The sequence below is a fragment of the Ischnura elegans genome, chromosome 8 (genome assembly GCF_921293095.1).
Source record: "Ischnura elegans chromosome 8, ioIscEleg1.1, whole genome shotgun sequence".
NCBI classification, from domain to species: Eukaryota; Metazoa; Arthropoda; class Insecta; order Odonata; family Coenagrionidae; genus Ischnura; species Ischnura elegans.
This window is the reverse complement of record NC_060253.1, coordinates 54,708,781-54,780,869: the sequence shown is the minus strand read 5'-3', so window position 1 is coordinate 54,780,869 and position 72,089 is coordinate 54,708,781. Positions and strand designations below refer to the sequence as shown.

Sequence of the window (72,089 nt, the reverse complement as noted above, 5' to 3'; positions counted from 1 at the left end):
AATACTACTCCAGAACCTGGAACCAGCAACACACACAGATTTTTTGTAAATGTTCTGTGTAGTACTAGTCCTGTGTGGAGGAGGTATCAAATAATTAGGAGTAATTCGTGTGGAAACATTAGCCATGATTTCTCAAGGAGAGAAAGCGCTTCAGATAACCTAAGGAAATAAATATAAAAACCAAACAAATGTTTTCCTTTGGCTTGGGCCTATAAATACGAAACAACTTCTAAGTAATGCTAAAAGAAATACTTAAAGAAATTAATTCAAAGAAATACTTAAATAAGGTAGCGGCAATAATCATGCAGCCTTGTTATAAAAGTCACATTATTGACAGAAAAAAGGAGGTAAGTACGCTATTTACTCGACCACTGATCAATGAGACTTATCAGATTTAAACCTGATTTCATACAATACGATTCACATCCAAATATTTGTATAATATTCTACGTAGCACAACGGCTGCATCATAAAACCGTTTGCCAGAGAGGTGATAAGTGATGTGTACCGAAAAATCTCATCAGTGAAGGCGGCAAAAGTTCCCTCCAACCTTCACTCAGAAAACATGCCCGTACGAAAAATAAATTTAGCAAGGCGGTATGCCCTTCGAAAAAATATGAGAGGGGATACAGTTAGTCTCTGGGAGGGAAACGAAGGATGTGGAGAATTAGAGAGGATGTCGAACGAAAATAATCCCATTTTATGGCGACGCCGTATATCGTTACATTTGCATAATCTCTTCGAGAGTGTCGGAGTGTAAAGGTGGGAAGGCGGGAAGTTGGGACAAGAAAAAAATGAAGGCGAGGAGACGCGAGAAGACATTGCGGGAAATGTTGGGATGAGAGCGAGGAGTCCTTCTTATTGGAGAGAGGGATAACCTCAGAAAGCAACCTGTCATGGCGAAATGCGCAAAGAGGCACAAAACGCCGCGAAGTTAAAAATTAAGTGAAAATGAAGAGATGTAGTTTTAAAGGAAAACAGGATTGGAAAGTGTTGTAATATATGACATATGTAACCGCAAAAAATTGGGATATTTCTTTGCATAGATTTATACATATAAGTTAATATGTTTACTATATATGAAGTAATATAAGTTAATATGTTTACTGTATATGAAATGAGCATTACCGTGATACTTGAGAGCCATTCGTTTTAGATAAATGTTGCTTCATCGGCTGAATAAAATAAACAAAAACGTAGTGCAACAACTCATTTCGATGGACTGGGATAACCTCAAGAGCAACCCATGTTTACTAAACACATTAACTTATGTGTTATTCAAATGATATATATTTGGTATCTAAAATAACAGTAAGGCGTTAAGGATTAAAACGAAACAGTCTTTTGTAAACAAATAGTTTAATGACGAAAGATTAGATGAAATAAAGTTGGACAAAATCTTGAACAGCGTTCCGATGCACAATGATAACCTCAAAAGCAACCTTTGTTGGCAGAACCGGGAACAGTCCCTACGACTGTCAAATAATTGAAAGAAATGCGTATTTAAGAACTCATTACCGTGATACTTGTGAGCCATTCATTTTAGATAAATGTTGCTTCATCGGTTGAATAAAATAAACACAAGCACAATGCTACAACTCATTTCGAAGGACTGGGATAACCTCAAGAGCAACCCATGTTTACTAAACGTATTAATACTTATGTGTTATTTAAATGATATATATTTGGTATCTAAAATAACAGTAAGGCATGTAGGATGAAAACGAACAGTCTTTTGTAAAAAAATAGTTTATTGACGAAAGATTAGATGAAATAAAGTTGGACAAAACCTTAAACAGCGTTCCGATGCACAGTGATAACCTCAAAAGCAACCTTTGTTGGCAGAACAGGGAACAGTCCCTACGACTGTCAAATAATTGAAAGAAATGCGTATTTAAGAACTCATTACCGTGATACTTGTGAGCCATTCATTTTAGATAAATGTTGCTTCATCGGTTGAATAAAATAAACACAAGCACAGTGCTACAACTCATTTCGAAGGACTGGGATAACCTGAAGAGCAACCCATGTTTACTAAACACATTAACTTATGTGTTATTCAAATGATATATATTTGGTATCTAAAATAACAGTAAGGCGTTAAGGATTAAAACGAAACAGTCTTTTGTAAACAAATAGTTTAATGACGAAAGATTAGATGAAATAAAGTTGGACAAAATCTTGAACAGCGTTCCGATGCACAATGATAACCTCAAAAGCAACCTTTGTTGGCAGAACCGGGAACAGTCCCTACGACTGTCAAATAATTGAAAGAAATGCGTATTTAAGAACTCATTACCGTGATACTTGTGAGCCATTCATTTTAGATAAATGTTGCTTCATCGGTTGAATAAAATAAACACAAGCACAGTGCTACAACTCATTTCGAAGGACTGGGATAACCTGAAGAGCAACCCATGTTTACTAAACGTATTAACTTATGTGTTATTTAAATGATATATATTTGGTATCTAAAATAACAGTAAGGCATGTAGGATGAAAACGAACAGTCTTTTGTTAACAAATAGTTTATTGACGAAAGATTAGATGAAATAAAGTTGGACAAAACCTTAAACAGCGTTCCGATGCACAGTGATAACCTCAAAAGCAACCTTTGTTGGCAGAACAGGGAACAGTCCCTACGACTGTCAAATAATTGAAAGAAATGCGTATTTAAGAACTCATTACCGTGATACTTGTGAGCCATTCATTTTAGATAAATGTTGCTTCATCGGCTGAATAAAATAAACAAAAACGTAGTGCAACAACTCACTTCGATGGACTGGGATAACCTCAAGAGCAACCCATGTTTACTAAACACATTAACTTATGTGTTATTCATATGATATATATTTGGTATCTAAAATAACAGTAAGGCGTTAAGGATTAAAACGAAACAGTCTTTTGTAAACAAATAGTTTAATGACGAAAGATTAGATGAAATAAAGTTGGACAAAATCTTGAACAGCGTTCCGATGCACAATGATAACCTCAAAAGCAACCTTTGTTGGCAGAACCGGGAACAGTCCCTACGACTGTCAAATAATTGAAAGAAATGCGTATTTAAGAACTCATTACCGTGATACTTGTGAGCCATTCATTTTAGATAAATGTTGCTTCATCGGTTGAATAAAATAAACACAAGCACAATGCTACAACTCATTTCGAAGGACTGGGATAACCTCAAGAGCAACCCATGTTTACTAAACGTATTAATACTTATGTGTTATTTAAATGATATATATTTGGTATCTAAAATAACAGTAAGGCATGTAGGATGAAAACGAACAGTCTTTTGTAAAAAAATAGTTTATTGACGAAAGATTAGATGAAATAAAGTTGGACAAAACCTTAAACAGCGTTCCGATGCACAGTGATAACCTCAAAAGCAACCTTTGTTGGCAGAACAGGGAACAGTCCCTACGACTGTCAAATAATTGAAAGAAATGCGTATTTAAGAACTCATTACCGTGATACTTGTGAGCCATTCATTTTAGATAAATGTTGCTTCATCGGTTGAATAAAATAAACACAAGCACAGTGCTACAACTCATTTCGAAGGACTGGGATAACCTGAAGAGCAACCCATGTTTACTAAACACATTAACTTATGTGTTATTCAAATGATATATATTTGGTATCTAAAATAACAGTAAGGCGTTAAGGATTAAAACGAAACAGTCTTTTGTAAACAAATAGTTTAATGACGAAAGATTAGATGAAATAAAGTTGGACAAAATCTTGAACAGCGTTCCGATGCACAATGATAACCTCAAAAGCAACCTTTGTTGGCAGAACCGGGAACAGTCCCTACGACTGTCAAATAATTGAAAGAAATGCGTATTTAAGAACTCATTACCGTGATACTTGTGAGCCATTCATTTTAGATAAATGTTGCTTCATCGGTTGAATAAAATAAACACAAGCACAGTGCTACAACTCATTTCGAAGGACTGGGATAACCTGAAGAGCAACCCATGTTTACTAAACGTATTAACTTATGTGTTATTTAAATGATATATATTTGGTATCTAAAATAACAGTAAGGCATGTAGGATGAAAACGAACAGTCTTTTGTTAACAAATAGTTTATTGACGAAAGATTAGATGAAATAAAGTTGGACAAAACCTTAAACAGCGTTCCGATGCACAGTGATAACCTCAAAAGCAACCTTTGTTGGCAGAACAGGGAACAGTCCCTACGACTGTCAAATAATTGAAAGAAATGCGTATTTAAGAACTCATTACCGTGATACTTGTGAGCCATTCATTTTAGATAAATGTTGCTTCATCGGCTGAATAAAATAAACAAAAACGTAGTGCAACAACTCACTTCGATGGACTGGGATAACCTCAAGAGCAACCCATGTTTACTAAACACATTAACTTATGTGTTATTCATATGATATGTATTTGGTATCTTAAATAACAGTTAGGCGTTAAGGATTAAAACGAAACAGTCTTTTGTAAACAAATAGTTTAATGACGAAAGATTAGATGAAATAAAGTTGGACAAAATCTTGAACACTGTTCCGATACACAGTGATAACCTCAAAAGCAACCTTTGTTGGCAGAACAGGGAACAGTCCCTAGGACTGTCAAATAATTGAAAGAACTGCATATTTAATAACTCATTACCGTGATACTTGTGAGCCATTCACTTTAGATAAATGTTGCTTCATCGGTTGAATAAAATATGACAGGTACCAGGCAACATTGCTCTTATAACTTACCTGCCTTCTCACATTAGCTGTCACTTTCACATACTGAATTCCAGTGCTGTAGTTGGGAAAAAATGTAGGCGGTACTCACCAAAAATCACTTATTCTGAAATCCATTGGACAATTTAGAGTGAGTCTATTTTTTACAGATTTAAAAAGATAGTTTAACCGGTACGCTTATGACGAGTTTGGATTTTAGGGGGTACGCCGTACCTGTCCGTACCGGCCCAAGTACAGCACTGCTGAATTCTAATTATACCAATCATCCCCCAAAGATCAGGAATTAATCCCTTGAAGGTATATACTAAGGTTTAGTGGTGTGCACATGAATTTAAGAATGAAATACATGTATACCTACTAAATGCCACCATTGATGACAACACCCAGAATTCTGTTAAGATGATACTGTAAAGCATGCCCCAGTAAGAAGCATTAACAGAATGACTAGTTGTAATGTTTCAATAATCAATGATGACAAAACTTCTACTATAACAGAGATAACCATGATGACATGATGTCATTATTCACCAGCAACCAATCTTATACAGTGGTAACCCTGCAATCGCAACAATTTGAAAGTGAAATGTATAATCTGCTTACAAAACCTATCCAAGAAATGGTAAATTAATCATGCAATATGCATACAGATATGGATGCTTAGGCTTAAATGGAGACCTCAAAGGAGAATGAGAACACCAGGTACAATAAAATACACAATTTATTACGGCCTTGTAAAAACATCATTTGATTCACACATCATCAACATGCTAAAAAAATTATTATAGCAATAATAAAACATCACACATAATATTGAATAATTATGTACTTGCATCAGAGAAAAAAAGCCATAAGTACAAATTCTTTCCGAAGGTAATCAATTAACAGTAACTATTTTAATCAATTCCCATCAGCATTTTTCATGTGGGCTTTGGACCACCAAAGGCTGCTTTAAAAGTGATTCTGGTGGCGAAATGCCACGCGTCAGTAACTATTCTATTATTTACATATGTGCACTCAAATTGCGCTCACAAAATATTCAATCAAATTCAAAATAGTCAATGTGAAGCCTTGTCGGATTGAGAGTCGTCACTATTACATCACTGTCTGTGAATTCATTAACTAAATGGTCTTTCTCCCAATACTTTCACATAATAGAAGTCTTTCTGGTAGGTAGATGAGCATAGCATTGACAGGTCGGAAGACAGCCCCCTTTCTCGTATGTAAACTCGGGCAGGAAAAATCATGAAAAAAGGAAATAATTGGTTAGAAAGTTCACAAACAAATGATTAATGGAGTTTTACACTAACTTTTTTGGCATCTCTAAGAGGGAGGATAAATTACTAGCAAATATATTATGTATTTGAGTATTTCTCTGATAAAACAACGTGAGAATTTTCAACATGAGGTATTATAACAATTATATATAGTAAAATAAATAAAATATAGCCAATAACAATTATAAATACAATAAATAAAATATAACCAATAACAATTATAAAGTACCATAAATAAAATATAACAAATAACAATTATAAAATATATAAACTTAAGAAAAAATTCAAAGAAACATAACAGCAGAAATGAAATAGGAAAGCGTGGAAAGGAGGGACTTATTTACAGAAAAGCAGTGACAAGTATGGCACAGAGAAGTTGAAGAGAAGAAGAAAATGAAAAATATAACATGCAGTCAACACACAAAGTGACACGTAACTCATGGTAAATAATATACATAGTAAATAAATCAATTGTCCAGTACTGTTATCATGTCAAACATATACTTCCTATACTTGTCTGCATCAAATGGCTCTTTGATCAACCTTCCCTGTATTATTCTTTCAGCATACCAACAAATGAAAACTCCACAGTTATGACTGTCTCTCTGCTTAAAATGCTCTGGCGATGACACTTCCCAATCCCTTTCAGTGCATCCAAATGAGACACTAAGCACTTTAATCCATCTTTGAATGGCGAAATTATTAGTGTGGTGAATAACATCTGCAGCAGGGTCATAGAATTCTAATTTCCTTTCTAATGGCAAAGCAACAATAAGCATCCAGTGTGAGTTGCAAACATTGAGGGGAATGACTATTCTAGTAACACAGGAAAGGTCAGATTTACCAAAGATTGCCATTGGCCGGGATTGAGAGATTTTTCCAGTGACATATTGAGAAATAACTGGATCCACTGAAAAAACTGAAGGGACAGACTCAGCAATTTTCCACAAGAAAGCTGCAATGATCGTGTCATACAGCCAACCTCTCTTAAAATCAGGGAAGACTTTACGAATTGCACTGACTTCCTCCGGTGGTATTAGAAAATCTAAGGACTTCAATTCATACATTTTGACAGAGAATGAACCAACCTTGCAAACTTCCATTGATAGACTGGCAACATCTACAATTGGCTCAGTGAAGCTGCTCACCTCATTAGATAAAAGTGATATTTTTATATCTTTCCTTCGGACATAACCAGGTCTTTTAAATAGATTAACCATGGGCCTTCTCTTCTTAATAGCAGGATGTAACTTCAGCTGAGGGCTGAGTTTGGCATTTGGAGGTACATCATGTGCTGATAATGTCCCCAAAGTGGAATTGCTTTGGTTGCATTCAATGGCACCCTGACACGTCTCCACCAGCAGCTTTAATGATTTGCTAATGTAGGGAAGTAATACAGGAGAGCACTGCTGGCTTAAGATTTTCAATTTATCCAGGTGTTGACCAATGGCATGACTGTGTTGTACATTAATGTGCTCTAATTTGCAATCCTTAGAGGTGGAAACACTCTTAAACAGTTTATCTGGAGGAAAATTTAGGATTGTTTCATGCATAGGTGCAGGAGTAGGTCTATTTCGGACAACAAATGAATGAACCTTATGTACATGTTTACAAAGAGCATAGTTGTTAGGACAAGAGCATGTATATAAGTGGCAACAAAGGTCCTGGCATGAAAACTCATTACACCTTATAAAACACAAGTCAGGGTAGAGACAATTCTGGGATATATTTTCCACCGTGTATATTGTAGATTGGTCATTTTGAGATTTAACATGCCAGACATTTTCATCGGATGTTGAAAAAATTTCATCATCGGAAATTTTCAATCCTTTCATGTGGTCATTATTATAGGAGTTTTGAAATCCTAATGGAGGCTTCTTACTCATTCTTTTATATGCTAAACCTAAATGGACAGTTTTATGAATGGTAAGAAGCACCTGAATTAAATCATCAAGGCGCCTATTTACTTTTCTGTTCAGATAGTGGCTTTTCAACTTATTATGAAATGATTCAACGAACATATTGGTATCTGTAGCAGCATGAGGAAAATTTCTGTAACACATGGCCCACTTCTCTTTCTTGCTACAATAGTAATCTTTGAAATATTTTGTAAATTCACCAGCTTGATCAGAATATTTGGCTAAGAAAGAGTTTAGCATAGCATTGAATACAGTATCATTTTTTTCCTCAATCAAAGTTTCCAAAACTTCGTTGACTTCCGTAATCAGTTCCTTATTTTTAACTTTTTGGTGTAGGTTTTTATGCCAGTTCCTTTTCACATGCCACAAACAAAGTAAATGTTTAGTTTTGTGACCAAAAACCCGCCTCACTGCATTACCTAAGGCTTCATCACCATCTGTCATGATGGCATTTACATGCAAATCAGGGGACCTATCCATAATACTTTGCAATAAGTAAGTTAGTGTCTCCTCATCTAAATGGCTTGTGATGAAATGGGCGACAGGGTAACCAACACCATACTCATCTGGTACAATCAAGTTAAGCAAATGAAATTTGTACTGATTGGTGCCATGAGTAGAGTCTATGCATAGTATTCTACCACAGCCCTCTATCATTTCTTTTAACTGAAGTTTCTGCTGAATACCCAAAACAAAAAGTTCAGAAGCGTGTGGTAAATTATCTAAACCCTTATTGCCTATTATTGTACCTGAGCCCATAGGTTTATAAACCAAGATCGAATCCTTACTTTCATCTTTCATTAAGTGCACAAGTAAATCAACAGCAACTGCATCATCATCACTTAGGTGCTTTTTAGAATTCAAATCATACTTCATTTTGTTTATTTGAGTTGATGTGATGAAATGTTCTTTAAGGGGTAGCATTTCATTTAAACTGGGATCAGCAGGCTGAAAATACTCTTGAATTTTATGTGCTGGCACACTTTGTTCCAGAAGGGAATTTATTTTATACTTTGTTGCATTGTCCCATCGATAAAATTTAACATTTTTAAATTCCAGGTCATGATTGTGAGCATTCACATATTTCACAGACACACCCGATTCACTTTCATTTACCAACATACGTGCTATGCAGTCACTATTAGGCATACGGCCAAATTTCCTTTTTCTATTTGTTTTATTGCTCACTATGCCATTCTTGTGGTGATTGTTAAATTTGCAGATGAAATACATGAACCTTTTACCACGACTCACACGCTCCCCATTGTGTTTGACCAAGGACATGTAATTTAGCTGACATTGACTAGTTTTCCATGCATTAAAATCAAACATATCTTTGAATTCATGATCTTCAACACAAATATCTTCCTGATGTACGCTTTGTAAATGACAAATCAGGATGGAGTGGCTTTGAAATTTAACATTACACCCATCATGAGGACATACAATATATTGTGACTTTTCGTTACAGGTTTTCTTATGCCTACTATAGTTACACTTGTTAGAATATGACACCAGGCATATTTGGCACACTCTAGGATAGGAAATATTACTATCACTTTTCTCAATCCTCAGACAAGTGGCTTTATGGTGACAAAATGAAGATTTATTGGCATACACTTTATTGCAGTTAGGACACTTTCTTGGATATAAAGTTGAATGAATATCAAGTTTTCCCTCTGATGAGCCACCGTTTTGAATTTTTATAGTTAATCTATCAGTAAGAGGATTTTTCAACTTGAAACCAATTTGCCTGCAAAGTCTGGCAGGGAATTCTTTAGTAGTCCCATCTTTGTTGGTGTTACGAACATCAGATATTAAAGGAAATGAGGATGGGCGGCAGAATGCTGAAGATGGAAACATTTTAGGAGAGATTGATTTTTTCTTGATACAAGACTGTTTTTTTGTACAGTTTGCTACTGAAGAAAAAGAAGGCATGAAGGAGTCATTCAAAGAGGACAGAGAAGACCACCGGTTATTTAAGGGAATTTTGAATGAGCTACTATGCTTTGGAACTATTTTAGGTTTATTACAGTGATGATTGCCTCTCCTAGTCACGGTGGTAAACTTAAAGCACGAGGGAGTAGAAGATGAAGGACTAAGAGGCGGAGTAGAATATGAAGAAGCATTGGTTCTAGTTACAGAAGGAAGGTGAAGAGGTCTTACAGAAGGCTGAAAACTGGAGACTTGCATTAAATCATTATGAAGGGGCAAGTTACTACAAAGAGCATCAGAGTAAGAAAAAGAAGGTAGAGAAGCATTCATGCCAGCGCCATCAGAAAACGAAGGGGAAGGTAAAGGATGGTGGCCAGGAGAGGGAGCAGAGGAAGAGGCAGGGGAGGGTGCTGGGGAAGAGGCAGGAGATGGCACAGGGGAAGAGGCAGGAGAGGGTGCAGGTGGTAGGCAGGCAAGAGAACGAGGGTAATCCCTCCTCGCTTGGAGGCAAGCACGATAGACATTACCTGTGAGCACCCTTAAACCACGCCTACTCAGGTGAAGGCCATCCCTTCCCAAGAAGAACTCAAAGGGATCCTGACTCTGGGCCTCGAACTCCCGCCAGTTGTCTATGAAGACCACATTCATCCTGCCAAAAGCAAAGTTAGGTATAACAAACAATACAGTTAGGAACACATGTTTAAGAACAGCCCTGACTAAATGTATGAATTACCTCAAAGCCAGTTGCTTCATAAGCATGTTTAATTTGTCAATCTTCAAATTCATCTCCTCTATATACAGGTTTCGCTGTAACGTCCACGATTTGAAGTAATTCACCCTCCTCTTCAACACACTAGAGAGGAAAAGCCGCACCTTTGGATTCCTCAGGCGAATCCTCGTCAACAGTTCCTGCTGGTGCTCTACTACTCTCTCCGGTGTCTCACCTGTACATAGGGTTGTTGTAAAATCTAGCAGAATAATCTCAACACAGAAATACACCCAAAGAAAACAAATACCAATGGTAAACTCACCACATATCAAATTATTGGTGCCCAAATGGACAACCGTGTCATTAAAAAATTCAGTGGCCAACAACATTGTTGAATCCACCTGGTGAACTTGCATCCCAGATACGGGTATCACACTGACATCAAATTCACCAAACTCCTGTACTTCAGGAACGGCATACTTCCACTGGGAATCACTAATTACTAGTAATCCAGGTGCAGCCATGGTCAAACTGTCACAGAGAAGTCATAAATTTAATCAGTACTACACTGAAAGATTGATGAGTGACAATTTAGGCAAAACTTCATAATCACAACTGAAAATATGTGCCGAGAGTATAATTAAATTCATAATTAATATTAACAAACTAATCATACGGTATATCTGCTACTGATATACCTGCGGCAAGTTATTATTAAGCAAATTATAGTCACTGAGAATGAAATTTATCTCCTAAATACACAATACTCACTGAAAGTTCTCACCCAAAACACCAAACAATATGCAATGCTTAGTCAACACACCAAAGCCAAATATTTTGTATGTAGTGGAATTACTTACCAAAAGAAATTATACAATACGGAAGGAAAAACGGGAACAAAAGGCTACACGAAGAGGCGAAAACAATGGGGATGGAAATCTGAAACAAGATATGAAAGCATGATAAAATAAAAAAACGTAACTGTAAAAAACTGAGATAACATAGAAAGTATCAATGAAATGGCTTCAAGGCGAAGCAGAGCTTGTACACGATGTAGTCTACTACTTAACTAGCCATCGGTGGGTCAGGAACCAAACATCAGAGGAGAAATCTGGCAATAAAAAGGAAAAATACTGTTGCTCCCCGCTTGAGGATATTTGATTATGCATTTACTTACCAAGAAAACGGCTACTTATCGAGGGGAAAACAGGGCAAAATAAAATTTGGGGTACCAATCTGAAACGAGATAGCGTAGAGGGATAAATAAACGGAATCTTTGGAAAGGACGACTTGAAATCATATAATCAGTAAATATAGTGGGAACCACTTACCAAGAACAGAAAATCAGCAAATAGTCACGGACCAAATCAGCAGATAGTCACGGACCAAATGATGAATGGGCGATGCTGCGAAAAATAAGATAGCTTAAGTACAACGAATCTATTCACAGAGGAAATGTATTCATTACACGATTTATCAACGTACCACGACGCACGTGGTTTGCAGCAACAACAACACAACCAACTCGGCAACCGCGGGGTCTGTAGCACACTCAACCAACAGCAACACTCGGCAACTGCGCGCGGGAAAATAGTTGAAGAACAATCGGCGGGGAAACAGTTGAAGAGCAAACGGCGATTGGCAAACGGAGGTGGCGCTGTTATCAGGTTGCTTTCTGAGGTTATCCCTCTCTCCAATCTCTAAAACTCGAGAGCGAGGAGGTTTTAAATACACTGGAGGCGCTGTATTCGAGTTTTAAGCGCGGTCAGCATTCCGCCATCTTGGTTTGACCATTTTCGGACGACAGTCTCAAACGTATATAATCAATTATTCTATTCCCTATATCGTCTCTGATTTATACAATGAAAATGCAACGATTACTTCTTCATTATCGTAGGAGTTTTCCGATCTTTCGTCATACTACTGTGTGTATTAAGCCTGAATCACTCGATCATTTTTTTTCGTCGCGAAAGTGATCACTATCGCGATCACTGCGCAAAATGATCGTCGGCGGCAATTGTTTTTCGCGATCGCGATGAGGATTCCCATCGCTATTTTTCGTCACTCGTCCGGTCGCTTTTTCCGTCGCTAAAACCGTCCCTGAAATCCCATATCAGCCAATCGGAACGCATGACAGTAAGGTGTGATTACAGCGCTGCGTTTGACAATTGTAGGAATGACATAAATAAACAAACACGCTATATATTTTCGTGATGTGGGTCCTATGAAAACGAGCTGTGATATTGGAAATGATGTGAAAAGCGACGGCGGGAGTGACCGTGTGATTCAGAAAAATGATCACTATAGCGATTGCTTTTCGCGACGGGAAAAGTGATCTCGATAGTGATCACTTTCGCGACGAAAAAAATGATCGTGTGATTCAGGCTTTAAATTGTCCATATAGTCATATCGTGGTGATAATATATCGTCGTGAACATACTTTCACACTATTGTTGAAATGACACATTGCAATATTTCCACTTATAGATTTATTTTACACTACGCGTTTCGTCGTTACATTGTACAAACCCTTTCCACACTACACCCCCACTTTCACACCCCAGAAGAACAATAGAAGAAGGACACGAGGTCAACTACCCAGGAGGAGAGGATCATCTGTGCGAGGACTCCATCCGGACAACCACAACCCGAAAGAAGACAGTGAATGAGTGCGGGGTACCCTCACCCATCCTAGAACCTTTCTTTCCTCCCCCTCACCCTGCCTCAGTTCGAGACCCTAAAACGACCCTCCAACCCCCCCCCCCCCCCCCACAGCCTTCAATATGCTCACTTCTCGTCACCCAAACCCCATTCTCCATCCTACTCCCACCCTCCCCTCAAGCACCATGATATATAAGGAAAATCTTTAAGACTTTTTTCACACTTGAAAATGTCGCTGTAACGACGAAACGCGTAGTGTAAAATAAATCTATAAGTGGAAATATTGCAATGTGTCATTTCAACAATATTACGAACTTCCACCACATCGTGCCTAACATCATACAAAATACTTTCACACTATTATTGCGACCGGTCCGCTATCGTAAGTTTTCCATTGACAGAAATCTTATTAATTACCAGTAGAAGTGCAGGGGAATGGATGTTTTACACTTGTAAAATGTTATTTTCGGCTAAGCTAGTTGCACAGCGAAACCGTGGTGATTGACAACAATTTTTCCTTGGGAAAAGATATTCGAGGCATATTTTCACGAAGCCTTCCCATAATGATAGAAAAAAGGTTTCCTGTGTTCGTTTGCGATAGTTTATTTTAACGTAACAACGATCGTGACCGAATATTTCACCAAATAGATGATAGCATTGACTCTTATGGGATTATCAATGTTTTGGTCAAAGTAAGGGTGGCTTTCCTACCCAAGCACCCCCATTCCTGCCACACTGCGCTCAACGCTCCGAACCAGTTATGCCCCCTCCAGTATATTTACAACCTCCTTGGATGAGGGTAGGTGGGTTGGGGGATAAACCATTTCAGGCAATATCGCGGCTATGGGTTGTCCCATTTTCGATGTTTTTATTTTGCTTTGCCTCCTCCACGTCCTCAAGGGTGGATAAGAGAGTGTTAAGAGCTGGATGAAGGAAATGCCCGGTTTTTCCTTTCACCACATCGTCAGACTTGGTGGTCGTTTTGCGTACCAGCAAAGCCATCTGCGAAGGCGTTTGGAAATACCAAAAATAACCTGCACGCAAGTAAATAAAGTAATAATACACATAGATAAATATACACATAAATACACATAGATACTTCATGATATTCCTCGATGAGACATTAAACACAAATATAACCCAGGTTGGGTAAGATACAAGGGCGTACCTAGGATCAAAACTAGGAAGAAGGGGGCAAGCCATGTTCGTTCAAGGTGATAGATTTTAGCATTGAAAAGGTGAATGAAATCAACATTATAAGCAAAGTATAACAGCGCGTTATTAGTGCATTAAATTATTCGGTCGAAAAAAAAAATATTTTAGCTGCATGTCTTACCCTTATATCATTTTTTGTGAGTTTAAAGAAAATTTGTTGAAAACTCGTTTCAATCCAGTCCTGATTTTCCTTGAAGACTTTTGCGATTTTTGCTTCTAAAGGGGGGGAAGCTGCCTCCTTCTGCCCCTCGCTGGGTACGCCCATGATCAGATACAGTGTAAAAGACTATAAAAGACACAAAAAACACACGACTAAATTTTCGGTGGCACTCCCACCTTCGGCGGAGTTCCTCTAAGAGTTGTACAAGAGTAAACTTGTACAACTCTTGTAAAACTCAACGCTTGTTCCTCGCTCCGAGGAGGGTGGTAGTGCCATCTAATATTTAGTTATGTGTTTTTTATGTGTCCGCTATAGTCTTTTATACAGTGTCTTACCCAACCTGGGATATATATGTCATAAATACACATAAGTGTACACATAGAGCATTCATCTGCGTCTACAACTGCATGCTACCCGCCCAAACAGTCGTGTGGCGACGGGTGTTAGGTGTGAAGGTTCTGGGTTCGAGTCCCATCCTGGACAAATTTCTTCCCTCTGATTATCTGATTCGAGGTTCTACGTTCGTGTCCATTTCTGGCCACATTTCTTCCCTCTGATATTCGGTTTCTACCATATTCCTCTTCGAAATTGTCCTTGTCCATTTTGTTTTATGTGTTCCATGCCCTTTCCTTCCCATTCTGCAAGTATTTATGTACTTGCAGAATGGGAACGATGTACTACTATGTTACTATGTATGCGCCCACAACGTTGCGTGACTGAATGAATGAATGTAAGGCCATATTGGTTCGATTGACTAGACCTAGCTGGCTCTGACAATCATGTTCCTTTATCTTTCCTACTATGTTAAGAGTATTTGTACCTTTGCTTTCATACTCGCGTACACGTCCAAATTTTCCGTCGGTGAGTGATGACCGGCTCTGGTACAATGCATTGCTCAATCCTGTGGGGACAAGCTGAAGGGGGATTCTGTTCCATTATCCCCCTCCGAAATCATGGTAACTGTGTTCTGGCAACGCAACTGGTAAAGAATCGGATCCAAAATCCAAGTTCCAGTCAAGCCGCATGTATACCCTCCGATTTCTAACTTTTTGCATGTTTGATTTCACCGCTGCCCCAGTCCATTTAGCGTGAAACGTTCCAACTCCTTTTTTCCACAACTCTAATAAAATATAAATCCATTTAACTGTTCTGCAAATCTCAACAGAAGCATATTTATATGCATGAGACTGATCTAAGCTGCCATCAAGAATGCATCACTCCAGTTACCCAAATAAGCGAAGAAAAAATGTATACTACTTGAAAAAAGAATGAATGTCAGGATTAAAAGGGCAATAGGCAAATAGGTATCAGAGTAACTATGGAAGAGTCTGTAAAATAATAAAATTTATTACTTCCACCATATCATGTAAAAAAAACTACCGGTTTCGGCAGCTACGTCATTCCCAAGTGTTCTCAAATTTGGGAATGGCGTAAGTGCCAAAACCGGTCGTTTTTAAATTAATGGAAGTGACTTACGATAATTTTATTCTTTTATAGACATTAAGGCCAACTTCCAATACGTGAAATCTTCGAACTTTCATTTTAGCCATGTCAGGTTATGAAAAAGGTGAAATCGAACAGATAAGAAACATAAACCCAACGACTGAAGTGGGAGAACAGATTCATTGAATTCATTAAATAGCTAAAGACATCGCCACCGGTGAAATGGACAAAAGTCTTTGCGAATGTTAAGTCTTTTCGTTCTGCTATCTGTTTTCACCATTTATTTACAAAAAATCTGTCTTAGAAACTTAATGTAAGTGGTATCTGTTATGAAGAAAATATCAGGCTGTATCTTAAAACTTCACGAACACTAACTTCCAACTTACACTCGAAAAATGTTGATGTCCATCTTGATATTCCCTTCCTTGTATTACTGTAGTCAGGTTTAGAACGATATTCCTTAAGAGCTAGATAAAAAAATACAAATGCAACTAAATTTATGAGTAAGATCATTATTTGAGATGGGATCTTCACGTATCGCACGACAGAATCGTCCTAGGTAGGTTGGCAAATTATTATCAACCGAAGGAAATATTCTCTTGGAGCTATTCCTTTTAAGATTCCTAATTACCTCAGGAAAATATTAAGGAAAAGGTCAGAAATCACGCAGATGACATATGGCACAAAGGAATATTCATTGCGGTATCCAATTTAAAGCAAATATGCCTACCAATAATCATTTATCATGGTAGTGTCTAAATTCTGGGATTCTCTCCCTTCAGGTTTGCAATAGATGGGATCCATTCACGCATTTAATAACGAATTATATATCGCTCTTCTCAATAAAGAGTAAAATTAAACTTAAGCTTCAAAATGCTTTCTTGCCGGCCTCGGTGGCGGCGGGGTAACGTTCTCGCCTGCCAAACAAGAGGTTGCGGGTTCGAGTCCCACCTGGGTACGTTTCCCCGGTCCAGGGCATGGTCGTTTGTTTACGTTTACTTGTTACATTTGTTGAACACCCCGGTGTAAAATGGCCAATGAGAGCTGTATCCGGTGGTTTGAGAATAAAATAAAATAAAATAATCGCAACATGAATGGTGTGAAGTCTAATTCCTTGTTTATTTGTTATCTTGCAATTATTTTTCTAACTCACAGTTAAACCTAATTTTGTTTTGCGTCAGCAACTATTTCCATGTTTTTCTTTTTCATACAGATATAGAAATTTTAGGCGAGCTAATTTCTTCCTACTTGCAAATTCTGTTTTTCTACAAAAGTAATACTCTAAGCAAAATAAATATACTTATATTCAATTCTAAATACACTTCTGGCGACGAGTCTAAAGGTAGTATGTAGATGATGACGAATATTCTCTTATCCTATAAAATATTGAAATACATCTTTGAATTTATTTTTATATACCATGTAATATATATTTTGGATACATGCTTACGTGCATTTATCCATTACGTGCAATGCACGTAAGCATGTATCCAAAATATATATTACATGGTATATAAAAATAAATTCAAAGACACGTAATTGCCACAGCCAAGAACAAATATTTATCCTCAACATCATGGTGCGAAGTTACCCGTAAGATATCACGCCTTTGCGTAATTTATTTCTCTGGTTTAGTGATGCATGATGTTTTTAATGAGGTGTGGAAGTGAATTTATATTCTTTTTTCCGATCATTCATTCTCTTTTTCTTTAAATCATGCATGAAATTCTGCATGGGGTGTCAACTGGGCAGGAAAACTAACTCGCCTCTCCCAACCAACTCCTTACACTATCTTTCCGGGCCGACGATAATTTTTCTGCAAGTGTCGGAATTGATTACGATAGAATTCCCACCGATACATACGGAAAGCGCTCTCAAGCACATTAAAACCAAGCCTGATGAATACAAAGCAAGGAGGAATTCGGACAGGAATGAAAACTATAAAATGCTACCCGCATGTATTTCTAATCCCTTTTGAAATCTTAATTGGAACAGGGTTTGAATTTCACAGTGAGTGGATGCCTTCTGAAGTTGGTATTTCCTTCCAGCGATGTGAATCCCAGTTTAACATGTTAGCGCTTCAATTTCAAAAAAGGGAAGGTACAAATTGTTTTCCAGCTTGATAATTTTTGAATGAATATATATATATATATAACCTTTGTAAAATTTCACAGAGTTTTTATTTAGTACGACGCGTTTCGACTCTAAGGGACCATTCAAGTCGTACCAAATTTTAAAAATAGGTGAAAATTTACAAAGGTTGTGCATCTTCATTCAGCATTAAAGTTCACCAAGTGAAGTCCGAATCAATCGTTTTCATCTAGATAACTTTTTTTTACAATATCTAGAACACATCATATGCTTTAACCCTTCCGCAACTGTGCGGTGTAACTCAGTTACTCTAAATTATGTTAATATTGCATATTTTTTTACCTTGTCCTTTTGATATGTTTTGCATTTGGGCTCAACCACTTTATTTTTTTATCAGGCGATGAATAATTTTTTTACTTTTAATGTTATTTTTAAGCTTCAATTTTTATTTGTGTTGTAACTGAATTTCCCCGCATAGCTGTAGGCGAGGAGAAAAAACTTCTTTGGTATATGAGTGCAAAGATTAATTTGAATGCAATAAATTTTATTATATTATAACTTCTATAACGCCAATATTCTACATAATGGCACCTTTTGTACTTGCTTTTTCATAGCATGTAAGTCAATGTACAGATTCCATAGCAAAATATGATAGATTCCTCCCATTTCGCACAAAATCAATCTAAAAACCTAAATAAAAGCCTACTATGTATTTATAAATTATACGAAACAAGATATTATGTCATTAAAAAGAGCCATTGTGTTGAATTACAGGAAACAATAAAATAAAACATATATTTCATGAATTATAAAAGGGGAATCTGAGATACCCCTGACGTACGCGTAAGTTTACTAGGCTCAGACACGGAAGGGTAAACAGATTAGATTTTGGAGCAAATAATGTGCCCTAGCAACGAATCTACTAAATTTACGGAGACCGAGTGACGCTAATACGGTCTGTCCTGTGTTTAGATGATAAGTGATGCTGATAATGAATGTATTTTTAATTTTAGCGTGAATCTACCGGTTTGGCAGGTTTGCGCTTAAAATGGCAACATATTTCACAAATCACCCCCTTCCTATCTCCAATATCACATTTCGACATATCACTTTCAGAGTAAAATAAATTTCCCTCAGCTGGTAACAGACTTAAAAACTTCGTTACCACTAATTCATCGAAACGGCAGACAAAAAATGTGGATGGAAATGAAGAACGACAAAAATTGACAAATGAAGATATAATTAATTAAATTATTAAAATTAAGTGTTCCGACGAATGACGCCACATTTTATGTATTTTCACTAGAGCCCATTCATGACATTGTTTCAGGCAAGATTTTTCGGGTTGTGATACACATTCTTCATTGCGACTTATCGCCAGAAACGGTACACTGAATACGTGGATAGAAAAAAAATCGACGAAAATCGACGCATACAGATCGATTGAATGAATTAATTACCGTATTTTCCAATCGATAACGCGCACCTTATGTATAACGCGCACCCTAACCTTCAAATTTGTATAGATACCGCGCTCCCGGGCTTCGCTTTGTTAATATCAGCATTCAGCTATTCTAGTCACCCTCCAACTCCTCCAAGTTCCATGAAAGTGCCATCTGCACGGTAATTATCTCAAACCTGTATTGAATTAAGCTTGCGTGAGTTAGAATTTTCTCAAGAACTTTACCAATGGAGAAGAAAAATACTGTGAGAAGAAAATCGTATACAGCGATGTTCAAGCTAGAAGTCGTCAATATCGCGAAAGAAAAAGGAAATTCGGGAGGCTGCCAGAAAATTTAGCGTGGAAGAGTTCAGCATACGGGAATGGAGGAAAGGACAAGAGGTGATCAAGTGTTTACAACAAAAGAAAATTAAATTTACGTGGTCCCACCAATGAGGAACTATTTATCTATGAACTATTTGTGAGGAACTATTTATCTATTTATTTAACTATGAGGTTCTATGTATTTTAACATGAGGAACTTCATGACATTATTCCCCGCTATTTTTCGGGTTACGATAGGCTACTCGACTCGTGACACAGAAATTAATAAATAGTTTATCTTATTAGCACTCCTCAAAACTTAACATGTCCCATCCTTTCACAGAGGTCACTACCATCAGCGGGCACTTTTCTTAGACCCGTTCGGTGGCTACATCAGACAACGTCACTGTTTTCCTTCTCTCCATTTGTACGATGGTCTCACTCGCGCTCATGTCGGCTCCTATGAAGATTGCGATAGGGAGCAGGACACTCTTGTTGTTTGCCGGCGGGACCAGAAGATGGGATCGCGAGGGTCTTAAAGAATTCGGAAAATTCGCAAGAGGGGGAAGAGAGACTACAGCAGTTCCCGACCACTTTCTGCAAGCACCTGGGCATTGGGCGTGATGGATCGTGGCATAAGGAAACGGACTGGCTCCCAGGATGGAAGATTTGAGATGTAAAAATGAGGAAGCTAGGCAGATGAGCGGTTGAAGCACTGCTTTGATGAAGAAGCATGAGGTGGAAGCCACATAGGCCAAGAGGTGATAAAGGAAGAGAAGACGAGAGAATAAAAGCTGAAATATACCTTAGAGTAAGTATATTCTTACTCTATGACTGAATTTCATCAGAGGGCGTAGAATAAATTACAGATATTACGACAAAATATTTAAAATTTAGTCCACGTAAGTAATTTTAGCAAACTAAATAACAAATAGAAGGTGGAATAATTTCTCCATGTTTCCGGTGCAACCGCGTAGGTTTGTTGGTGATGACAACAGTTTCGCTGGCACTGCTGCCAGCGTCTTCTGGTCGAATGTGACGTCATCACTGTTGTCAACACCAACAAACCTACGCGGTTGCACTGGAAACATGGAGAAATTGGAACCTGAACACCGCGGAAACCTACGTAGTCACATCAGAAGGTGGAATAGACAGAGAGGAGGAGGAACACCGAAGTGCTGGGCATGGTGGGTGAGAAGAGGCAGCTTTTAGATGAGATACGGAGGAGACAAGGTATGGGTGGAGGGAGTACTTAGCGGGGAGGGGATGTTGAAAACGGTGTTAGAGGGTCGAATATTAGGTAAACGAGGGAGGGGGAGGAAGAGAATAGGACTTTTTATATTGAATGAAAGGGAGTAGGCCTAACAGTGAATTGAAGAAGGCAGTGCTGGAAGGAAAGGGAAGCTCCCAGATTACTTCTTTATTACTCCATGGAAACTTACCTTAAACGGTAGAATACTATAATAGTTATAATAAATAACAAATACTATGCACAACAAATATTTATTATCAACGGAAAATAAAATGCTGCAATTAATAATAGCCAAATTGAATGAAGTTCAAGATAAGCCAGCCCCAGCATCTTGAAATATTTCTTGTCGATGGAAATAAAATTTTTATTAGACCTCACAGTCGAGTGGAGTGAAGTTAAGACAAGTCTCTCCCAGCATTTTTTACGGCTAATTTACTGAATTTAATCATGGTTTGTGTGATATACAATTTATATTCGTTAGTTTCAAGAATTCGTTGGAATACCCCTTCAGACGTGTAAACCAGAAATTACTTATAAAATCAGTGGTGCAATTTTGTGTTTATTATAGAAGTCTTTCTGGGAAAAATTTTTGAGGGCACACTCATATCTCATGATATGTTTCGGCGAGCATACAGCTGAAAAATTGTGTTCTCAAACTCCGTCACAAGTTCTCTTTTAAAGAACGCATCACTGACACCCGACCAATCTTTCTTCGTGATCCAGGTATTACCTTTTATAAAATTTGCAAGGGTGGATAAATTAGTACTTACAAGATCTGAGAGATAGAGCTGGTGAAATAAGAACAAGTTTTTGAATTGCATTTCTTCTGGCAGAGTACTTTCAAATTTTCTACTATATGCCACACATTGATATAAGTTAGATATTGATTAAAGCAACTGCAATTTATGCCGCTCATTAAATCGATAGAAATGGATTTTTATACAGAAATTAAATTTTTTCTTGCGAAATTTTAAATAATGAAAGACATTAATAGTGATTTGAGGACCCATAAATTACCATATTATAAGTTCCAGGGTTGTAATATCAGAGATTGCTTAATGTTTTCTTCACATTAAATTTTAAAAATGTACATCTGAGAAAATACTTTGGCTGTTTTTTGTGAAATAAGAACAAGTTTTTAAATTGCATTTCTTCGGCAGGGTACTTGCCTGCTCTAGGTGAATGATTTTTTTCTCAGTGGATTTTACACATACAGGTAAGGGTAAATACCCTGAAAATTTCAAGGTTATAGCGTTAGGTTTTACAAAACTGCTTTAGCGGGAGTTATGCGCCCCCTAAATGTTTATCATCGAAAAGGGAACACAATTATCATGCATACGAGGCCACCTTAAGGTTGCAGGGAAGATGTTGGCAATAACGGGGCTATGACAGGTCGTCTTCGAGGCACTTGCGACGTAAACCAGGAGGGGCTGTTTGCCACCGAGATTGGAGAAGAGATAGGCACCAAGAAACCGAGTCCTCTCGTACGCGCGGAGCTTCTGCTGCTGCTGGTTCTACTACCCTGTCAACTCGTTAAAAACACATCGTTAGCCTAACGGCGACAAAAATCCCAGCGGGCAACGATCCGCACCAACCTGGGATATGCTTCTGGGCAGCGGCTTCCCGATAAGGAATCGTGGTGAACTTTATGGCGGGTGCTTGAGTTACAACTATGAAAATGACAAAATTATGCATTTTAAGATTTTATAAGCCAGGTATTAGGGATTTGAGGTCCACCGTCGGATAGTTAAGTGTGTCAAAATTCCTTTTGTACCCCATCTGTCCGACAAAATATGCAAATGTTTCCCTAAATATAACGTGTTATTATATTTTTATTGCCCCTTTATGCAACTGCTGGAATTATTTTCAATTTTAAAGGATGTTTTAATGTTGCAAATAAATTTAACGCGTCGAAATACTCGATATCTCATAATCATAAGCCATGAATTCGAGAGATTAGTTTGATGCAGCTCTTCACTTCGATCTCCTGTAAGCTAACCTTTTCGGGTTTACGCAATTCTTCTCTTTTACATCCTTAATTAATTTTAGATGACCTGATTGCCTGATGAATACAGTCGTGGAGGGTCAAGTAGATGACATAAATGGAGAAGGAAGACGGCGAACAAAATAATTGGAACAGGTAAAGAAGGGTGTGAAAGAGAATGAATACGTAGATGTGATAAAATCAGGAGGCAGGAAAATTGAGTGGAGAGCTGCGTCAAACCAGGTAAAGCTAAGCAGTGCAGGACCTAAAATATGGCATTGCACTTGGCTGAACGGATTTTACAGTTAACCAACGCATTAAAATCGTTTCCCTAACCTTCTGAATACCTTAAATCTGGGGGTAAATAGAAAATTATCAACTGTCGTCTACGTATTTAAATGCCAATGGGTACAAGTGAGCATGAGTACATAGCCAAGGAGCTGAAAACAATATTCTCATCTTTCCTTGGGTAGTGTTATACCAAGAAAATACATCGACCCCATCCCACCTAGCATCTGACATATCTACTCCGCTCCCATTCTCAAGTTCGTTTTATATTCTAAGCAATTCCGCTACTGCCAAGATATTTGCTCTCACAATGGCTTGATGCTGCGATACGTCAGAAGTGGGACTAATAAGGATGGGGTGGATTTAAACAAACTGCAAAACAGAGATATTAAAATGTCATTTTTCGCCTACTAATAGGGATAGCAACGATGTCTTGATTAATGAAATTATGCATTTTGTTTTTAATCTCAAATATGAGAAGACCAGTCAGACCCTTGTGCTCTGCCGTTTCGCACATCATGGTTTTTTTTGTTGCGTGGGCGTCGGTTAGGGGTGGGTGACGAATTTCACTCCCTCCTCCTATGCTTTCATCTCAAAAGACCCGCTCTCCTTTTTCTAAAAATACAAAAGCTGACTCTCGAAGACAAAAGGCAAGTTACTGTTCAGGCTCACGCTCCCGCTTCAAATGGCTGAAGGAGGATCGGGATGAAGGAAAGATAGAGGAAACCGAGGCGGAACGAAGTGGCGGAGAGGGGTAAGCGATTTTTAAGAGCGAAAAAAAGCGGAAATAACTATAACTAATCCAGATTGGTGGTGCTCAACTTATAAGCAACACCAATCTGGACTAGATATAGTTGCTGCACCTTTTTTGCACTTAAAAATATCGCTTACCTCATTCCGCCCACAGTTCCCCTATGTGTATTTTGTTCTTGATATCTTGTTTTATTTTTTTATAAAAATGAAATTTCGACGTTTAGGCCCTTTTATACAGTGACGTGATAGCAAAATTATCAGTGCCGGAACGCACTTCCCTTAACCCGGTAACGCCGGAATTAAAAAGTTTCCGCGATTTTTGTGGTGATCATGTACATAACTAAATATCAATGAAATTTGGAGTCATTAGGTGCAAGATTTATTCTTTTACCACTGATAATTACGCCTTATGGTAAGTTACCACTTATAGCGGTACCATGTGGTACCGTCAAACTTTTTTGCATCATTATATCCCTAATATTAGGCTCACATCAAACAACCATACTTTATATGAGATGTACATGTTATAACAACCATATTTTCATAATAAAACCTCTTTATTAACAGTACATAAGGCGTAAGTTAAGAAAATCGAAATGCTTGGTCTGAGAATTCCGTTTTTTTGGGCTACTTGATAATTCACAAATTTCAAACGGCTCTGAATGCGTTTATTACGGCTTTAAAATACCAAACTTTTCGGAAAAATGTTATTTAAAATATTCCTATCAATTCAAAACTCTCAAAAACCCTAATAAATTACGATGAATGACAAAAAAGTTACGTTTAGCACTGCACTACCAGACGGTACCATTTGGTACCACTAGGCGTTAACGGGTTAACTTTTTTAGAAGTGAAATATTACTCTATTCATTTTTTACAAACAATTATTTACATTTTATTACAATTTTTTGTTTTGGTTAAGAATGTATATATTAGTAATTTGGAGGCAACAAAATTGTTTAAAGTGTTATGTGACTATTAATTCTTCTGATAACCACTACCGGAACGGCGCGGCGCGCCGGCACCATGACACCTCTGATTTTATATAAAAAAGATATGAGGAAGCATCGGAAATTTAATTTCCATTTTTAAGGCTTATTTTATGAAAAGATGAGAGGCACAGTAAATACGAAATCCAGTTTTAAATATACCGGGACTAGCCACGATGATATCTTTTACGGGAGTCACCCACAATGCACAAATTGTACGACAAATCCACAGAGAAAAAAATCACTGGCCTTGACCAGGATTCGAACCCGGATCCCCCGATTTCCAGTCGAGTGCTAATGCCAGTTAAGCTTTCGGTATGCTGTGAATATTCGTGGGCACTACCCGACAAGATATTATGGACTGCTGAACATATGATGCCACGAGATGTCCAAATCTTGTGCACAGCCGGAGAGCAGGCCTGGACTTGGAACACATAGAGGTGTTCGCTTTTGACTAGTTTTCAGTATACCGGGACTCACTGGCGTATCTAGGAATATGCTTTGGGGGAGATGAAGGGGGTTAGTGGAGGGTACCCCCTAGGAAAAGGGGAGTTCAGGAAAATGTTTGAAAAATAACATGCCTTAAAATGCATTTTACATCACTTTGTCACTTAAAACGTAACTTTTAGCAGATGCAGTTATTATATATCCAATCCAGACAATATTTTAAAATATTTTTTTGGTTTCTCTGAGGCTTTGGAGGGGATACATCCCCTTATCCCCTCAAAGTTACGCCACTGCCGCGACTGGCCACGCTGATAACTTTTACGGGAGTCACCCGCAATGCACAACTAGCGCGAAAAATCCACAGAGAAAAAATCTCGCCAAGTATGTTTTAGTGCAAAAATACACAGTAAAATATTTTAGATGATGATGTTTTTAAAACTTTAAAAAATATAAAAGTTATTTTTTTATTAAAACATTTACAGATAATACAGATTTAAAAGATCAAGACAATACAGATTTAAAAGTTTTAAAAATTATTTTTTTATTAAAAAAATAATTTTTAAAACTTTTAAATCGGTTTAGCTTTCTCTTTGGCGGCGTGGTGGCCCAATAGGAGGAAGGTTTGAGTATTTACTGATGAAATATCGGGTGAAGCCTCAAGGCACCCGAAGACAATTTCGTAGAAATACCTATGCTGTTTCAAGAGAAAAGAACTGGCGGCGGACCCCTTTCCCTGAATAGGTGAACTTCACCCGCCTGAGGCTTATGCTGATGTGAGTACTACCCTCACCAATCTAGGTTTAATCACTTAATGAATTTCTCTGAATCTATTCCTGGAGTGGCTGGTTCGAGTTTTACCTTAGTGCATGGTGTATAAAGAGGTGCGTTCTCATCATACACCTTAAACCAGTGGCTTAACTATGGGGGGAAATGAGGGGATAGATCCCCCCTAAAGCCTCATAAATATAAAAAAAAATTAAATCAATAGTCTAGTTTTGATAACCAATAACTGCATCTGCTTAAAGTTAAATTTTAAGCGCCAATATGGTGTAAAATGTGTTTCCAGGCATGTCGTTTTTCAAACATTTTCCCGGAACCCCTGTTGCCTGGGGTGTGGATAGCCATCCCATCCCCCCAAAGCATATGCCTAGTTACGGCACTGCCTTGAACTTAATAGATTCCACCAATTTGGCCATAGTTGTGGGTAAGTTTGTCGGTTAGGTTCCTGAAAATCATCATGATATGCTGCGCTTATTAAGGCCTGGTTACACGATAAATTAGCAGGTACGAGTTAATGTGTAAATGTATGGGCGCGAGAATCAACGCCAAAATGCACTCTAACCACCCGACATGTTCGGACACTTGCACAGAAAATAGAGCCTATCCTAATTTGGTTCATGCATTCGTGCATATTTCTTTCCGTTCAACCAAAATGCAATTAGACATTAACTCGTAGGTGTTAATGTATCGTGAACCAGGCCTTCACGAATCCAGTGACATACGGAATAAGAGAATCGTTCGAAATCCAAGGTAAAAGCGGAACTAAATTTTTGTATGAATCTCAGTTTACCCAGACACACATTCTTTCATTATAATTACTCCTCCCTTGCTATTCCCCAGCGCACGTTGGCTGACAAACATATCTCTTGCCCGCGGCGCACCTGCTCCTGAGAGACCGCGGGTGACTTACTGGCGCCCCTCGTCTCTCCAGCGTCTTGGCGCCTCGTGATCATCTCGCCTCCCCCCCCCGCCAGACTCCCTCGGCGCCAGCCCCCACCCTAGAAACCTTACACCTTAACACCTGCACCAACTCCTAAAAATAGTATAGCGGGCCGAGTCATTTTATCTATAGCCGGGTATTAAGCCATACTTTTTCAAATCACTGCTTGGAAGAGTGGCGGAAAATCAATTAAGATGATTTTTTTCTACGATAGTGGCTTAGTAAGGACGACCTCTGTCTCTTGTCACACAGCGTTTACTTGAGATACCAACACTTGGTTAAGTTAAACTGTAATTGGTTGCATAGGGTCATATTGACCCGACTGGAGTTTCTGAGATGATTTTTTTAATAAAATAACATCGTTCGATGTTCTAGTTTTTTATGATCTATTATTTCTTGAAATTCTACCGCTTAGTAAAGCTGGGTTTTCTAAGTATTGCTTTGCTTCGCTGCAACCGATGTTTTGACCCGACGCTACCGTGAGCGTATCAGATTTTTACCGCCTTTGACCCGACTGTTATTCTTATATTAGTCTGTTTTATATAGCAGGCTGATTTCTTTAAATGCTGTAAAGCTAAATGCATTTCCGTCTTTATATAAAAGTCATTTTTCTATATTTATACTCTGCATATACATTGATACCGTTTTCTATTCATTGGCCATAGTTTACGTAATGTTAATTGTATATCTAACCAAGGGCGTACCCAATTAGCCCCCCCTCCCCCCAGAAGCAAAAATCGCAAAATTCAATAAGCAAAATCAGAACTGAATTTGAATGAAAGTATTCAACAAATTTTCTTTAAACCCACGAAAAATGATATGTATAAGATATGTAACTAAAGTAAAACTACTTTTTAAAGGAAATAATCTCATGAACGAATACAGCGCTGTTATAATTTTCTTAAAATGTAGGTATCATTCACTTTTCTATGCTAATATGTCACAACTTGGCTCCCCCAACCCTAGATCATGGCTTGCCCGCCCATGTTATGATCCTGGGTTCGCCCTTCTATCTAACTTCAAATTTAACAATAAAAATCTATTTACCTTATTCGAACAACTTACATAGTGAGTAGCATACTGCTACCACTGTCGACGTCAAAATGATGTGCCGCTGTACTTTGCAAATTTATATCTGGACTTTAATGCATGCCATACATCATTTCAAAGGAAATTTTATTCTCAATTGTGATTTTTTTAAATGAAAAATTCAAAAATCAGGACACGCGAGTCCAATAAATGACTCCGCGCACCATAAAATTAGCCCTTTTGTCAACTTTATGAACTTTGTAACTTAACCTAGGGAAAACTAATACTTCTACAGCATTAATCTTCCACAATAAGTTGCAAACATTAATGCAGATTAATAAAATGGCCTTTGCGTATTTTTAGCACGCATATTTTCTTATGAAATAGCGAAAACGTTTAAACATTATCTAGCTCTACAGTTTACCTCGAAAGAAAAAATAAAACTGATATAAACACTCCTTAATTTTTTTGCCATGTTTATAAGATCCATCATCTATAAAAATATCGTTATTTGTAAATGTTAATAACTACTATTAATTTCATGTTGCCAAACGGTCGCGCCGGGGCAGTGCTGGTTACCAGGAAGCAAAGATTCGCGCGCAAGACGTGACAACGCAGCATTCGTTCGCTCCGGAGTATTTTTTTAATTCCCATATGTAAAATATAGTACATAAAAATAATGTATTTTCGGATCGGCAGCGTAGAGTGCCCTGCTAGTAGGTAGCGCTTGGCTTAACTAAGGATTATTAATACCCTATCAAACGAAGAAACTTTCTGACCATAGGCAATTTTAATAAGTGATTATTAAGAGATTATTAATTATTACCCTGAGCTCTGTGCTTCATGCGTGCATTGGTAATCTCAGATGTTGTAAAACTTCTATCTACTCGTATAGCATCTTGTTCCCTGTGACGTCACGTGGAGTGGTATCGCATGAGCGCCAATCTGGCCTTTTATTAAATGAGGTTTAAATAGACCATTGCCATTCGTCTGAACTGGGATTTCTAAAACCAAATAATTTGTATATTATGAATACAACTAATGGTGGGTAACGAATCGCAATCAATGCCTTTCGTTTTCTTTGAATAAGGAAAATACCCTATTATGAATAGACAGTTTTCCGAATGATACGCAAAATATTATCGTGCGCCCCACAATACTTCCAGTTTTTACAGAAACATTGAAGTGGGAGTGATACTTTGCCGAACGGATAAATCCAAATGGGAATTCGTTTTTCCCTCAAATAATGAAGATCTAATAAAGGCTTCATTATAATTCTCATGCGGGTCATAGTCTGTAAATAGAAAATAGGCTTCACGATCTAAATGGAGGTGAAATTTATCTGATTAATGGAAAAATATGTACCAGCTCAAATTTTTGCACTCTGCTAGTTTCTTTGTCAAAGAATGGCGAGGAAAAATTAACAATAACCGCTCTGACATTAGTACCTATTGCAGATCTGTGCCCCAAAGCTGACCATTTTCAAGACTTGTGTGCCATTTCGTAGCAACTAAACTTTTAGCCTAAGAATAGGCGTTTGATGTCATTTTCAAGAATAATTTTGCTTTTGTTTTTTCATTTGTTTACTTAGAGGTGTAGTACTTTGTTCAAAAAAAGGAAATTTACGAATTTTCAAAAGACGAATGGCGTAATACCACACCCATAGCAAAAAACGAAGGATTACACGTGGCTTAATATTACGCCCATTACACGCAAATTGCTAAGAATAAACTTTGTCTCCAATTTTTTAAAAATTAAATAAATGCGACTACTTGCTTTCTGAAAAAGGCTGGAACAACGATTAAGGCTTGGGAACTAGGCCATAAGATGAGCCAGCAGAAAAACAAAGGGAAACAAAATTTTTCTGCTGGCACAAGGAAACCTAAGACAAGACACATTATTTACGGTTGGATGTTCCAAACAAGCATTGGAAAGACATTGGCTGCTTTCCTGCCCCATCACGCTACAAGCCATCAACGCGCAACAGCTGAGCGTCCTGAAGGTGGTTCGCTCGTCTGGGGGAAAATCCAGGGATTTCCTCTGCTGCTGCCAAATTAATTTTGGTGGGGATAGTTTCAACTTAATTATACACACAGGTTTCACGGATGAAAATGCTAAAGAAAAGAGCTCCATAGTCACCGCTTGGGCACACAAAAATCATGGATTACTCAAACGAAGACAAAAGGTGGGAACTGACTCACAGCTCGCGATATGACTCAAATTACAATGTACATTAAAATACCGATGCATAAACTTAAGGGCTTTATGGGGACATTTGGTGGAACTAAGTAATAGGAAACATAGGTAATCACAGATACACCAATGGTGTGTGTTCCACTAATTTTTAATGGCCAGCCTTAGAGAATGTCACAGTGTGAACCTGGGTCAGGCCAATAAAAAATTTGTGGAACGTGCAATATTAGTGTAGCTATCATTATATTTATGGAATTTAGTTTCGATTCAAGACGAAGCTTCACTCCCGGGAACGGAACACTTATGCAAAAGTCTACGGTGAACGAGACAATGTGCGACAAAGAACCTAAAATCCCCTCTAAAATCGTCTGAAAACCCAAAGATATTTTTTCGAAAAATTAAATTTTCTATCTATTACAATCTTGCGAATTGCCTCTATGCCTCTACTTTTTTTTTAGGCATTTGCGGGTGTCATATTTCGAAATTAAACCATATTATGCGAAAATAAAAACAATTTTTAGACCGTTTGGAATACTTTTTAATTTGAATTTTTTTATTCGTGCAATTTCACCATTTCGAGAATTATTATCTCAGCAACGGTGGGAGATACAGTGTTGCGTCGTAAGCTTCAGCAAAAATTATAAGAACTGGCATAGGGATCAGAAGAGGCCGCAGGCCTTTGACGGTGAGGCCTGTGAGAGAAAGCGAGTACATACATATCTTATAATTACGTCCAATGAACGTTTATTTGTACTTAAAAAACCTCACTTTAAATACAACGGGCAATCTAGAAGGTAGCTTTGCTTTACATGATAAAATATAACATAAAAAAATGGTAAAATCCTCACTTTAATATATAACTCAACTACCAACCATGGTTTCGACACTATGTCATTTTCAAGGTGTGCCATAGACTTTAGAAACTATGGTTGGTAGTGAAGTTATGCATTAAAGTGTGGAAATCACCATTTGTTTTTTATATTTTATCATAGATATATCGCATCTCCACCACATCAAGCTTGAAACGATTTATACGAGCTTGAGTTTCGTCAACAGGAATTACATGTTGCATACACTGTCCATTACATTAGCGACGTTCATTGTGTATGACGGTAAATTAATGATTAAACACAATACATATAACAGCTCTACTGAATCAGCTAGTATTTAAAATAATACTGAGGAGCTAGCTGAAGGTCTTTGTTCCTATGCGGAACACCTCGGATAAATGGAGTAGCAGATTTTTAAGGGGCAAAAGTCCCTATCCCGATTAATCCCACCATACGAAATGCTCTGCACTCTTTTCTCTTTAGCTTTGAACAGTCGCTATCAAGGGCCGTTTTACACCGTACACGTATATAGGCAGGTTGTAACTGCATTGATTTCTCACTATGGCGTGCAATTTTGAGAATTCACGAACGAAATTAGAGCAGGGGCTATTTTGACATCACACATCCATTAATTCTAGCAATTCACCGCTCTAAACGACGAAATTTTGACTGCGCCTTTTTACACACGCCAGATTGTGCAAATACGTGCCCCGTTCAAAACGACCTCTACGAAATCCCTGAATTGCGCGACCCCATTCAAACCTGAACCTAGTGATGGGTCGGTCGTGAACGATCGAATCATGTGACCAGGGTCATCTCTCAGATTGATCGGTGAACGGGATCATTCAGATGACCGAGAGGGTCATTTCCTCACGTCGGTCGTTCATGACCGTGGACGTTCTCCATCAGTCGCGATCGTCGGTCATTCATGATTGTTTTATCGCGAGGATCCAGACGCAGGTCATTCGTGATCGTGGTCGTTCTCTGTCAATCGCCAGCCATTAGGTCATTCGTGATTGTTCATTGCATAGGTCATTCTCAAACACAGTCCAATCGCTATCATCCTTCGAAGATGTCGCGGTTGATGATCGTCACTCGCGACCTGAATTGACCGTTTTTGACTGCTCTTTCACTCGTGGTGATTAATGGCATGGTATTGCTATCAATTGTAGGGTCAATGTTCGTAATAATTGTAAAGTTTTCTATAATCGACATTTCAGGGTACCTATGAACTTCATATCTCAGGTGATATGCCGAAAATCTTGAGAGAGCCCAGTTTTCTCTCATGCCTTTCAATCAGTTCCATAATTTATATTGACTTTCCATATTAAAATATATTGATCATTAACCCTATTCCCAAAGAATGATTGTAAATTATTGTTGATTCCGTATCTTGAAAAACAACAAAAGAAGTGTAATAAACAACATTTAAGGCACATTCTGTATTTGTAGATGTTTTGGAAGTAATTAAGATAAAAATTAACTAGTTTCTGGTTTTAATAAATGGAAAAACTTTATAGATTAATAATAATTATATCAACTCATCTCTCGTTTAACAAGCTACATTGATATTGCCCTTAAGAAGAGAGCGATCATGGGGTCATGGTTGACAACAGGGTAGTGATTGCCCCCTCGGTCGTGATTGTCTAGGCGGTCGTGATTGTCTACGCGGTCGTGATTGCCGTCCACTTTCCACAATCATGACCCATTCAATCATGACCTCCCGTTCATGACAGAGTCACTCAAATGAATTGTCACCGTGATTGGGATCACGAGAATGACCGACTAAGTCCATCACTAGCTCCGTGCCTGAACCCTCCATCCCAACTCAACCGGCTTGGAGGGGAGGGAAGGGGAAGGGAGACTGCCGATAGCTTCGAATTCTCGCCGCCCGAGTCTAACCGTCTCCTGCGGTCTCATGTTTTCTAGTGCGCATGCGCCCGCGTAGTCAGTTGGGTTGGCGACGCGATTGGGGAAGCAACTCGACGCATATCGACTGGAATCCTGAGGACCAAGAACACGTGGGCAAGGTGAGTACCATTTATAGGCTTTCTCATTGTTTTTCGCTCGTATGCCGTCTCTCTTAAGTTTTGGGTGAACTTTATTTATATGTTTACCCGTGGAGGTCTGAGGGGTGTTTCAGAGTCTCCCTTTCCGAGCGGATCGGGAGACTTGACGCGGATTCTACGTCACTTACTGTCGGCCAGATAATCCGTGCGTTTCAGACTGGGTTCCTATTGACTCAAGGCCGGCTTTCCGATTGGATAGAAGTTGAGTGGGCTAGAGGTGACGGAAACTCATTCCGGTTGCGAATGGTGATATGTTTAATGCTATTTTTTTTATTAAGTATTTGTCTCTAATAAAATAATACCACTTTATTCCACGAGTGCTGATATATGCGGATATTCTGATAGAGTAATATAGGTGTGTGACTTTTATTCTCGTGTAAATTAGACAATAAATGCGCAGACTGTATCACTGTCGGTGCAAGTTCGTTTGCATTGTTATTTGGACGAGTAATTTGGCAAAAAGAACGTGAAACAAGTTTGAATGCATGGCGTAATGACTTAAAAATATGTAGGTAGCATAATGCATTGGAAACGTGTCCATGGGTTTGAATGCAAAACAATTTGTCTAGTTTGATATGATTGTATGCGTGACTTTGCATCGTAGTTACATCGAAATTAGGCGTGATAATGTGCCTAATACAGTTGATTCCATATAGTATATCCTAAATATTCTATCTATAATCTATATATAATTTTAATATGAGATATTAGTTCAAGCATAACGGGAATAGCCACGGTAACAACTATACGGAAGCACCCTCACACCATCTTGTCATTTATAGTCCATAAATTTCGACTTACTGTTAGTTTTCATGAGCGATGATGGCGCAGTGGGTTAAGGTATAGAGCGTCCCACATTAAGTTGACAGTATGGGCTCTTATGGAGAATCGTTTCCCATGTTAATCTCCATAAGGCCGGGAGCGCGGAGTTGTCAATAACAGCACGAAAATTAATGTTGCGCTATTCACTAATTATAAATTGCATTCTTGTGTAGAATGAGATGCTGCATTCATTGGTGCCAATAGTTTTTCGATAAATATTATAAAAAAAGCTTTAAAAAATATTTCCTTAAATTTCCGTTAGAAACGTGTATTTTTTTTCTTTATCTTCTTCTCGCAATTGTTCCCTGACCGTTGTTTGTATTGAATTGAATCTTCTGCACAAAATTTTTCATACTCTTTTCTCTTTGATGGTCTTCATCTATTTTACAATGATTGAGTTAAAATGTTGTTATGCCGACGTAACACCCTTTAGGACAAGAAAATTTTGATTTTTGCAAGGTAAAAAGTAGTCGCCTACTAACTTACGTTCTATGCGTCTTAGGTCCCCATATGCTGCGTATCAAATTGAAAGAAAACTACAAAGTTATTTTTAGTGAAAAAGTCATTAACTTACATCAATTCTGAAGGGAGCTACAAGGTTTTGATCCTAAGAAAAAATATTACGGCGCCGCTGGGCCGAGCTTCTTGCTTTTTCTTGCGCGCAGGGGGAAAATTCTCGTGCGGAAAAGGAGCATTTTGTCAATGCATACTATGAAATATATATCTTTTCGTTTTATAACCTGAACGGAGAATGCTCATGCGTCGTAACAGCAATGTTTTTATTTCAATGCATTGACACACGAAAGCAAGCAAATTTTAACGGCTTGGAAATAAGACGCAAATTTCGCCTTGGGTGTTTCGGCCCCGCCGCAGAAACCGAGAAAGAGATTATCTCATTGTCTGTGCGAAACACTACCCCTTCCAGTGCATGCCTTTTACAAAAGGGGGCTTGGGTTTTTCCTCAAGTTCCGTTCATAGGGTACCATAAAACATCTGCAGACACCAGAAGCGACCCTAGCGGTAGGGGCCGGGGCAAGAATTAACGGAGGCGTTCAGTTTGTCATTGCATTTTTTGAAGTGAACAAGTGTTGTGTGGTCTGCTGAATTTGAGAGCTGTGAAGTGTGTTCTACACTTATCTCTCCTGTAGCGCGCCCAATCACCATGTCCGATACAAAGAAGAGAAGAAAAGGTGAGAAGCTCAGAAGCCGCGATAGACAGTAGGTGCTGAACGTCTTCTCGTACTTCAGGAAAGCTATCAGTATTAGTGAGGCCTGCCGAGAAACTTCGAAGGCTACTGGGTACTCGGAGTCCACTGTTTACAGAGTGAGAAAGGAAACCTCCCGTGGTCCATCGGTAACTCCTTCAAAAACTAAAGAAATTAGACAGCCTTACAAAACTTCGAGAGCAGTGATTTTCGATGATTTTGTGAGATCGGGAATTAGAAGGAAGGTACATGAATTCTTCATGAAAAATATTCCTCCGACTTTAAAATCCATTTTAAACTCAGTAAATATGGATAGTGACCTCCCAGATTACAAAAGGACTACACTATATCGTCTTCTTTTGGACATAGGCTTCGTGTACGAACGAAGGGGGAAAACAAGCATCCTTATTGAAAGGGATGATATTATTCGTTGGCGGCACAATTATTTAAGGCAGATAAAAAAATATCGTCGCGAACACAGGACGATTGTATTCACAGACGAAACTTGGATCAATGTTGGACAAACAGTGGACATGACTTGGCGAGACAAACAAATAGAAACTCCTCGTCAAGCTTTCCTTGCTGGACTCGATTTGCAATTATATATGTGCAGGAACGAAAAAAGGGTTCATAAAAGGAGCATTGCATGTGTTTCTGTCGAAAAAGAACTAAATGGATGAGCACGAAGAAGTGGATGGCGAGTGTTACGAGAGATGGTTTGAGCACTCACTTCTTGCAAACTTACCAGAAGGATCAATTATAGTGGTATATAATGCCTCTTATCACTCAAGGAAATTGGAATCTTTGCCTACTACAAGCTGGAGGAAAGAGAACATTAAGGAATGGTTGGCTGGTAAAGAAATTAGCTTTGATGATGACAGCTTGAAAAGAGATCTTTTATTTACAGTAAACCAAGTACGGGAAAATTTTGAAAATTTTAAGATTGATGAATTAGCAAAGGAATACGGCTGTACAGTTCTAAGATTACCACCATATCATTGCGAATTAAATCCAATTGAAATGGTTTGGGCTCAAGTGAAACAATACGTTGGCACGAAGAATACAACGTTCAAGAGGACTGAAGTGGAAAAACTGATAGCAGAAAGCTTTGATACTATTACTTCGGAGAACTGGAAAAACTATGTTGAGCACGTCAAGAAAGTGGAAGAAGACATGTGGCATGCAGACAATTTGCAGGATGATATAGAGGAGTTGATTGTTCGTCTGACATCGTCTACATCATCTCAGTCGACATCGTCTTCAACGGAGAAGCCAGGGCCACAGCCGAGCACATCCCGCTACATGGAGGGAGTGGAAAGTCTGTCGGACTCTAAACGAGAAGGTATGGAGGGACTATTAGCATTTATTACCATATTTGTGTTTCTGCTGATTACGACGCTCGTATACTATCAGGGGCGCCGACTTATAAAAAATATTGGGGGGCCAATATCGGAGGTCTTGCCCCGGGAAGAGGTTAAAATCAAATTTTGTCGCAGCACCAAAACACTACCATGATTCACAACACTTGATTCAGTTGCTTAACCTTATAATTATTTGTTTCAACACACATTGCTGAATTTATTTTAAAAGGTAACTATCGTCAAACATGGGGAATAAAAATTACCAATATATTTTTGTGATTTCACAAAGCATAATATAACTTAATTATTTTCTTGAATTATTGAGGGGGCTCTGCCCCCCCCCAAACGAATCTTTGAGGGGGCTCAGGCCCCCTCAGGCCCCATGGAGTCGGCGCCACTGTATACTATTAATCTTCAGGCTAACAGTAGTTATTGGGATTTGAAAGATTATTGCTATTCATAATTTATCTGCGTCACAAATTCTACATCTATATAATATCCCGCAAGCCGCCTAAAAGGCGTGTGGCAGGGGGTGTTAGGACACCAGCCGTTTACAGCTATTAAAAAAAAAAGTGCTCTAACGAGGTTGGGACAAGCGTTTATTAAAGTCCTATATTGTTCGGGGGAAAAACGAATTCCCATATCTATCCGTTCGGCAAAAAATCTCCCTTAATTTATCGCTTCTGTCGGACCTGGAAATATAGTGTGGCTCTAAGATTATGTTCTCTGTGTCGCTCTTAAAGACATCCATTCTTAATTGTTCAAGCAATCTAAGCCTAGCGCGCAGCCTCCGAGTCTCCAACGGCTCCCAGCCTAATTCGCTTAACATCTGGGTAACACTGTCTGTACGCCCGTAGCGGTTTTTGACGAAACGCGCAGCCTTCCTTTGTATCTTATTCAGTTCGCGGATTAAGTCTTTCTGCACTGGATCCCATACACTCGCTGCATATTCAAGGTGCGGTCGGACGAGAGCGAAATAGCACCTTTCTTTTACTTTCTCATCCGACAATCTTCCCACAATACGCTTGATGAATCCTAATTTCTTCAGGGCTATGCCGCAAATATTCTTTATATGTGTTCATGGCCGGCGTTATGATGCAAATAAATTGCATCATAACGCCGTCTATGCATCAAATAACTTGTATTAAATGTTGCCAGTAATGTTCTTTACTTACCTCGTCTTAAAATTTTGCTGGGTGAAAATTATTCTTGCGGTAGTGAATTATTATGACTGTGAATTATGACTGACATTTACGCATACATTTATTATCGTTTCGTTTTCATCGAGGTTATTGCGTTTTATCTCCTTGAATGAGTCGATAATGTTTGGATCCACACTGACATGAGAGAAATTTTCAAATAGATTATGGATGGTTTTTCAAGTGGGACGTTCCATGGTTAATCTTTGGAGTAAAGGAAAAGAGTAGTAATAAGAATCGGCTACTACTAATCCCTGACGGTCGATTCGATTTATCCTTGAGTTTTTATTTAAGTTCTCCTAAAATTAAGGCACGAATGAATGCTTAGAAGCAAGGTATCAATAAGGTCATCTTTCTTACGGCACACGTCTTAGAGCATACGTCAGTGGAAATAGACGTTTCGCTTGCAGTAAATTTTCATGATAACATTTAAAAGGCAACTATCCGTCTGATATAACCATCTTTGTCTTATACAACATCGCCTTTCATGTAATACTAGCCAGAGCCAAAAATATTGCATAATATGTAAGTAATAGAAATTTTGTCTCATCCAGAAGTGGCGATAAATTTTAATATCCTTAACTATATGGTTATCTTTTACATTAGAGATTATTCATTATTCAGTTTGTGCATTGAATAAGTACATGCATAAAATAACAAAAGACTTTTCCTTTTATATTGCAGTAAAGGTATTTTAGTTACGCTAAAAATATTACTGAATTTATGCCGTCTGCCGTGCGATCCCTAACTCCTTTTTGAACTAAACAATTTTGGCGCTCTATTATGTGTGGTTGCATACGCTGTCAGGATGCCTGCCGGCGGAGCGGAAGCTTGGCAACACTGTTCTCCATAAGGCCCGTACTGTCAACTAAATGTGGAACGCTCTATAGTAGGCAGTGAGGCAAAGGACAAGGGTTCGATTCCCTATTGCAGTGTTATTTTTTTCTCTGTTGAACTATCGCAAACTGAAACATAATTTAGAAGATGTATTTAAAGGTGCAACAATAGGAACTGTTTGTCATTTTCGTACCAAATAAAATGGTGTTATAAACATAACCGAGTACGTGCAAAACAGATAACTAGCTAACCACATTATTTTGCGTTATTTTAACGTACATAACTCGAGCCATTGATAATAATGGACACTATTCAATCTAATTTAATCACTGTATTTCTTTCCAGCGTACCTCCACTTTTACGGGAAATTTGTAAGACGTTTACGGCATATCTTGAAGGCCATAACATCATTTATGATGTTTATATATTCATATTTAACTGAGATACTGAATGAAAATATGACAATTTGATTAAACAATTGAGTAAGTAAACCATATATTGTTGGAAAAAATGATGGATTTCGCGACTACCTGTAGTTTAGTTCTTACGAACAGTCAACTATGCTCTTACGAGAATGGAAGAATAAACTCGTTCAAAAATTTCCTTCATTCCCGTAATTTGCACAAAACGACGGGTATTACATTAAAAAAACTACAGACGGATAATTCTAAAATAATTTTACCCCGCAATTTATGCCCGTATATACCTTTCGCCTCCCTTGTGAAGTGTCAAACGTTGCGGGAGATTATTTTCACTGCTTACTTGTCTCTTGAAAATGGTGACGTGTTCTCGTTTCCCGTTTAGGATGACTGTTGACGTCATACAAAAAGCGGAACGCTTTCCGATACGAGCGTAGGATAGGTACCCGATCAACTCCGATAGAATCCGTTTCCGACGCCGCCAATCCTATGAGACTCTGAAACACCCCCCCTGATGGTGGTTTCACGGGTTTACCGCTGTGCGTAGGGTGAATTCCACGCCTAAACCACTCCCTGACTAAAACCACTCGGTGTTTAACCCCAGAATAGTCCAGCGCACACGGTGCGACTGTTCTGCAACTACAGTTGCCGACCTATTGACCGTGCAACTGTTTAGTGACCTCGACAATGTATTGGAGTTGGAAGTCGCACATGAAACGACTGATATTTGACGATCTAAAACCAATCTGAGAACAGTAGCATACAACCGTGGGCCCGCGGTTGCAGTTGCGTTGCAGACTCGAGTTGCACGAGACCAAGTAGTGTTTGCCCCGTGTTTTGCGGTCGTAAAGTGTCAAATATCAACATGGGTGATCAAGAACTCAACATGAAGGGCTATGGAGCAGTAGAGAATCATGAAGTTCTGTGCAACCCTAAACTATCTCTCGCTTTCAATATCGATAATAGTTAACAACGTCATCTTAGTCTGAGCCCGATACACGGCCAAGGCCTTAAAAACACGTACTGCACTAAATAAACTCCACACTGATTGCACAATAGACGCATATGATTCACAACCAGCCCTTTGTCAGTACAATCGTAAGCGGACAGAAGTTTTATTTCAGTTGTGAACTGGTTGCCGACGCGACTGGTTTCCAACTTTAGTCACAAAATAGTCACTCCGTGTGCGTTGGGTCTAATGCTGAAGAGGCGCCAGCCTAAACAGATCCACGAGTAGATATATTTTTGTCCTTCTGTTGAAGTATTAGAAGAATGTTCAAAGATCAAATGGATCGACCGAGGTAGTAACGAGGAAGTCCTAAGAAGAGTAGGAGTGAAGAGAAGCCTCATGAAACCCTTAACAAGAAGACGGAACAATCTTGTCGGCTACATCTTGAGACATGATGGCCTGATGATGACAATCGTCGAGGGACAAGTGGAAGGCAAGAACGGAAAAGGAAGACCTCGAGCAAAATACATGGAACAAGTAAAGAAGGATGTGAAAGATAAGAAATACGTAGGTGTGAAAAGATTAGCTGGTAGGAGAACTGAGTGGAGAGCTGGGTCAAACCAATCCTAGGACTGTGATGATGTCCAGTGATGATGACGTTTAAGTATTGTATACTTTAAATGTCGTTTTTCTCGTGGAATGAATTTCTGTTGAACTTGAACCGCCAAACCAGGATTACGTCAAGTAGTCGGTTGATATGTTCACTAACAGTTAAGCATTCATGGATCTCTTCATCTTCAGTGTTGGTTGCACGAAGTTGACGACTGTCTCGCCGGGATTCCATCTGCTATCTTCAAGTCAAAGTGCCGATATCGGTATTATATGACTGCGTTTATACAGCCCTTATTCTTTGCTGCACAGTGATTTAGACCTGAAGACGCCTCGTCGAATCCAGGCGAAACTGTAGTCAACTTCGGACAGCCAACGTGGCGGAAACCCGGAAGATGGAAAAATCCACAAATACATAACGCTACGAAAAACTGCGAACCAAATAGTTAAGAATATATTATACTTTGTAGTGTTCCACGAAATATTTTTATCATTTTTACCCCAGAGGCTTTAGCACATGTTTTTCAACAGACGCACTAAGCGATCACCTTCACCTCACTGAAAATAAGCCCCGCAGTCGTACTGAGCGATCAGTACTTACCTCTCATGGAACTGAGCTACACTACGTCACAGTTCTGATTATTCGGTGATATAGTAGGCAAAGTGAACTTCAAAGTTTAACTTATCGCTGTAAATCAAAAGGTAGGAAAACAAGTGAGAGTCACGCTGCATACCGCTGAATTCGGTGCGCTCTCAATGAGTGATCGTGAAAATATGGTTGAGTTGATCATGGCGTCAAGAACACTCAGTAAGAGTGTACCTAATGCAACAATACACAGCATGACTCTGACTTTTCTTCTTCGCTTTCACTCCGTGGTTATTGGAAGTGAGCGCGGTGTTTCTCAGCTCACTAAGGGCGCGGTCCGTAGAACGCTACCAATTCTTCGGAGCGCCACCGACGAGCTCCTAAGCGGTCCATTATTCACTACGGAGCGCTATAGGTTAAGGTGTGACGTCACGGCAAACGTCATTCATCCGTTTCCCGCCTCGCTCCAGACGCTCCCGTGAAAACTAGGGTCTGCGGAGGATCGAGACATTTTTTTGGCGGAAATTTGAAAGAAGTACACTGAGACAATGGAGAGTTTACTCACGTTGCAGTTGTTGGACGCTGAATGTTGACGCCTTTTTTCTATAAAGGTGGCTACGAAGTAACGAAGTAGGCGCATATAGTAAATAGATGTGAATTAAATAATGATTTAAATAAATATATAGTAAGCACTTTCTCTCCGTAGACATTCTCGTATCTCCCCCAAAATGAACTCAAATGTCTCTGGAAGCAGCCTTTACATTCAAAAGGCAACAAAAAATTATTAAAAGGAGCATGTAGTATAAGAAAGGATTGTAAAAACATATATCGACACATCAACCCATACCATAAATTAAAATCTGAAGAAAAATAGGATACAAATGGAATGGATTAATGTTTTATAATAGTCGTTAGCTATAATAAGTTAATATGTTTCAAGTGAGAAAACGGTATAGTACCTACTTTTTTCCTTTATTAGGGAAATGAGTTTCATTTAGAAAGGGTGGGCTAGGGTAACCGTGAGAAATACGGTCCAAAGTTTCTTGCTTTATTTTGTGGAACCTCGATATTGGAAAATAAAATTCATTTAAATGACATTCGAACATATTTATTAATACTCAATGGCCATAATCGCCTTAATTCGCAATTAAAACCATCTCTTCGATTTCATAATCCCAGTTTGCCCGCCCTCATTCATTTCCGCCATTTTGACTTCGCTCCTGACCGGTCCAAAAAGAAATTCTCGTAGCGAACGTAGCGCCTATTTACCGGTGCTCCGGAGCACTTCCGTCTGCAGCGTTTGGTAGCGAAAGTAGCATTCATTGGACCGCACCCTAAAATGGCAACTGCTCAATACAGTGACGTCACTCTGCTCAGTCCCATGACGTCAGAGCGCTCATTCACTCAGTGAGTGGAGCTGATCATTAACTGGTGAGTAAAGTGCGGCTGAATGCTCTCGATAGCTTAATTTATCGTCGCATAAGTACACCTGCACTCGATAGACCTGTACTACAATCTCTATGACGCATTGATAAAATGTAAGAAACCAAAAAGTTGCATTTTTCCTTCCGCCATGGCGAGAAAAGATCCAATGAGATAATGGCTACTAGCCAAATAGTTGAATATATATACCTTGTACTGTTTCGCGAGCAATTTCTAAATAATTTCCCTAAAGTTTTAACCCGTTAGTCCTTAGGTTCATTTAACCGCACAGAACGATCACCTCTCCGCACTAAAATTGAGCATGCAAACGGTGTGACGTAATGTGGTGGCAAGCTCACGTACCGCTTTCTCCAACCTGTCAAATCGTCCTCCACCTCTTCCTCAATGTATAAATGTGATTTTCTCATGCACTGCGATGTCTTGTGCCAGGTGATGGCTAAGTGAGCCGTAATGCGTAGTACGCATTACACTAATTGTTGAAAAAGTGCCTTATATTTCTACATGTCGAACTTCTGTTTATCACGCCCGAATCGGTTGAATTCAGACCACAATTTTCGCTCCGACCATTTTATGACCTTACTTGTCCCCTTATCCCCATTAGCGTATATTCCTTGAATCTACTGCAGCACCATTTTCATTTGAATAATGCATCTTGATGTTGATAAAATCTTCTCGGGTTCGGCACCAGGTAAAGTTGTTTAAAGCCAACGCTTCAATGGGAAACTTGCACATCGTCATCAAGGCTAACAGTGACCGAAACCCAGGGTCAAACTCGAGAAGATTTTATCAATAGGATTCGCCGGTACAGGCTACAATATTTTTTCAGTTTGATGTTATTTACGGGAGTTATTAGTTTTCAAATTACTCATACTCAAATAAGTAGCACATTAAAGTTATATCTGATGCCAATTAATCCTCACAGGTTACCCGAGAAGAAAAGATGGGCCCCAAGCCGAGGAAAAGTGACCGATGGACGTCAGAAAAGGAATTGAAATTGATAGCCACTATGAAGAAATTCCGTTTTATGTGGGACAGCTCGCTGAGCAGTTACTCCCACTATGACAAGAAGAGGATCATGTACAAGTATATCGCGAGCTTGCTCGGGCCACAATTTACCGGTGAGAGTGACAACCTAAATCAGCATTTGCGCTATTTAATAAAACACTGTTAAACAACTTTTTGCAATGGAATGCAGTTTTTCGCTTTTGAGAAGTTGTATAACAATGTTGTATCACACTCTTTAATGAATGCACTTTGGAAAACCAAAACAGTTTGCTATACAACATTGTTAATATGATATACACATAACACTGTTACATGTTTTTCTATCCAGTATCGGTTAAGATCAAAAGAAGTTATATAACAATGCTATATAACGTTTTTGCAGTCTAGTATAGAAGTCTGATAATGCTATGTAACTTTGTTCATTAATAACGTTTTTATAACATTATTGCATATTGTAAATACGGATTAATTAAGTCAGCAATTAGTACAAAGCCCCGTTTGCTACAACTGCACTCGGCGTATGCTGACATTTCTAAGTACCACCACTGATGAACCTATTAATGATTTTGATTAGTTTTGAATTAAATATTGGATGTTAATGGATACATTAGTAGATTTTAACGTCGCATGTATTTCAAGATGGATGGGATGTAGGCTATTCATTTTTTAGGGTCTTCAAACTTAATCCCGGTGTTTGGAGTTTTTAATTAGCGAAATGGATGAGCTGAAACGCATTACAGCCATTGATATCCTCGTGGCCAGATTCTTTCCCGCAATTTTCCTGCGTTGAGTTCTCCGCCAGATTGTCAGGGAGAGATGGGTATATGTTGGAATGTAATGGAAGGATAACTTGAATTTCTGATGATTCTCAAAGGTTACGAATGTTGAAGCATGAGTAGTAACATCATTGTAGCACGAATACAAGGATCAAGAACTTTGCTATTTCCACATAATATTTTATTAGCACCGACCATGGTTTCGTTACAGAGTAACATTATCAAGGTGAAGATTTAGGTAAATTGACAGTATATATATAGCAGGAGTCGTTGGTTAGGGGGAGGTAAGGGTTGGGGTTGGAGCTGGGTTTGGCGTCACTGTAGGTAGGGTGGGTGGAGGGGTGGATGAGTAAGGGGGAAAGTGGAGGAGGGGGGAGCGAGAAGGGTAAAGGTGGTCGTTAACAAGGTATGAGTGATCTCTGCATTTTTCCAGGGTTTTCTTCCGCGTCAGGTTGTTGGTTGATTGACAACAGTTTCGCTGGCAGGACAGCCAGCGAAACTGTTGTCAATCAACCAACAACCTGACGCGGAAGAAAACCCTGGAAAAATGCAGAGATCAGACCATCGCCGCGGGAACCTACGCTCTAAGGTATGAGTCCCTGTGGCTTAAAATTTCCAATTCTTCTAAAGCGTCTAATCTCCGTCCTTTCTTCTCAAAATGCAGAATGGTAGGGATGAAGTCACTAATGTGCCCCATGTCATTAAGGTGTTTTGCAAATTGGGAGTGATCCTTCCCCTGCCTATGACACATCTGATGCTCGGCTGCCCGGATGGAAAAACTCCTCCCTGTTTGGCCGATGATGATGTTTTAAGCCACAGGGACTCATACCTTGTTAACGACCACCTTTACCCTTCTCGCTCCCCCCTCCTCCACTTTCCCCCTTACTCATCCACCCCTCCACCCACCCTACCTACAGTGACGCCAAACCCAGCTCCAACCCCAACCCTTACCTCCCCCTAACCAACGACTCCTGCTATATATATACTGTCAATTTACCTATATCTTCACCTTGATAATGTTACTCTGTAACGAAACCATGGTCGGTGCTAATAAAATATTATGTGGAAATAGCAAAGTTCTTGATCCTTGTATTCGTGCTATTATGGATTTCCACCAAGTTACGCCCTCTACGATTAATAACATCATTGTATTTCGCATCGAAAATGTGTGCCAATTGAAGTCTCTACGGGACCAATATTACACCTATTACACCCTGTACCTATTGGATCAGAGTAATAAACTCCCAGAGAAATTGGTAGAATTATACTTATTTGGATTAGATGATACACAAAAGATAATGAGAACACCGAAGCAAATTTTTATCTTTTCAAGCATTTATTGTTTCGCTTGTGCTCTCAGTTAATTTTTTCAATTCGTATTGTAATTTTTCTTGAGGTATCCCAACACAGGCAATGCCTACGTTGACTTTTTGAAAGGACTGTAAATAGCCTTTTATATGGCAAAACGACAAAGCTACCGTGGAAGTATTCACGGTAGTCACGTTTCATTTGTTTTATTGTCTTTTATCGGCTGCAGATAGCGGGCGGGAGCCTCCTACGCGTGCGCACCAGACGCATTCATGAAAACTTACCTTTAGTTTTGCATTTTTGCAGTTCAAATTTTAAAAGCCGTGAAAGTCTCACTTTTACCAGTATTTTTTCTCACGAAATTTTAATTTTTCATTAATTTCAATATAGTTTTAAAAATCAGAATAGCATCAAAATCCCTTTCCGGGTTTGCAATTTCCTAAAATTTTCCGGGGGGGGACCCCCGCATTTCCCGCTGAGAAGGGCATCATCATGAGCCCCAGCCGAGGGCCCAACCAGTATTTGAGTTATGCAAGTGAGTTAACATCCAACGCTTGCTTTCATTTCCATTAGCAGAATGATACACTTTAGCTACAGGTATTTTAAAATTTGTTTGCGCAAATACCCGGTGACAAAATACAAAGTTTTTTCATTTTCTACATCTACATAATACCCTGCGAGCCACCTCTGGGATGTTTGGCAGGGGGTGATCAATCACCAGCATGCAGCATGCATTTGGACTCCCACATGCACACCACACCGTCCAAAAAACGTCCCGTATACTAACAAACTATACTACTATATGCTGTTAGAAATAATAATTGAATTAAGAAACATGCATTAATTTTTACATATGTTAGTAGGCTATACTACAAGTCATGCAATCTATTTACGAGTTCTATTGCTGCCGTTATAATCTCTTATTGATCGTGGAAAAAATGACATTCTGAATCTGTCTGTTCTACGATCTATCTCTCTTATTTTATTCATATAATCTGATCTTCCGTAGTATGTTAGCGTCCGTAAGATATGGTTAACTTCGCCAGAAAAGACACTGCTCTTGAATTTATCTAAAAGGTTTAGTCTATTTTTCAATCTACGGTCCGACAGAGATTCCCATCCGAGTTTATCTAAGAGGTCAGTTACACTAACAAGACTATCGTAACGACCTTTCACATACCTGGCAGCTCTTCTTTGCACGCGTTCTAACTCTGTTTTTTAGCCTTTTTCATGAGGGTCCCAAACACTGGCAGCGTATTCCAGATGTGGCCTAACGAGGGAAAAGTAGCTAATTTCTCTCACTTTGTCGTCGCACTTTCCTAATATTATTTTAACAAAACCCATTTTACGATTAGCTTGACGATTGTACATCTACATCTACATAATACCCTGCGAGCCACCTCTAGGGTGTTTGGCAGGGGGTGATCAATCACCAGCATGCAGCATGCATTTGGACTCCCACATGCACACCACACCGTCCAAAAAACGTCCCGTATAATAACAAACTATTCCACTATATGCTGTTAGAAATAGAATATAGAATAGAAATTCAGAAACATGAATTAAGTTTTACATAGGTTAGTAGGCTACACTACAAGTCATGCAATCTATTTACGAGTTCTATTGCTGCCGTTATAATCTCTTATTGATCGTGGAAAAAATGACATTCGGAATCTGTCTGTTCTACAATCTATCTCTCTTATTTTATTTATATGATCTGATTTTCCGTAGTACGTTGGCGTCCGCAAGATATGGTTAACTTCGTCAGAAAAGACACTGCTCTTGAATTTATCTAAAAGGTTTAGTCTATTTATCAATCTACGGTCCGACAGAGATTCCCATCCGAGTTTATCTAAGAGGTCAGTTACACTAACAAGATTATCGTAACGACCTTTCACATACCTGGCAGGTCTTCTTTGCACGCGTTCTAACTCTGTTTTTTAGCCTTTTTCATGAGGGTCCCAAACACTGGCAGCGTATTCCAGATGTGGCCTAACGAGGGAAAAGTAGCTAATTTCTCTCACTTTGTCGTCGCACTTTCCCAATATTCTTTTAACAAAACCCATTTTACGATTAGCTTGACGATTGTATTGTAGCTTGCTATTTACTTCACTTCAAAGGATCTTTTGGTGCAGAGAAAAATGGAAGGGTAGACTTTTTGGAGTCATACCCCTCACTATACTCTGGTGTGATAAAGCTTCGTGGCATTTCAAATGTTGAAGAAAATATACCTAACGAACTCCTACCTCGTCCGTAATATCTACACCGTGAATCACCTTTGCGTTCTGATATACAAAAACGCTAAATAACTCACTTTAATACTTTTCAAGTGCGAATAACTTGCGTAAACAAACCGTACCACGTAAAAACCATGGGTTGACTACAATTGGCGCTCGTAGTTCGTTAAAATTCCGCAGCCTCAAAAACGCGCCATCAAAACTGAACGGCGGGCATGAGAAGTGTCACTGGCATGGTTTTGCATCCATGCAATATAGATGAAATCGTGACATATATTCCAGCAAAATTTTCAATAGCTTATTAGGCCTTAGATCATCCTTTCAACAGAGTACATTCAACTAGGAAGTGGAGATTTTTTCCAACTTCTGGGATTACGTCATCAAGTTACGCCATTTTAAGTAGTTGCGAAACAAAAGATGCTATTTTGAGTTTGAGAAAAGATCCTATGAAACATAGTTTGCAATACAATTATGTTAGTAAAATATGTCGGTAGAATATAGTGAAAAACATGGAACAGCAAATAAACATGATAGAAGGCCGTATTTTCAGTCGACCCTGTAGGGCCAACCGACCATTGATACGTCATCAGCCCCTAAATAAACCGATCTCGCCCTAGATACGCCACATTATGGCCGTTATTGGAACTAAACGGACCCTACTTGATGTAGGGTACCTGAACCAGACCTACGCCCTAAATAAACATGGCGGCCAAATTTCGCCTAAAGAATCTACGTTTTAATGCAAATTAAGGGAGACAAGCTCACACGAACCATTTTTAAATGTAAAGAAACAGCAGATAGGTAATAATACTACCTACCACATTATACTCATTGTGTGAAATAAAATATAAAATTGGCTGACGTATAATAAGTGCATACGATAATACAGTGGTATACATACACATTGTTTCTGCGAATAAATATATTAATATTTTTCACGTTTGGAACTTGGTATGCTTTTGAGAATCCAATACTTTTTTACGTATAACCATAGAAAACGTATTTTTATGTCGCTATTTGTCACATACTCAACTTAACTGCGGAAGGTAAAAGCGAAACTTTGATGATTCAACGTAAGTTTTCGCGTCAATGATCTTATTTGCCCCATAATATCACTATCTTGTACAGACTGTTTTTGAAGTAATTTAAAGACAGTATGGTTCTAGTTTTTGCTCGATATGAGAGTATTTGTAGCGATAATTCTGTACCGACACGACCTGGTGGACGAAACCGATAGTTTATTTACCTTGAGCCGTTGACCTAACAGTACGCTCGAAAATTATCGGATGTCTTTCCTTAGTTTCATAGTTAGGTTCCATTACGCAGCCAGAGTGAAAAATTTGCGCCGTGCAATCACCTTCGTCATCTCAGAGAAATAAACGACGGAATCGCCCCCCACCGCTTACTTAGACTGAGAAAAGCACGTAGGGGCCCCTTGTTATGAAGGGACGGATATGTAGGGTCGACTAGGAATAAGGGCTTGAAGTGCAATAGTTGGAACAATAATTTAATTTGTTACAATAGTTGTTACATTCCTGTTTCACTAATAAAATTTCATCCATTGAATAAAAATTGCCAGTATTATTATGTACACATGTTAAAGTCAATGTTTAAGATTTTATGAATGGAGGATTATAAGAAGTTCAACTAGAAACTGTGGCAATCTCTCAAACTGCAAGTTTACTATGGAGTTTAAATATTCTATTACTGTGACGAGGCGTTCCCAAATTATTATGCCATATCTAGTGCTAGAATATGTACATGCATATTAAACATTCAACAAAATAATGGGGGAAAATGTTCAGCCATCCGCTAATTTTGATTCTTTTGTCACCGTTTCACAGGGGAAATGGTGAAGGATAGGTGGATTAATATGAAGACAACATACGCAGCCAACTATAAGCGAGTCCATTTCGGGAAGAATTCTCAAGAGCTGGAACCTGGTGTGTCTCCTACACCGACGTGGCACCTCTACAACCACCTAACCTTTTTGGAGCCGACTCTTGTGATACAGGAATCGATCAACGGTCATCAGGTGTTCATAGTATGTAAATTTCAGGAATTTATGGAATGCTATCTCAGAAAGCGCTGAACAGCAAGATACCCTTGTCGGAGGACAGCGATCTTATAAGCCTAAAGACTATCCTATATTTTTTAAACGCTCATGGAACTTACGAACGACCTACAACACAAGAGGTATTAGAGGAGACCGGGGCACATTGGCCATAGGGGCAGGATGGCCCAGTCAAGTTAGTTCAAACAATAGACGCTAGATCGAGCCAGGAATGAATCAGAAGGTTGGTAGCACTGTCCCCCTCCCTATCTAGCGATTTGATCGATGGATTTTTCTTCCTCATAGGAAAACCCATTAAAATCGCTGGCACATTAATGGCGTATGCTTGGTTTCGCTAATAGTAGGACCCGCCCGCCTTTGTGACGGTGCGGGATTCCTCGTCCCTTCCCTTCCTTCCCTATCCACTCCCAGGAGGCGTCGTTGGGGTCCTATCGCGGCGGCGCCTCCTTCCTTTTTCCTTCCCGTCCTTCCCCTTCTGCGTGCAGAGGAAAAAAGCTCGCGCTTATAGTCCCTGCCCCAGGAGTGTAACCTTGCGAGCCCGCCCTGGAGTCTCGTTTCCACTGTCCCCCTCCATCTACAGGAACGATATAGCCGGCGGTGCAGTTTTGGTCAAGTTGCAGTTTCTAACTGTTTTTGTGCGTGTTGGAGTAAAATTCTACTCCTGTGCGTTAGTTTACTTCTGCTTACTGTAGGCGTAACAGGTGAGTAGTATAATGAAAGAGCATAGTTTGAGGATTATGTCTGTGTGACGTATTATTTTAATTGCTTTTAATGGGTTTTTGTGGGGAATATAATTGTGAAAATGGCGATGTGAAAATGTGAAAATGGCGATGCGGCACGTTGGCCACCCGGGCCAACATGCCCCAAACCTGCACTGCCCCGTCCAATGCATTTTTTTTTAACTCGATGAAAGATTTGTTAATTTTAATGGTAATTATATTTATAATTTATCCAGTGTATTCCGCTATTAACAAAATTTTCGAATTAAAAAATATTTTGTATACGTTTCAGTGGTTAAAAGATCGTCATAATCACACTTAAAAATAGTTTCAAAATAAAAAACGAAAATTTTTAGCACTTTTAAATAGCGATTTGAGTAGTCATACCCTGGTTAAGTTACTTCTTTTTAAAACATATGAGTTACGGCCTTGGTTTTAACCTAAGTTTTATTTGTAGGAACAAAAAAATGGTACGAACCTACAAAAGAAAAAGTGAAAGAGGTATGGTATCAGAAGGCACGATGCTTAAAGCAGTTTTAGAGGTAGAAGAAAAGCGAAGATCTGTGAGGGCTGTTAGCGAGGAATTTCGTATTCCAAGAAAAACGCTGTGGAGGCACTGTGCTAAATATAAACATACTTTATGTCTGCCTACACAGTCCATTGAAACTGAATATCAACGAGGGCCATTGGACCATAACTCTCAACCTGGAGGAGTCCTAATGACTCCTACACTTAATACTGAAAAGAAGCCTTGGGATACATTTGGCTACGACAAAAGATTTCAGGTATGAAATATTGCTAGCTAAAATTATTTCTATTTGCATAGCTATGTTTCAACATTAACCCATTAGTGCATGAAGTCATTAATGTTAGATATTCATTAAAAATTAATTACTCTGGATAAAAGGGTTCATTTTAACTTAGTTCTGAAATTTTCAATTTTTACAAACAATAGTTTCAGTAATGAACGTTTATTAGAGTATTTATGGTTACCTGACATTAGCATACCTCCGAGGAGCGTCTTACGTTCCTCCATCTGCAAAGCTATGTTTACATTTTTCTGGTTTGCATATGTGTTTCTACACGAGCAAATGCGATTTAACAGTTAATCCGAGGAAAATAAAGAATAAAGTCCAGTGGAGTTCTATTTTAATTTCTCTCCTAAAGGAAGAATCGGAATACAATTTACATTGAGCTGAAAAGCAGGATTACCACTTCTCCACTTAGATGTTTTATTTCCTGTTACATTTAAGGGTAGGCTTGTATCATTTGTCACCTCCAGAGGTGCCATTGGGTCTGCAAGTCGTCGTCTTTTGGAGCGTTGTGTTGTGTCTGTAACGATCGGAAAACTATTCTCAGATTGAATTCACCGAGGAAATGAAAATATTAGCGCAGCTGTGAAGACAGACATTCATTAGAAAGTAATATTGTATCACAATGTAACGCATGTCAACTGAAGCCCAACAAAAATAAAACACGCACGTCTGATACATCGGACGCTATGCACTATGGTCTATTCACTTCATGTCTGCGGGTGAGCTTACGTGAAAGCCCGGACACTCTCGGATGGCTTCGCTGATATGGGAAGGGTAGTAACGAGAGAGAGAGAGAGGAGGAGCGAGCATAACGTTGCCAAATGCACATAGCCGCCCTACCCTGAGAACGTGTTCAGAGTCATATGTGGCCATAGGTATTTTGGACCCGGCGCACAGTGGGCTGAAATCGAAAAAAGCTGGACAAAACCTCGAAAATGGTTTTTTTGAGTATGGAAGTTGAAACTTTGCACAGTTGTTGCCAACACATTAGTGCATTTTTTGACGCAAAATATTTTTCATAGGTTAATTTTTTATATAAAATACATAGCCTCAAAGTTGAACAAATTTTGCGCAAATTGCCCGCTTTGATTTTTTTTCGAAATTCAGCATGTTTAAACTAATGTCACACCTTTAGTAGCAATTCAATAGCAACAAAAAATTATACAATTGTTAAACGGTTTGTTATCATCGATTACCATCACCTTTCACGACTTAGTTGTCGTAATTGTGACCAAAACGATACAAAATGGCGGACCCTGTTTTTCGTCGAATTTTTGTGTTTATGTAGGATTTAAAAAAAAGGATCACCGAGTTACCTCGAGATATTTACACCACATATACAACAAAGTATGTAGATTATGATAATTGGAAGTACAGCTGCGACCACCTGCGACGCCGAAATTAATATCGATTTTTCGAACGTGCGGCTTCGCCCGGAGCTGGCTGCTGGCCACGGGAATTGCCGTACTCGACGGATGTTGGATAGTGAATCATTTTAAGCAAATATATTGTATAAAAGCTATGATATATTATTACTACATTTATTTTCCTTTTATTTTAACCTGATTTCTTTATTGTTTTGTAACATTTATCGTCGATGCAGTACAAAATGGCGGACGCTAATTTCAGTAACGTTTTTGCCCGTGTGTAGCTGTATAAAAAGAAGGACAACGAGTTGCTCTCAGATATTTACATCGTAATTGCATAAAGCCTTTAAGAGTCTCCATCCACAGAAATAATCTGCGACCGTTCCCAAAAAACAAAATAATGTCGATGTTTTTACCGTGCCGCGCAGTCCGTGGCTGCTCCCTGGGCGCATGGAATGTCGTGACGCAGCGTACATCATAAAGCGCTATGAAGTCTTTGTTGTGGATATGTTTTATTTCAACATTATTATTACTATTTCATTTGAAGTTGGTTTGTTGTCACTTTAGGTAAATGAATTCGCTCCTCTATCCATTTCTACTGACTAGTGACTACTTACCAAATTCCCGAATGCAAACTAGCTGTTTTGAAACTCTGACAATTCCGCACTTGCATTTTACCCCTTGGATGGGTAAAACGGCTCTATTAGCCTGCTTCTAACCTCAAAGACAAAATAGATTTTACAACCAGCCGACCAGCCCGCAGCTGGTTGGTATTTGCCCGTCCAGCCCATGCGATAGTCGCGAAAAGTGTCTTTTTATGACTCCACGTTGCTCGTGTGCGGTCCCTTTTACCTTTTTCGGATATTCCGTTTCCAGAAAGAAATGCATATATGAATTTAGTTTTGAATATACAGTGAAAGAGGTTAGTTGTGCTGTGGTGATTTTGGATGCACTCGGATACACGCGCTTTGGATATTGATAACTCCGGGGAATCTCATCGGTTTTCTGCTTTAACTGCATTGGCGGTGTCAATCACTCATTCATCAGCTTTTTTCGATTTCAGCCCACTGTGCGGCGCCGAGACAATATACCTACTCTTTTGGATGGCATTGGGGATAATACTTTCACAGAAGTCCATGACATTGTCAGCTACCGCGCTGAATGAGGCACTGTTGGTGGAAGGCATACTTAATCACATACAAGGAGAATGCGTGAGGTTTGGCAACACTGCTCCACGAGCAGATTCACGATGTTCACTCGGCGGAGGTCTGAGAGCGACTGACTGAGGCCACGCCTACTGTCTGCTGATTGGCTAAGGCAAAGTCACAAGTCGAGAAACTGTCCCTCCCCTTATCTCCACCAGCTCACCCGCAGAGATAAAATGAACAGAGAATAATGGGTTAAAAGAACACTTATTAAAAGAAAACCGTACTATTAGCCAAAAACTTATTCTTATTTTCAGATATTTAATTCCGAACAAGAAGATATGCTTGCAAAATATGTCATGAAGGCAAGTGACATATATTATGGTCTTTCCCCGAAAGAAGTCAGAAGGTTTGCGTATAGATATGCTGTTGCCTGTAACAATATATGTAATACCTAATTTTTGGGCCGATACCGAAATGGCGGGAAGCGATTAAGAGATTGGTTCTCAGGGTTCTTAAAGAGGCATCATCAACTCTCCATTAGGACTCCTCAAGCAACTATTTTGGCCCGATGCACAAGTTTCAACAAGCACAATGTAGAACTGATTTTTAATTATCTCGACATAGTTTTGAAAAGATTAAAAGTGACACCTGCAGACATCTGGAACCTTGATGAAACTGGAGTAACTACCGTCCAGCGTCCAGATCGTGTAGTCGCTCGAAGAGGTTTTCGCCAAATAGGGCGCGTGACATCGGCTGAGAGAGGGTCACTTGTTACGATGGCTTATGCAGTTAGTGCGTTGGGAAATAGTGTTCCTCCATTTTTCATCATTCCAAGGGACAACTACAAGCCTCATTTTATCCGTGACGGCCCGATTGTGTGTGATGGAGCTGCTCATTCTTCGGGATGGATGATGGAGACAAATTTTTTCAACTGTATGAAGCATTTTGTCCTACCAGCTCGCTGCTCAAAAGAACGTCCTTCCTTGGTTTTCATTGATAACCACAGTTCACATCTGGACTCTGAAGTTTTGGATTATTGTAAGGATAATGGCATCACCTTTCTATCTTTTCCGGCGCATTGTAGTCATAAGCTACAGCCTGTAGACAGAAGTGTTTATGGGCCTTTTAAAAACTTCGTGAATGCAGCATGTGACGCATGGGTTACCAGCAATAAACGGCCAATGAGTATTTACGGCATCCCGTCTACAGTGCGAATAACATTTCCAAAGCTGCCACTCCCAAAAACATAACTAGTGGATTCAAGTTCACTGGGATCAATCCCTTAAACAGAAATGGTTTTAATGATATTGATTTTTTACCTTCCTACACTTCGGATAGGCCAAACCCAGCAACTGAAAGCAGTCAATCAACTCGAGCTGAGATGAACGTTACGCCCAATAGCTCTCAGCATATTCTGGCTATTCCTTCAACGTCCAAAGAGGGGTTACCATCAGAGGACATTTCTCGAACACCGGAAAAGTAAAGTAATTTCCAACTCCAGGAGATGTCAGACCTTTTGAAAAACCTGAGCCCAGGAAAGGTATCGCAGGAGAGAGACGGAAAAGAGTTTCTGTCATAGTGACTGACACTTCAATAAAAAAAGCCCTGGAGGAAGAACAAAAAGGTGCAAGAAATAAGAAAGCGAAAACTTTGAAAAGAAAAATTCAATCAGTCTAAAAAATCGCTTTTTGAAAACGGAAATAGGAGCAATAGTAATTGTACAATACAGTTAAATAAATCAACTGCAGTTGGCCTTAAGCGCAGGAAGAAACTAAGGCAATATGACGATGAAGATGATGAAGATTCACTGTGCCTAAGATGTCTCAAGCCTTTTTCAAACAGTCTACCTGGATCACAATGGAATCAGTGCACTAACTGCAAGCGTTGGGCTCATCAGAAATGCGTACAAAATGAAATCCATGGATAATTTCATGAGTGTTATAACTGTGCTGATCCTTTGGATGTGGAGAGTGATTAATAGTGACTGGTTTTTATGAAGACACTGCAAGTCCAAATAAGTTTAATTTCCCATTGTCATAATAAAATACTGATCATTTAAGTCAATATATAACTTCATTTTATGTTCATTAATTTTGCTTCTTTTTTTATATCTATTAGTTTTATTTTGATTTTCTACAGTCATCCTTGTTTACCTTATCAAAAGATTGCATGGGCCAACGTGCCCCAGCCTGTGGGCCAACTTACCCCCGATGTAGGGGCAGATTGGCCCACTTTACATGTATCCAGTAATTATTTTTTTAAATTTACCGCTTATTTTTCTAAGTTTAATGCTTGCCATTTAGATTCAGTAAGATTGTTCAAAAATTTCATAAATTTAAGTACACCCAAAAAAATAATATTAAAAAAATTAAAAAAAAATGGGCCAACGTGCCCCGGTCTCCCCTACGTGGTCATTACTGCATGACGGGGAGTCAAAATACAAATAGGATAGTAACTGTAATTCACTGTACCTCAGGTTCATGTGATTATCCAGAGGCAATAGAATTCTAATTAATGTAATAGATGTTTATATTAAATTTTCCTTCTTTTCCAGAACGATTCTTTGTCGATCGATTCCTCACCTCTCCAACCCAACAAAAAAGAGGTGGAGTTTCAATCATCAGAGGCCACTGAACCGATGCCAGACAACGCTCAGGATGAACCCCTCTGCAAAATTTCCAGGATCACGGGATCATCGACCACTAAAGACCTAGCCGGAGCTAGCGTTGCTTTTTCTGCTGAGCGCACTCAAATTGTATACCAATACGACTCCCAAACGCCGATCAAGAAGGAGCGCGATATAGGCAACGAATACGTTCCTTTGCAGACATCTTCAGGTGAAGATCAAAATAACCTCAGCAGCGCAGGATCATTTACGATACCTTCTACATTTACTGTGGAACAGTCTTCGCCTCCTCCGACTCCTATGCGTGCAGATGATTCCTTCGTTACGATGACCAAGCCCTCGGCAGACACGGACTCGGCAGCTACTGCCTCTGCTTCTACGTCCTCTGCAGCCATGGACTTCACTGCCACCGCCTCTGCTACAAGTTCTACCGGCGATGAATGGGACGATTTCGGCAGGATGGTTGCCAAAATCCTGAGGGCAATGCCGAAGAAGGACGCCCGCGAGGTCCAGATTGAGTTCTTAAAGATCATCCACGGCAAATCCTAAATGAACAGCTGTTCCACGCCGTTTATATGTTAGGGGAAGAGAAGGTGGCCAAAATGCAGGAAATGCCAGATCAGGATCCATGCTAAGTCTGGATAGACTTTTTTTTAAGGTCACTGAATGTAAATCCAGAAACAGCTCCTATGTGCCATAAATCGTTCCTAAGAAGCAAATTTTATAGTATCGCTGGAGATTATCAGGTGCTAGACTGGAGATTATTTTTAATTATTTAGTGGAGCACCTCACCATGGGTAACTGGGTGCAAATCATTTTGTATACATGGAATATTTAGTATATATCCATCAAGAAGTAGCGAGTGATCGTTCAGTTGCATATCAATACGGCCATTCATGTACAGACACTACATCAGAAGCCAGCCCGGATGGGGCAAGAGCATCAAAAGTGAATACCGCGCTGAGTTCCTATTAAGTTTAATGCTTGGTTATTTACGAATCTCTTAAATATTAAAAAAAGTGTTTTATTTGTTATTTACATTGAGAATTAATAAATATGTCTTTATTTTTAAGGTTTATCTACCCGAGAGTTAGGTAATTGATAAAAGTTTTTCTACATCACTAGTCAAAAGGGCGAAAGAAACAAAAAATCATTATGTTTATATCTTTAGAGAAGGTTTTTTGTTTATAATTTTCATTGAGAAGTTTTACTGTCTTAATAATGTATGCTTTTTGTACTCCGGAGTATGGAGTGATTAAAAGTTTTTCTGCATTATTTAGAAGTCATGATTTCAAAAGATTAAATAAAATATTTCCTTGATATTTCCTAGATTTCATAGGTGTTGCCGCTGACAATGTTGGGAAAATCAGAATCACCCGCAGTATGATTGGATATGGATGTAATACCTCACATGGGTTGAGTACCAAGATAGTAATAAAGCAATTTCTATTCGAGGGGAAAACCATACAACAATAGTATGATTTGTTCTTTTCCTGCGTTTGATACAGGTTAAATCTTCTCGGGTTATCTACCGGGCGATTTGCTTATAGGCATGCGAGCCTACAATAATATCAACTGATGGAAAACCCGAGAAGATGCCACCAATTCAGCAGTATCTGTCATGCATTTTTTGTGCTGGCAGTATGATAAGCGAGTTACTGCAGATATTCTTTTTAGGACAGTGGCAAAGGTGGGGGTTACTTACATTGGGAGTTACATACTGCAGTAAAATGTAGCATTACACATCGCATATGTTCTGAAATACAGCACGCTTCATAATAGTGGGTGCACGGGGTCATCATGAATTCTGTAAAATGTGCAGATGTAACATATTCTGTATTGAGTGAAAAAGTTAATTTTCCATTTGCTTATGGTAAATGAATAATGCGATTTATTTCCATGTGCTTGTGGACTCAACCAGTGTGAGGGTTTGGGGGATAAAGCTCTAGAGCTCAGAGAAATTTTTAATTTTAATCCATCTTCTATATTATTTCTACTGTATAGATACCTTTTTCTCAACTTATACGCAACCAAACTCTACAAATGAGGTACCAAAATGCACAGAATTTATCAGAGAACATGCGACGGCATATCTTACTTCCTAAATATTGCTATTGTTTCCTAAAATTGGTTTTTAAATAATTATAAAAAAACAACAAAAACAAAAACCGGTAAATATTCCTGGCGTTAACGGCGCACAAACTGAGACATTTGTTCATTTGCAACAATATCTCGCAATCTTTAAATAACTTTTATCAAAATGCGGCTGATTCCACATTCAAGTCTCCTGTTGATGCGTAAATATGAGTCATCATGTGCGTTTAACAGAAGATAGTGAAATTACTTCCAATGTTGTATTTAAAGAGGTCCTCTGACATCAATTTGTACATGAAAATTCCAATTAAATTTGTACATAAGACCTTGCCTTTTTTTCTACATTTTAAAATTAGAAACGCGCCTATCCCTCTGTGGACCTGCATTGAAAAGAGCGGGGGAAGCCCGCTGGGAGCGGGCGCAGCATGCTCGTTTCACTTAATTGGATTAATATTACTCCTAGAATATTGTACAGATTGATAAAGTATCCTTCAGAAGGCCGTAAAACTCACCATTTTGAACCATTTATCTGCATTTTTTTCTAGGTGAGGGGCCCCGCACCTCCCGCTAACCCTGGCGGGTATTCCGCACCCTCAGACACCCTAGCGTTTTGCGCCTAAAACCCCCCTAAGCCTTAATTCCTAGCCGCGCCTCTGGACTCAGCCGAACTTGGAAATCCCATTCAGAGCGGGCTATGATGGATAAGTGTTACTTAAACTGTAATCTGATAGCGGCCATATCTTGAATATGATGGCCTGATGAAGGCAATCGTCGTGGGACAAGTAAATGGCAAAAACGGAAAAGGAAGACCCCGAACAGAATATATGGAACAGGTAAAGAAAGATGTGAAAGAGAAGAAATACGTTGGTGTGAAAAGATTAGGTGCTTGGAGAATTGAGTGGAGAGCTGCGTCAAACAAATCTTAGGATTTTTGACCAGTGAATATTTGTGGTATTTTTAAAACTTATTGAGAGATTTTTGTTGCATGGAAAGCTCTTAAATTGCTGTGCATAATGTGGGTGCTTTTTGGTAAGATCAGTCTTAGCTTTCGAGCATAACCAATGAGTCGGAGTAGAACCTAAGACTGATAATTTGCGATGATGGGCCGCATTATTTTGGGGTTCTTTTGTAAGTAGATAGCCGGAATGGAAAAGGAAGACCTCGAACAAACCATATGGAGAAGGTAAAAAAGGGTGCGAAAGAGAAGAAATACGTAGGTGTTAAAAAATCAACTGATGCCTTGGGCGTACCCAGCGAGGGGCAGGAGGGGGCAGCTACCCCCCGCTACCCCTGGAAGCAAAAGTCGCAAGTCTTTTAGTAAAATAATATTTTTTCAAGCAAATAATTTTAAAAACTAGTAAAGAGCTATTACAGTTCCCTTAAAATGCTGATTTAATTCACCTTTTCCATGCTTAAATCTTACCTACAACTTGAACAAACATGGCTTGCCCCCCCCCCCCCCCCCTAGTTTTGATCCTTGGTACGCCCTTGGCTAATACGATAATGCAGTGAAGAGCTTCATTAAACCAATCTTAGTGTTGTTTACCAGTGATGATGATGAGCAGATTGGGAAACTCCCAAGCCAGGCCATTCTCAAGATCCGTTCTCTCCAGAGCGCAAACAAAATGGCGTAATACCGAGCCGGCCATTTTAAGTAGACACAGCCGGTCAAGATAGATATCTTAAAGAGGCGTGTTTACTGAAAAGATCCTGATTGAGAGAGGGGGGAGAATCCACGTGGATGAGATACGCTAAGACGATTGTATGCACCAGCGTCACATGGGCGAACAAGAACGCGGTCAACAGATCCAAAGTCCGTCGGCTTCTCAGCTAGTGATAAACAATATTCATTTTAAAAACTTCCCAGCAGCGGGTGCAAGTCAGGTGCGCGAGTACTAAGATGGGACAGACTGTGTAACGGCAGAGATACGGTGTAGAGGAGGAAAAACCAGCGGGGCGCAATGTTGTATCGAATGGAGATAATCGGATGTTTCCCGAGTTTAATGATTCCGGCCGCGCTGATGACCCCACATGTGCGATTGCTCCACATAAATAATTGCATAATCAAAAAAAAATTACCAAACATCGAAGATATAATTTTTGTTTTTTTTTTCCGGCGAACAATTGCAGTAACGTTTTCTCACGTTTCGCACCGGGTCAAGTCCTCCATAGTGTCTCCTTCCAATTCCAAGAGCCAATCTTTGCTTTAGTATTCCTATACCCAGTGACGTCATGGCAAAATTAGCAGTGCCGGAACGTAGTTTCCTTAACTTTATTGAGAAGTGAAATATAACTCGGTGAGTTTTTTATTGCAATTTATTACTTACATTCTGATACATTTTTTTCTTTGGCTACGAATGTATATATTAGAAATTTTGAGGCAGCAAAATTGATGAAGTGTTATTTGACTATCATGTCTTTTGAACGGCGTTCCGGAGCGTTCAGGCACCATGATATCACTGCCTATACACTCACATATGCGCCACTAGGGGGGGGGGGCCTCTCCCCCCTTGCGGGGCTGCCCGCATTCTCGAACATTGCAGACCCACATTTGTAACTTTTTTGTATGATGAGATAGCATTGTCTTGTATATGCGTATAATTAGCATTTATTAAAGCTGTCTTTAATTTTGAACGTAACTTTATTTTCATAACGATATGGGCAGTGTGGGCAGCTCAAAATATTCCCCCCCCCCCCCGTAAGGTTTTTTCAGTATCCGTTACATCTCCGGGCCACCTAAATCCAAAATCCATCCTGCACAGAAATTGTTGTTTTCGCTCACGCCTCGTTGTTCCTTGCGTCGCCAACGTTTCTGCTGCGACTATACATTAGATTAAAGCAAAGTTCAACCAATATAAAGGATGGATATCTGCACTCAGGGGGCAAATACAAATCTTTATACAGGGGCGTGTATGATGAGGGTGGTGGTGGTAGTACTCCCCTCCTGATATTAAATATACATCAACGAGGTACCGTGAAGGCCACCGACAATGTGTTTGGTACGGGGTGATTCCACACCAGGCATGCAGCACTCATCCTAGCTTTAAGCCGTGTCCCAACTCGTTAGCCATTAGGCATCATGTATTTAGCCAGCCAGATTCTGGGCAGCCAACCACAAGGGAGCATGAATTGGGACATCCTTACGCAGGTGCTGCCATCTACTGGGCACTAGGCCAATGCAAAACAAGAGATAATCGGAATGATTTGAACAAATGATGAACAAAACCCACCCTAAATTGTTAAAATGTGATGTGTCAAGTGATTTTGAGTATTAGATGTCGGAGAAGAGTATTTAATCATAATTTTAGTATCTTAGACAAACTTTTTGTAATAGTAAAGTAGGGGTATACTTTCAAATTCGTATTTTTAGTTCCGTATGGTTTTGTTAAAGAGGTTTTAGCTAAGTTTGTGGCGAAATGTTAGCGCAAGGCCCTTATGTGTTAGCGTATATTCCTTTTAATTGGTTTGTAATATTTAAATCGTCTCTCAACAAGTACTTCTTCCAATTCCTTTTATTTCAGCAATTTTATTTCTAGTTTTGTATTATTAAGAACAGGTCTATTTAGTATATTCAATCGGTTACCGTCAGACTTTGGAATTATTTTCAAAATTTTTTAAAAGTATGGTTTACGTACATAAATCAGGTTTCGGTATCATATCTTATAATCACCATAGATTTTAAATGTTGTTACTTATTCCGACTCCAATTTTGGGACTTTGTCCAATAACGTATAATAATAATTGTTTATTCTTACGGGTGTTAACCTAATGTACAAAAAGTGTTAAATAAGAATTTAGACATAGTGTTACATAATTAAGCATTATTTAACACGTTTAAAAAGGAAACGGTAGCAAAAGATAGCATGTGATCGGTATAAAAAGTTATAAAATAACATATACATATATATGAAGCATACAAACATTAATTAGCATTAAAATTAACGCCGCCTTCTCATTAACTAATTTCTCGGTAATTCTTACACTTCCATTAACGCAATTTCATTATTATAAACAAAATAAAAATTAGTAATTATTCGAACAAGTCTCAAAATATCAACACTACTTGCAAACAAGTACTATCCCTTGTTGACAGCCATGATGCCCTTTCTCCTGAAGACGCTTTGCACGCTTTGAATCATGGGAAAAGTCGGGCGAAGGATGCACTCGTCGATGCCTAAATCTGGCGGCCGCGTTAGCTGCCTAAATTCCCTCCCTTATGCTGGCTAACGAGTTGGGACATCCTTCCAAGATGGCGTCGTGGCTAAATCCTGGAATTGGCATAGCCAAATGGCCAATTGGGACACGGCTTTAATAATGCCCCGTTCAGATGACGATTGTTCGAGCGATCGTCCTAGCGATAGTTGGCCGAACTAGCTGCGTGAATGCATGTCCAAACTATAGTTCACGTAGTTCCTAACGTTGCCACTTTACGATAGTTAGGCGCTGGGAGACCGGAAGAGGAAGCGACAAGAGATGGACGAAAAGTTTGTGAAGCTCCCTTCGCTCTATTTTTTTTTCATGGATTTGTCCAAGCAAGGAAGAATATGGGCAGAAGAAAAATTATTCGTTAAATACACGTTGAACGCAGTAATATCTTGACCCTGCATACCTCAACAGCTTTGCTAACCGTCAATTTCTCGTTCGCTTAAGATTTCAGCACTGGAGAGTAGTTTACTGTGTGAATGCACGATAGTTCCAACGATTGCTGGAACAATCGTAATCGGAACGAGGTAAGAAACGCGCTCGTTCGCCGGATACTAGCAAACCACTTAGAACAACAACACGCGGTCAGACCATGAACTAGGAGAATATTTTTTACCATAAACCAGGATAGTAGAGAAATTTACTATGATAATCAGGGGATAGCTAAGGAGGCAAAACTGCTATATGCAAATGAAACTTCTGGTGAGTAATAGAAAAACGAAAATTCAGCGTACTAGGTGACTCATGCATGAATTGTAATATGCTAAAAAATTAAGCAGAAAATTAGTATTGGCAAATATAATGTGTGAAGAAAATAAAAAAATAAGCATCGTACTTAGTATGAATTAGGTGAATGAATCACCCGGGGGTAAGACCACGGCATGCAGTGATGTGTCATATGTATATTATTATTCGTGCTCACGTACACGTAAAATATCTTTGAGTGTCACCGTTTAAAAGCATGAACCCTACCTTAAACCGATGTTGCCATTACCGATCACTCCCCATAATCACTCCATGTCCTCGAGTCATTGGCAACCAGGGTGCGCATAAGAAATAGGATGAGGCGAACCCCGACTGCCAACGAATATACCCAGTTTCCTTACAGGCTCTCGTCACCTCTTGTCAAAGAAGCTAGGCTCTTAATCACGGTCAAACCAATGTTTAGAGCTGCTAATGGTAGTTCCAACAGGGGCTATTTGCTGACGACCAGGTTATAATACAAGATAAAGAGGAAAATCTAAAGATGGCAGTACACAAACTGTACCATTGGAGTGAACAATACAACCTTTGAATTTTAAAATCTAAAACAAAGAATATGGCATTTTTAGGAAGCAACCCGATACGAACAAAAACTGTTATTTAGGATCAAGTCCTGTAGGAAGTGTGACATTTCCAATACTTATGGTGCGATATAACATATAACATGGACAAAGATATCAAAAATTAAGTTAATGCTTTCCAAAGAAAATGTGTAACCATTAGAAAACTCTGAAAAAGAAAACGAGAAAAGAAAAAGAAAAAAGCTTTTATAAAGTGATGGCAGTCCCTATTGTACTCTACCGATCAGAATGTTGGGTACTGGTACCCAACATTCTGATCTGGTAATGGATGATTATACGATTGGTCAAAAACATTGAATTAAGGCAGATAGAATATTCGGAAATGAAATTTTTAAGGTCAGTGAAAGGCTGCACAAGATTGGATAAATTAATGAACATTCAAATGAGAGATGAACTGGGTGCCCAGGCAGTTACTGATAAATTACAAGAATACGAACACAGATGGAAGGAACATATACTTCGAGTGCCAAATGAAACAATTCCAAAACAAGCAATCGAATATCAACCAATTGGCCAGAAACGTGTTGGAAGACCAAGAAAAAGATGGTAATGTGGAGCTGGAACAAGCTTAGTAGCCAAATCCTGGAAGGAAGATGAAGATGTTTTGGTCGAAAACGCACAATGTTAAGTTACAGAAACTTTTAGCCAAGCGCTCCTATTGGCCGCGAGTTTGCCCTATTACATTGCGATCATCGTCAGGCAAAGCATTCGAAGTCATGAGTTGTCTAGGGCATCCGGCAACAGGTCAAACTCACCAATTGGGTATTCCATTGAAAATGAATAAACTGAATATTGCAGTGAAAGCAGTTCTTCCTGCGCATTATTCGTAAAATTCCACTTAAAAATTATATAGTACTCTTGCTCTCCAAACAGCACATCGCCAAGTTTGCTTAGCGTGACGTCAGAGTCCAGTAAACAATAGGTTTACGTGGTGCAGTAGACTATTTGTCTCAGTTTTAGAAAAACCTATGAATCTCTCAGCACTTTTTTCTAAGTACAATTTATTTTTTTTCATAGCAACACATGTTAATGTCATCATCATTCATATGAAATATTTATCCTAAATAATCAACAGATTTAAAGAATGCATGCACACTGGAAGATGCAGCACAGTCTTAACAAATTGCACTTATTTCCTTTTCATCTTCCTCAACTACGGTGATTTGCACAATATAAGATTATTATTCTTACTTAACTGTCGGGTGCCTCCATAGCCCCAACAGTGCAAACGCTCTTTAATTCGCTCCTTCTAATTTCTTTTCAGTTGAACGTACCTATCCGACTGCTTAATTACCGTATTTCCCTGGTCCAGACCTAAGGAATGTTTAGTAAATAGGCGTAAAAAATATTCCTTCGAATTTCGTCTTAACTTTAAACTCACACACTCCAACATTATACCCAGTACGTATTAAAAGCAATGAGTTAATGACAGTAGTTTAATGAGATACAAGACAATATCTAGATTACTAGTGGACGAAACAGTTGCTTCAATTATCCTACCCAAATTTTTTTGTGGCTTCTGAACTCCGCGCCGACGAAATCTTCATTGCCGGAGAAGAAATCAGCGACTATGAATTAATCTACCTACAGAATGTTCCCAGAATGAGCCTTTACGAAGTCGGAATCAGCCATTGCGCAATATGTACAATTTAAAATATTTTAAACCATTCACAACTGTTTTTGATTCACTCTTCAAGTTATGAATTTGTATCGTCATAGCTGTTTTTATTACCGTAGAGTGACTCTGACGTCACAGGGAGTTCTTGTAGCGCAAAAGAATGTAGTAATTTTCGCGAACTTTGAAGCTCTGTAGCAAAAAGAATATTGAGAATTATGAAGCCATATTTTTCATACGTTAATAACTTCAACATACTTAGCTGTGCATGGAAAAAAATTACTATTTTAATTTTATGAGAGCACCCCATTGAAGCGCTTTTCTAAAAGTTACCATAGTTTAAAAAGGGTGCCTTTTCGACCTAAAAGTGATTAGTAATATAGGTCTTACTGGCATCAGCTGTCCAGGCCCCTATGAAAAAATTGTATAAAACTGTTTCAAAATTTTATACAATTTATACAATTACCATGGCAATTGTATAAATTGTATAAAATTTTGAAACAGGTTTATACAATTTTTTCATAGGGGGGTTAAAATTTCGTGGCATAATTTTCCTCCACTATGTACTACATGACGCTGTTTTAGAGGAAAGTCTCGTTGCTCAAGAGCCGTGGTTAAATTCTTTATCTAACAATCAGTTACTTCATACGTCAGTGATCATGAGTGTTTCGCCATTGATTGCATAATTTCAATAACTGCTTTTGTGCACGCAAACAACTACTCGGAAGTGGATATCAGTTTCTTGAGCCCGCGGATACGTACCCAGAGGATAGTTCATTTATCTGAAATATTTACCGCTTGCCACAAGTGCAACTGTACGGAGAACCACTCCCACGAAGCTGTGACAGTCATTCCAAAGACCCATGCACGTCATATTTTATCTCGTCTCAGGAGACTCGAGCTACACGAAAAATCTAATCTGGAAACTCATAAAAAAACAGACCTCGATTTTAAAAAACGAATCTTTACGGAGTATGTTCAAAGAATATTTGTGGACTTGCTCACGTGTTACTACCCAAAACATGTAATTTAAAATATCGATACCACCTATTAATGTTAAAAAAAACTGAATAGAATAAGAAGTAAAATTGGGGAAAAAGGTCGATCTTTGAATCCATATTGGTGAGAAAAAAATAGATTAAAAATATTTACACAAATAACGACACATATTTAAAATAAATGATGATAGGATGATTCAAGAGAGTGAAGCATTCGGACTCGGATCTCTGATCTCGGCAAATCTTAGCATATATAAATTCTTATAGCATTATTAAATACTTCATCAAGCATATCGATGGCTAAGTTCTAACAACACGTATCTCTTTTAATCAAGGATTTTTACTCCTCAACCACAAATGACAAAGGATCGTGGCGACGCCTGAAGTATGTAGGACAACCCTCTATTAAAATAGGAAAGTTTATCAAAGAAATGAACATTCATCCGGCTTACTACAATAAAAGGAATCTAAAGAGCTTGCTTCCACCCATCAAAGACTCCATAAACCCAGCCCTCCATAGTGGGGTTTACCAACTAAAATGCAGTGATTGTGGCGCCAAATACGTGGGACAAACGGGGAGGAACCTAGCCATTAGAGGCGAAGAACACAGACGAGACTACATCAAGAAAACGGGGATGTCCCAGTTTGCCTCCCACCTCCTTGAAGAAGGACATCAGGCGGATTTCACCCCGGAGTTGCTGCACCGTGTGAAGAAAGGGTCACAAATGGACATCAGGGAGCAACTGGAAATTTTAAGAATAGTTAAAAAGAAAGAGCCCATCACTAATGAGCACCTTTTCCCATTCAACTCCCCCCTCCTGGACATCCCAATTTTGCACCCGAAAAATAATTCCCATGACGCTAACCCACGTAGCCTTCCCTAAGTACGTTCCCTTTCCTCTCCCCCCCCCCCCTCCTACGCGAAGTGCAACAATGTAGCGCTCTACAGACATCTCCTCTCCACCCCTTTCCCCTCCCCTACCCATCCACTATTCCCCCCCCCCTTTTTGGTGTATAACCCACAGCGACGCTACTTGTACTGCTAGTCCTATGAATATGATACAGTGTATCGAAACTAGTCAGGAAAATAAAGTTCCAAATTGTAGAAACAGCAAAGTTTTTCATTCTCAAATCAGTATGATGGATTTCTTCAACGTGAAGGCCTCTACTATTCAGTGTATCTAAAAAATAGTAACTTTTCAGGAGAGCAAAAAAAAAACAATTAATTTTTTTACCTGTACACTGAAATAAAAGCCAAAAGTTCATAAAACTAAAAAGGAAGCATTCATTTATAAACAAATAGTTTTTTTTCTCTTGTATTCTATTTTTTTTTAATGTTACAACACTTTGTTTAAGATACCTGTCTCAAACCGGCCGAATTTGAGATACTTGTTGTTAGAACTTAACCATCAATATGTGCTCAAGGAATTGTTAACCATTATGTGTATATAAGACTATGCAGAAAGCTATGTAAATGACTTATTTTTGGAGAAGCTTCCTATTTTAGTTTTAAAGTAAAAATCTATGGCTTCAGTTGTGATATGAAAATAAGCGGTTCTCTATTGTGTAAATTGGATGGCGAAAGGAAACTAAACTGCCCATGAAAAACAAATTGTTCACTATTGTGCTGTATTACGTAGCAATGCTTTCACTATACTTAAAATGCAGAGCGACGTTTTGAATAACCATTCCGATACGATCCTAATTTTTGCATTCAATTTCTATCGATACTCAACATTACAAAATTAGCGTTGTCAGCCTCGAGATCCCCGAGCTAATATCTTTTCCGGCAAATATATAGTATCTTTGCCCGATTGGAACTGATCTCTAGGATCTTCAACTAGTAGAGTCAATAATCAAGCATACTTAAAGAAAGAGGGAAATCATGTGAAAAGGTTTCTTTCCCTCGATGGGATAATCCACATCAAATAAATCCACATAGTAAAAATCCACATAATGTTATCAAGAAATACTCCGTTGACGAATCCTGGTATTTTTCTACGCAAAATTTACTGACATTTTATTTCGAATGTCGGAAAAAACAGTATTTCTGATATTGAAAATTAGGTTATAAGTTACCATTCCTTATTTGCTATATGGATTCTTAAAGAAAATATCTTCTTTTCTATGCGTATAAAAACGACTCATTCAGCGGGTGACATGCGATATCAATCTTCATCCTGGTTAAAGTCGATTAAGGAGTACGACTATCACATCATTCAATCTAATATGATTCGATTTGTTGCTTAGGTCATAGTATGAAAAACGGGCCAAATCAAGTGCCCGAATCTTCAGATAGTATAACGCTGAGGACCTTTATTTTTAGGGATGCATTACCTTCGACGATTGAGGAATCTGATACGTGTGTGTTTTGACCGCCGATAACAAATGGTGTTGAAAGGACTAAAGCACCTGGACGTTGTTTGCGATAAGGAATGTGATATCATTTAGTAGGTGCAAAAGAAACAGATAGTGGATCGAATTGCGGATGATGATTTTTAATTTTTTATAAATCACAGTGCCGATCTGTTACAGAAATGAATCAGTGTCTTTTAAAGTGGTATGGAGGCGACCAACAGCTGAGGTCATTTGCGCCATGAGGAAAGGGTGTAGAGGGAAGGGTGGAGAGAAACTCTACGTCGGCATTAGCCTGCTCTTAACGAAAGGCGCCAAGAGGACCACGGCTCAACGTCCCATCCGACGGACGGAGTGTTGCATTGAAATGTCCTCCACAACACAAAAATTCAAAACTAAACTCCCCATCGGATCTTTCTTTGTGTAAAGCATCATTTGCATTAATATTGCCTAAAAACTAATCCTTCAAATTATTATGGGTCTAGAATTTATGCCTTACATATAAAGAATGAACCTGCGCCTTGATAGCTCCTTTAGCCAAGTTTTTCATGCTTTCCACTTTGGATATTAAAGAAAAATGGCTGTTTTGTCCTCGTGGGTGATCAGCTAGTTTAAGCTCAAAATAGTTTTGAATGAAAACGATTCCGACGCTGACTATTGTGATTACTGACGATATAGAAGCAGCTATTATGAACTCTTAAACAAAAAATAACTTTATAATTCCCGACTTATGGTAACGTGCTGAGGCAGTTCACTCCACTTTGAGCAGTCTCAGAATCCAGTAATTCTCGAGCATGAAGGAAAAAAAAATAGAAACTCCGCCGAATGATACCTGCGCGGAACATTCAGAAGCAAAAACGGAGCGAAAACCATTAATAACGGACTCGCTGGCATTTAAGACCACAGGGACTCATGCACCCGAATACATCGTGATGCGATCGGAAATGATCGTCGAAGAGCCGATTCCGATTGAGATAGAGGCGAGACCTCTTTGGTAAGAAAGCGTGACTCAGGCGGGAAGTCTGAGCGAACGACTCAACAATCGCCCAGGTGTTCCTTGACGCGCTCATTTTTTTATCCCGTCCAAATCGATTTCGCAACCGATGTTTTATGAGAAACAGGAGAGAGAGATAGGTACGTAGATGACGATACTGCACAGAGGCCAACCCAGTAAAATCCAGTCCATTAAAATTTATTGTGCAAAGGAAACTCCATAAGAGAGAACATTCCATTAAAAGTTTATTCACATTTGTATAATTTATAAAATTGTCAATACCAATAATTATTCAAATACATCTACACCTTACCCAGTAAGCCTACTATAGTAGAGGTGTTTGGAAGGGGATGTACCATCACCAACGCACACCAGAGGATTAAAATTTACCTCCACTAACATGCACTGCGCTACATGTGCGCTAACTGTGAAACATAAACTATGGGATAACTCGAGCGTATGGGATCCGGTGCAGGAAGATTCAATCCGCGAACTGAATAAAATACAAAGGAGGGCTTTGCGCTTCGTCAAAAACTGCTACGGGCGTACAGACAGTGTTACCCAGATGTTAAGCGAATTAGGCTGGGAGCCGATGGAGACTCGGAGGATGAGCGCTAGGCTTAGATTGCTTGAACAATTGAGAATGGATATCTTCAAGAGCGACACCGAGAATATAATATTAGAGCCACAATATATTTCCAGGTCCGATAGAAGCGATATATTAAAAGAGATGTTTTGCCGAACGGATAGATATGGGAACATTTTTTACAGCTGTAAATGGCTGGTGTCCTAACACCCCCTGCCACACGCCTTTTAGGTGGCTTGCGGGGTATTATGTAGATGTAGATAGATGTAGATGTATATCCTACTTATGAGGGCAATGTATCCATGAAGATAGAACATCCAAAACATGCTGTTAGAAAAACTAGGAAAATTCAGAAAAATGCATTCAGGAATACATAAGTTAGTAAGCTACACTATCAGTCAGCTAACCTATTTCTAAATAACTCCAAGGTTCAAAAATATATCTAATGAAGTAAAGAAACATTGCAATTTTCTGCATAAATAGTTATTAAAATATGTTGACTTATTTTAAAATAAATATTTATATGCCAAAGTGCAAAGTAACTTTACTTCACATCCTACATTGGACTTCCACAAAGTACTTATCAGCCTCCAGCATTCATTTAATCTCACTATTTATTAATAACCTAAATAAAATCCTTTCCATAAGCGAAGCCACATTCAAACTGCTTTCTCTCTTTTCTCGGTATGAGAGAATCCATTGCTTTCAAGTTTCGTCATTTCCTGTAGATGTGGGCAGTGAAGGGAATTGATAACGGGCTCAGCCTTCCAAAAAACTTAGGCTAGGTGTAGCCACTCTCGTCCGTTTGTCTTGGAATCAGAAGACTTCCCTGTTTTAGACCCTTCCGACGAGATAATACCGAACAAGTGGCCGTTATCTCGCCGGAATCACTTCTGTTGCCCGCCGAGTGCACATTCTTTTGTGAACCTTCATATCAGCGCCTCGATGA

At 38.9% G+C, this 72,089-nt stretch overlaps 2 protein-coding genes across 2 annotated transcripts; one reads left to right on the top strand and one right to left on the bottom strand.

The window, feature by feature from the left end:
* Positions 1 to 6,238: 6,238 nt before the first annotated feature.
* LOC124164263 lies at positions 6,239 to 12,255 on the bottom strand. Its single transcript, XM_046541504.1, has 6 exons — positions 12,044 to 12,255; positions 11,890 to 11,964; positions 11,419 to 11,794; positions 10,881 to 11,089; positions 10,583 to 10,793; positions 6,239 to 10,498 (listed from the first exon to the last, which is right to left on the bottom strand). The coding sequence occupies exons 4-6, from the start codon at positions 11,080 to 11,082 to the stop codon at positions 6,463 to 6,465; spliced, it is 4,449 nt and encodes a 1,482-aa protein (XP_046397460.1). The 5' UTR covers positions 11,083 to 11,089; positions 11,419 to 11,794; positions 11,890 to 11,964; positions 12,044 to 12,255; the 3' UTR covers positions 6,239 to 6,462.
* Positions 12,256 to 33,331: 21,076 nt separating this feature from the next.
* LOC124164264 lies at positions 33,332 to 58,227 on the top strand. Its single transcript, XM_046541505.1, has 4 exons — positions 33,332 to 33,408; positions 43,800 to 43,995; positions 50,048 to 50,247; positions 56,881 to 58,227. Exons 2-4 carry the CDS (start codon positions 43,818 to 43,820, stop codon positions 57,499 to 57,501), a joined length of 999 nt encoding a protein of 332 aa, XP_046397461.1. The 5' UTR covers positions 33,332 to 33,408; positions 43,800 to 43,817; the 3' UTR covers positions 57,502 to 58,227.
* Positions 58,228 to 72,089: the final 13,862 nt, after the last annotated feature.

Bases quoted from the DNA above. Each gene is read 5' to 3' on its own strand.
- LOC124164264 (XM_046541505.1), top strand. From the start codon at position 43,818: ATGGGCCCCAAGCCGAGGAAAAGTGACCGATGGACGTCAGAAAAGGAA. The intron at 43,996-50,047 runs GTGAGAGTGACA...ACCGTTTCACAG, and splicing joins GCTCGGGCCACAATTTACCG to GGGAAATGGTGAAGGATAGG. The intron at 50,248-56,880 runs GTATGTAAATTT...CTTCTTTTCCAG, and splicing joins ACGGTCATCAGGTGTTCATA to AACGATTCTTTGTCGATCGA.
- LOC124164263 (XM_046541504.1), bottom strand. From the start codon at position 11,082: ATGGCTGCACCTGGATTACTAGTAATTAGTGATTCCCAGTGGAAGTAT. The intron at 10,794-10,880 runs GTGAGTTTACCA...CCCTATGTACAG, and splicing joins CACCAATAATTTGATATGTG to GTGAGACACCGGAGAGAGTA. The intron at 10,499-10,582 runs GTAATTCATACA...TGCTTTTGGCAG, and splicing joins ATGAAGCAACTGGCTTTGAG to GATGAATGTGGTCTTCATAG.